The sequence below is a fragment of the Hemicordylus capensis genome, chromosome 5, assembly GCF_027244095.1.
Source record: "Hemicordylus capensis ecotype Gifberg chromosome 5, rHemCap1.1.pri, whole genome shotgun sequence".
NCBI lineage: Eukaryota > Metazoa > Chordata > Lepidosauria > Squamata > Cordylidae > Hemicordylus > Hemicordylus capensis.
In genome coordinates, this window is record NC_069661.1 from 173,409,572 (window position 1) to 173,481,660 (window position 72,089).

General features: G+C 42.8%; 1 long non-coding RNA gene across 2 annotated transcripts; it reads left to right on the top strand.

The window, feature by feature from the left end:
- Window positions 1–3,146: 3,146 nt before the first annotated feature.
- Window positions 3,147–36,365, top strand: LOC128328004 (uncharacterized). Of its 2 annotated transcripts, XR_008308941.1 has the most exons (5): window positions 3,147–3,273; window positions 14,919–14,996; window positions 15,124–15,246; window positions 20,869–21,022; window positions 35,462–36,365. It is a non-coding gene; the product is annotated as an uncharacterized LOC128328004 (long non-coding RNA). The 2 variants fall into 2 exon arrangements; XR_008308942.1 differs by lacking the exons at window positions 20,869–21,022; window positions 35,462–36,365 and adding an exon at window positions 20,520–20,679.
- Window positions 36,366–72,089: the final 35,724 nt, after the last annotated feature.

A 72,089-nucleotide genomic window follows, 5' to 3' on the forward strand; every position in this document is an offset into this window, starting at 1 on the left:
AGCGGTGGTCTGGCTTCTGGTGGTCAAGCAGACAGTTTACTCAGAGCAAGGCAGAGAGTGAAGGTCCCATGGCTGGGGAAGTCTAGACTTCTCACTGCGCAGTGGAAGTCACAGACAGCTCCTGTCCATGGACAGAGTTCCTGCTTGTTGCCCCGCGGCATAGCAGCAAACTCTGGGATTGCCTGTGAGCAGACCTTGCATGTAGGCACAAGATTGCTAGCTCTCTGTCCAGTAGCCTCATTCTTTATAGTTGTATCTTCCTTTGATCTCCCATCATCTTTTCTGGGTCCCCAAAGGTGACAACTTGCTGCTACCTTCTGGATAATGTCTTTTAATTATTCAGGATATTAGCCCAGTCCAGGGAGATCTTAATCCCATCTTCTGTTAGCTGATATCTTGAGGAGGGGACATTGCCCAAGGCAAATCTGCCTCTCTGAGCTGCAGTGGGCATCTTCTCTTGTCCCCAGATTTGGGCCTGGTCCCAGAAGGTGTTAGTAAAAGGACTAAATCTACAGGTGTTCTCCTAGAGTGGAATTTCTATAGACTGAGTAATCCCCTTTGGGCATAGCAGAGCAATCATTGACAAAGATTAACGTAGATTTCTTGCAACAGGAAGGGGGAGATCAGCCCCTGGCCTCTTCCACAGACATTATCTGATAGTGAGTTACTGTACATTTTAGCATATTGATTAGCTCAGGCCTAGCTTTTGTGCTTCCTTGAGTAGCCATTTCACAATACAATGCTGGATTGCCTCCTCCTTCACAGAGCAGTTGACCTGGGTGTCAGTTCAACTTGAGTCCAGGCCTTAATTGAACTCTTAATATAAAATGAAATCAGACACAGGCCTGAATTCCACATACTTCTGAGTTGGTACCTTTAAGTCTAAGGTTGGGGTGCTCATAACAGCCCCACAGACAGTCAAAAGGACAGCTCGCTTTGGTTCAGGGCTATGTTCTTTGTTTTAAGATAAAAGGAAAGACCCTCTGCATATGAATCCCAGGAAACAGGCTGACCAATATCAAACTCTTCAATTTGTCCAAGAGAAACCATTCTAGCACAAAATCTGCTCAGGTTTTCAATCTGGGGCCTTTTCAGACTGCTTACCAGGGTGCTTTCCAGATTAGACCCTGCAACATGGTCACGTCAGATCTCGGAGGTGTGCTTTCACATTTCCTGTGTTGTGACACTGCATTCCCTACGCAGACAGGAGGGTGCCGTTCACATTGCCAATGCCTTGTCTCAAATTTAATCGCTGTGATATAGAGCTACGGCGTTGTATATCTGGCATAAAGAAGTTGCTGTTTTGTCAGGTTGTTAGTTGCTGCGAGACTGCTCCTCCAGCTGTTTACGTTTTCAATGCGACTTGCCTGAACAGAGGCATTTTGCTGTTGTTAAGCAGCTAGTCTGGAAAGTGGCTAGCAGCACTTTCTGCAGCTCTCAGCAGATCCTATCCTTGTCACCAAAAAGTATTTCTGCCTCCACTCTGAGGAACATCTCCAAGACTAATAACAAACTAAACAGATTGTTTTGAAATGGGGAGGGGTGGATGGAGTGAAAGTATCTCTGTGTGTGCATTTAGTGCTCTAGTGCTCCAGAGCACACACAGAGATACTTTAATCATGAGCTGACTGGGTAATCAAACATCCAGCTCAAGGCTGGCTGAAGAAATGGACTTTTAAATGATGCAAACAGCAAAAGTGAGTTAGCTCTCTGTTCCAGCCTTTTATGTGACTAGAAACAACAGCTCTGAATTTTACTTTTTCTTTTTGGGAATGTTTTTGAAATGCCACAGAAAGCTAAAGAATTGCCTTTTGTATGCAAGCTAGAGTTAGCCAGCCTTTTGGGTCCAAAATATTGTTTCAAGTTTTTTTTCCCCCTTTTCAGATCAAGAAAAAGAAGGGTTTTTTCAAGTCTTGATTGTTGCTTGATTATTATTGATTGTTTGTTCGCAAAGCAGATCTGTTTGTTCGCAAAGCAGATATGCATTTGTTTTGATGCAAACTGTTTTTTTGTGGTGGCAAGTTATTTTTTTGATGCAAATCTTTTCCATGTAAACTTTTTCTTATTTTCCAAGAAGAACCTTTTATACAAAACCTCTGTATTATAATATTAATGGTAGATTTTGTTAGACAATGAAAGCTATATAGAAAATAGGAAAATAGCCCATGCCTATAACATGTTCACACTATCCTATGGCCATGTCCAGAGGGTATTTGCTTCAAATCAGGAGCTGGCATTGTTATCTGTGATGTACTATCTGTGATATGCTATTGTTATCTGTGATATGCTGTCTGGCTAGGATAACGTGTTTCTGGCAGGCAAAGCCCCCCTATACAAAATAGCCTATACAAGAAAGAGCTATTCAAGTAGCCCTGGAAAAACTGTATTTCCAAGACACTACTCATGGTCTGGAACACTGCTATGTAGGGGTCTGCAGAACTAGTTTGGTTTGAACCAGCCCGGTTCAACTGGTTCAAACTTGCTTAACCAGCTCCTAAAAAAGACAGCCGGTCCGAGTTTAAACCAGTCCCAGTCCAATACGGACCAGTTCAACCGGCTGAGCGAAATCTGGTGAGGATTCACCTTTATCCTTTACAAGTATTGCAAGGGCAGCCGGTGGGGTCAGGGTGGCAAGAGGACACCTTACTAGTGTCCACCAGAAGTGGTGGCTCCTCTAATCCCCACCGATGCTCCATCCCCAGCAGTGCGGGCTTGCAGCAGCCCAGTTCTGTCCCCTCTGCATGCCTGGTGACGCAAATTTGCATAGTACTGCAAATGGCCTCCATGCATACCTGGAGGCTACCACCGGCCTACAGTGCTGGGGGAGCGCTGGGGGAGGGGCTTAAAGAAGACACCACGGCCATGCTGCCGCCACCGCTGCAGAAGCTGGTAAAGTATCTTTTCACCACTGCTCCCCCCCACCGCCTTTACAACACTTTTAAAGCATTCTCCCACCCCATTGCTTGTAAAGGGGAATCCTCACCGGATTCCACTTTACAAGCATAGCTCTTGAACCAGGGCAAACTGGTTCAACCCAGTTTGACCAAATGGAATGGAGGTCCATTCAATTGAACTGGCTCACAGACTGGCAGTTTGGTTTGAATTCAGCTTGAATTTGAACTGAACTGCCTGAACCGGTTCCATACACACCCTTAATGCTATGCAATGCACCTCTCTCTTCCCTCTCCCTGTGGCCAGAGAAGAGTCCAAATTCCAGAAAAATATGGGTTGGAAATGGATTCAGGAGTTGTAATATTTATGAGGTAATAGCAGGTGAGTATTACAAGCCCATTCCCCTGAAATGTATTTTTAGTAACATGCCTCTGTATATCAAGCAGTTCTTGTAGTTGCTTATCACTGCCACTGAAGCCATGGCATGCTGCTAAAAAAATATTGTGGTATTCCCTTTTGTGTGTGCTCTCTCTGCCTTATACTTCCCACCACACACAGGGAAAATGAGCCCAAAATGCATGTACAAAGCCACCTTGAGGTGGTCCATTCTGTCTGAGGGTTGGAGTAATAACGACAGACTCTGCAATTCAGGCCTCCAAAACCAGACTGAAGGTCATTAAAGATGTAGGCCCTTAAGAATGTTTTCAGGTGCATAAGGAGTTATTTCCTAGAGGCGTCCTTTCTAAACAGGGAGCTTAGAGAGAGAGAGAGAGAAAGTGTCTGTCTTCTTATTTCTCTGTCATTTATCACCACAGTATTTAAGTATAGAACAAAAATATAAAAAAAGGTAGTACTAATGTACAAAGGGGTCAAAACTTTCCACTTCTCAGTCTGCCTGCTTTTTCTTCTTCTCCAATTTTCCCCCAAAGCTCCTTTTCATTATTTAGGCCTGAGAAATAAGCCTTTAATAAGGTAAGGCTTCAGAAAAAAAGGTCAGTCTTGCTGTTTGATCTCAACAGTTCTACAGCTGAAGTCCTGCCACCAACAACACTCTGCTATATGCCCCTATTATTTTAATTTTTTTTTTACCTTTTCTGTTCTCGGATAGCAGCGGCATCCATGTGGATAACAGATAGTTAAGCAATCTGGGCACACATTCCAATTTATAGAGAGTTTATAAAGGCCTTTAAAATGTTATAAACCATCCTAATAAGCAGTGCGTTGACCTGTTGGAGGCTACAAGACCCCACAACAATTTCGCACAATGCGGCCTTATTTCTCTGAATGACCTACAAACATCAAAAACATCCAGATAATCAAATGTGAATTCAACTTTTTACATAGAGCTGTAATGATCGAGGACTACGTGGAGAGGGGTGGGGGGCACAGAGAATTTGGGATAACGAAATCACATTTTAAGCAATTATTACCCTTTTGGAAATTACCTACATAGAATAAACAAAGAATCCAATGGCCCATCAATCTGCTGTACCATGAGCAACCTTCTGCTAAAGGGTTACATGCCAATTGCATATAAGGATTTTGGGGAAGGCAAAATTAAGGCTCTCAGGAGTAATCCAAAAGAGAAAGACAGATCAGTGGAATGCTGCCTTACTGATGAGCTCAGGAAGTTGGAACTGGGGCACACCTGTTTTCAGTTGAGGAGTCTATACTTTGGTACAGCCGGAAGCTATTAAACCATTATTGTGGTCCTGCTGGAGTCAGCGGCAGGTGGTGCGGGTGCTGCCAGTGGAGGTGGGCGGCAGCAGGAGATCCCTTTAACTGTAAATTACTAGGTGCTTAGCTCTCCTCCTACCGCACCTGGAAGCTGTTTTGAGCAGCAGCGCACCACCCAGCACCCACTGCAGTAGAGGATTGGCTTCACCACTCAGCTAGCCTATGCACATGCGTGGAGGCCATGTGCTGGCCATGCAAATAGCCTCTGCCAGACATGTGGCATAGCCAATCCTCCGCCGCAGCAGATGCTGGGTGGCATGCTGCTGCTCAAAACAGATTTCAGGTGTGGTGGGAGAACAGATAAGCTCGTAGTAATTTACAGTTAAAGGCGCCTCCCACCACCTATCCCCCCCACCCCGCCAGGGGCAACAGCACCCGCACCAGCCACTGCTGGCTGGAAGAAGGTCAAACGGTGGAGTCCAAGAATGCTGGCTATTTTGAATCTTGCCTCTTTTCTCTCCTATGCCTGCAGAGAGACTGAATTGTTTCTTCTCTGTCTAGGAGATGGGGTCAAACTAGATGTTATGGCCAGCCAGTCATGAGTGCTGACAAGCTTCACTTTCCTTTCACAAACAGCAGTTTCAGGGAGCTCAATCTGGATCAGGACTGAGGAGGGATTTTTAACTCTTTACCCCAGCTTCAGTCCCAATCCACAGCTGCTATCCAATAAGAAAAAAGTTGTTCTAGTAGGAACTAATCTGCCTACTTTCCTTTCACTATCTCTACAACTGGACTAAATCTGGTTGAAATCGAGGTCTACAAGTTAGATCACTTATGCCTCAACTGTTCACGCATCCACCATCTTGGATCAGGGTGGATGACATCACAGACTATACCATTGGGGCATCCCTATGTGTCCATACAGCTGTAGCAAATTTCATTCAAATCGGTTAGACTGTTCACAAGTTAGTGCACTTGCGCTTCAAAGGTTTATGGTTCTGCCATCTTGAACCAGGGTGGATGACATCATCACAAACTACACCACTGAGGTGTCCCTGTGTGTCACTCACTACAACTGTACCTAATTTGGTTCAAATCAGTTAGTCCACAAATTAGCCCACTTGTGCCTCAAATGTTCACGCATCCACCATCTTGGATTAGGGTAAATGACATAATCACAAACTACACCATTGAGGTGCCCCTATGTGTCCCTATAGCTACAGCAAATTTGGTTCAAATCGGATAGGCGGTCCACAAGTTAGTCCACTTGCGCCTCAAAGGTTTACACATCCATCATCTTGGACTGAGGTGGATGACATCATTACAAACTACGCTGTTGAGGTGTCCTTGTGTGTCCCTACAACTGTACCCGATTTGGTTCATATTGGTCCAGGTGTTGTGAAGTTGGCGGGGGGGGGGCACACAGACACACAGAATGCCGAGTGATCTCATAAGCCTACTGGAAAGTAGGCTAAAAAAGCAGCCACAAAGGAGACTTGATCCTGCTGTGGGCAAAGGGTTAAAGGCCCCATGCCCCACATTGTGTGCCTGGTCCGAATCAGGCTTTCCAAGCCGCAGCTGTTTTTGAAGAAAAAGTTAAACCCATTAGAGCTAATGACGAGCTTAGTTTGGTCCCCTTTGGGTCTCAGGTTTGGAAAGAGGGCAAGAAAAAGTAAGACAAATAAGGAGTCCATTCATTTTGACCTCCTCTCTCCAGCGGTGGTGACTCAACATGCACACCCTCCTCCTGCTTTTTGTCTTTTTAGAAGTGAGGGCAGGAGGCCTCACTGTTGCCCTCTGTTCAGGAGGCCTCACTGTTGTCCTCACTGTTGCCCTGTTGCCAATAATCTGATGCCTGGAATGAATGCCTCATCCAGCTGGCTAATGGAAGGGTCACCCCTGCTCTCCAGTGAAGGCCAGCTCCAATGTTATCCCTTCCCACCCCCATCTTAAAGATGTGTGTAGAGAAGCAGAGAGAAAATTGCCACAGATAAGTATCTTTATAGCATGTGAATAATTGGACTGAGATGGCAAACCTAGGCATACTTACTTAGAATTAAATTCTACTAAAATAATTGGAACCTAATTCTGAGTAAATATATTTGGAGCATAGGTTCTAGCAAATTCCTAAATAATAGGATCATTGACATTCCTGAATAATAGGATAGCAGGGGCTGGGAATGTCGGAATATCTTGTAGTCCATGTCCTAGTTCTGAAGCAAGATTTTCTCTCTTTCATTCCCTGACTCCCAGACGTGTGTGTGTGTGTGTGTGTGTGTGTACGCACGCGCACGCGCGCACACACACATACACACCAGATTCATCCATTTTATTCTGAAAGCAAACAAGAGTGAAGATGAAATATCACGGAGGCTGAAATAGATATAATTTTAATTAAATAAAATAGTTTATCCCAGTCTTACTTTTATATACAATTATAATACCAACTCTGATTTTGTTTAGGGCATATACAGTATCTTCTAAATGCTGAATTAACATCAAATACTTTTATTTGTGTCATAGACAATAATTGTATTCCATGTTGTCATTGTCCAAGAACTTTGCCTAAGAAAAACACAGAATATATCACATTTCCTCCCTGGTTTCAAAGAAAGAGTATATCCGTCAAAATGCACTCAGAATGAGAGGCAGGCAAAATGCCTGGATGGGGCCCGCAGTGTTCAGATTATGTGTATTTCTCTATTTAAAAAATGAACACCATATAATGATTTCCCATGCAGCTACCGGTACAGATTAAGTTCAGAAGCAAATTCAAGGCTGTCATTGTCAGCATGCTGATTGATGTAAAAGCTTTCAGCCTGTGGGGGAAAGAGTATAGCACTTCCTACTGCTTGCTCCATAAAGCAGCATTTACTACAGACCACCTTCCTGGTTGGGGCTACATAATACAGTACTGGATTACAGGTAATATGGAATTAAAAGGAAAAGAAAGGAATGGATGAAAAAGCCATGACCCTTTTTACACAGGTACAATGTCAGAGTCTCTACCTCAGGGCTTCAGAAGCAGAAACAAATTGTCATCTTAAAAGGTGGCAAGCACCTAAGTGCGAAGTGTTCCCCACTTCTGACTAGTAGCTTGATCTGAAAAGTAACTGTAGAAGTTACAATGTTTGCCTCCTCTGAGAGCTGTGTGAGACCAGAAAAAGGCATTTGTTATCACACCACAATGATATAAGACACAGAAGCATGACAAATCCATGATAAAAGAAAAAAAAACCTGAGAAAATAAGCCTCTCTCAGGAATCTAGCCATACTTGTCATGAAGATTAGTCAAAAAAGCGATGGTCTCTGGGGCCACTATGATCTGGACAAGCTGCAAAAATCTTCCTTGTTAAAAAATATGATGCTCCGAATCCACAGCACATTTGCCACTGCAGACAACGTTTCTGTACACAGATCCCATCATGTGGTGACTTCAAAAGTAACCTATCAATAGGAACATTGTGCTGTTGTCCAAACCAGCTTTCCTGGCATTCTGATATCTTCCCTTTACAATGTGCCATTCTTTGTTAAGCTTGACAGCTTTAACTCCTTGAAACATTACATACAATCTGGCTCACATATTCAGCCCAGGGTGTTATTTAACTATAGTAGCTGACTTAAGAACTCTGTCTGATCTATTAGATATTCATAAATAATTCTAGTTTTTCTTGTTGCTTTTATATGATTTTAAAGTTCAACAACGCCTGCCCTGAATCTGATGAGGTGCATCATGTCATTATAAGACCCTCCATTACAGGGATCTCATTTCATAGTTTTGTACATTCATTTTATACGTTGGATCATACAGGGCATCATATGTCCTTAACAATTTCATATCTGCAGGAGTAATTATGTTTGGAATCATGGTCCTGTTTGCTACAACACGTTAAAGGAGCTTTCATCTGACAGCAACCAATGGCCTCTGCAAACAAGGAATGATTTCCCAAGGACATCCTCTGACCGCACTGTTGTGTAAAAGTCTCTGCCTTCATGACTGCTCTCTGATGAGCCTGTGAACTCTGACCTCAAGGTCAAACATCACTTTCATACACCAGTGCCTCACAGAAGCCTCAATCTGTGCTGTTTTCTCTGCTGTGGTAGCCATATAGTCATAGTAATCTACTCCTTAGTGGAAATTTAGCTTATCTCCTACATTTGTTTTTCTCTTCTGCATCATTCTATGATTTGATGGTCAAAAAAACCTGTTGGTTCAAGACCAGAGTTAAGGCTATCTCATTTTGGCTCAAGCTCCACATAGCCAGTAAACTGGAATCTAAGCCTGATGCCTTAACAGATGTGCCACATGATTAGTAATGATGTGCAATGTCAGGACCAGAACAACATGGAACATCTTTGCTGGTGCCAGGCACTCCATCCTCCCCATCTTGATTTGGGCCTCAAAGACCAAGGAGAAGTGTGAGTGCATAGGGTGAAAGCTGTAAATGAACAAAATTTGTGCTATTGCATATCAGCCCTCAGCTGCTCAATATAAAATTACTTGGATGAGGGAATGGAGAGGATGCTTATCAGCAGATGACATGAATCGGGGGGGTGGGGGGGCAACTAACAGAAGACAGAATCAAGATTCAAACCCATCTGGCCAGGCTGAAACACTGGGTCAGAAATGAGAAGATTAAGCCCAACCAAGATAAATGTAAAGCCTTGCATTTGGGTAAGAAAAATCAAATACACAAGTAGAGGATGGCAGAGAACTGGCTTGCCAGCAGTACACATAAAAAGGATCTTGGTGTCTTAGTAGATCCTAAGTTCAACATGAGCCAGCAATGTGATGGAGCTGCTAAACAAGGTAATGAAATCTTGGGCTGCATTAAAGCAGGCAAAGTGTCCAGTTCCATTTTATTTTATACTGGTAAGACCTCACATAGGATAGTTCTGGACACTTATTGTGCAATGGCACAAATTGTGCTTGTTTACAGTTTCCCCCCCACTCCCCCCCCCCCCCACACTTCTTCTTGGTTTTCAAGGCCAAGCACCAGCAAAGCCTGGCACCAGCAAAGATGCTCCATGTCGTTCTGGTCCTGACATTGCACAACATCATTACTGATGTTGTGGCACGTTTGTTAAGGCATCAGGTTTAAATGTCTTATCTATCTATCTATCTATCTATCTATCTATCTATCTATCTATCTAATACACTAAGGTCATACGTGGCAAGCCCCACACCTGCTGCAGCTGCAGCCGCAACCAATGAAAATGTGAGGGCAGGGCTTTCACGTACAATCTGGTAGGCCCATGGAAGGAGCTTTCGCCACTATCTCTGCCACCAGCACCCCATCGTTGCCTGTCCATTCCACTGCCATGGGCTGGCTTAAGGCAGGGGGGAGGTGGGATGGGGGCCAAGTGGGGGAGAAGAAATGGCTGAGCAGTGAGTAGAGGGAGAGCAAAGGCCAAGTGGTGAGCAGGGGGGAGGAATCACAAAGTGGGGAGAGGGCAAGGAAATGCCAAGGGGGAGGAACGGCCAAGTGGCAAGTGGGGGGGGAGCAAAGGCCTAGTGGTGAGCGGGGGAGAGGAACGGCCAAACGGTGAGGCGTGTGTGAGGAAAGAATGAGCAGAGAGCAGGGGGAGGAAAGGGTGAGTGGTGAAGGAGGGAGGCCAAGCGAAGTCTCTGGGGTGCGGAAGGCTGAGTGAGGGGATGGGAAGGCCAAATGCACCTGCACCAGCGCACAGATGCTCTGTGCAGGTTCAGCTTGTTCTTATTTAAATAAGAACATTGATAAAAGAGGAGTAGGTCCCGGGAAGAGTAATAATCATAGTGAAGGTCCTGGAAACCAAGTCCTATGAGGAACAGTTGAAGGAGCTGTGTTTAATAAGTTAATAAGATAAGATAATATTTCCATATTGTCATGACCCTGGTCCCACCATGGCCATTCTCTCATTTTACTTCTCCCCCTCCCCTCTCCCAGGCAGGGCCTCAGAGTTTTTGAGGGCAAGGGGTTTGGTTCACCCAAGTCCTCCTCCTCCTGGCTCCTTGGGGTCACTGTGGCAGTCTCTCTCCGGAGGCCTCCACCACTCTGCCTCCAACTGCCCCTCATCACTGGCCAAGGCTGCCTTAAATCCCTCCTGACAACTGATGCATCTCACACACCCACTGATTGGACCTCTGCCCTGCCATATTAGGCTGCTCTCACCCTTATCCCCCTCAGCTGTCTCTCTGTCTACTACTGCCTCCTCCCTCACTCACCCCCACCCTTCCCCCGGCCCCTCTAGCCCACCTCCTTGGTCTTGCAGCGTCTTGGCTGGCCACTCGTCGGGCTGCTCTGCCTGGCCACCTGCCCCACCTGGCATATATCTGGCCTTGGCTGCCAAAAGAACAACAGAGCTGGTAAGGCCAGTAGGGGCACCCGCCAGACACATACATGTAATGCAATAAATTGGTCCTGCACACCACTCTGATATCAGCTCCCTAGTTTCTGTGGGCTAATGTGTTATGGAACTGCAAACATATTCAAATGACATGATAATTTAAGAATGACCTAAGATGTCCCAGATGTACCCTGAGATCTTAATGTTCACTGGCCCATAGATGCAGAGACTAAAGTGTAATGGAGGTGATTTGAAGTTTGAACATCATCTGCTGCGTACTGAGGAATTTATTTCCAATACTTGTATCCCACAAACTGCAGGCATTCCCATCCCCTCCTTCTGCTTGCACTAGGATCCCTTTGGGTCCAACCCACTATGTGTTCAAACTACTTTCAATCTATGGCTCTCTTTGCCCTGGTAGTCTGCCAGCGGGTGACTTCACATGATTACTGCCAAGTCCAGTTGCCAGGAACCTCCAGTTCCCAGTGAGCACACCCTCCCAGCCAGCCAATGCAGGATTTAGGCACAAACTATGTAAGCTACAGCCTAAGGCCTTATATTATGAGAGGCATCTGAAAATCAAAAAAATGACTAAATTTCAAGTTTTACATGAGTGGTTGCAAAATAAAGCAGAAAGGGGGGGAAGACTGTGTATTTAATTATAGTTCTAATTATAGACAAAAATATATTTATATGGCTACATCGTTATTTATTATCTTGAGTTTATAAATCTGTGCAGACATAACTGTAATTTTTATTGAAGTCCTTTTAGACCAGTGTTCAGTTTAGACCAATGTACCCCATCATGGTTACAGGCAGCATTCGCCTCTTCAGGGTGCTTTCCAGATTAGACCCTGCAACGGGGTCACATCAGATCTCAGAAGTGTGCTTCCACACTTCCTGTGTTGGGACACTGCAGCCCCTACGCTGTTCATATTGCCAATGCCTTGTCTGGAATTTAATCACTGCAATATAGTGCTAGGATCTCATATATCTGACATAAGGAAGTTGCTTGTTTTTCGGGTTGTTAGTTGCTGTGAAACTGCTCCCCCTGCTGTTTATGTTTCCAATGCGACTTGGCTGAACGGAGGCATTTTGCTGCTGTTCCAGTTGCTAGTCTGGAAAGCACCCAGATGAATGCTGATATAACTGTGAGTAATGGGGTGAGCAGGGCAGGGGGAGAGAGTGGCATGCTAGAGCAAGATTTCCAACCTGTTTTGTAATGTTGTGGGACCTTTTAAGCTTGACATCATTTAAGGCCTCAGCATGTCACAATCTGGCCCTGCTCCCAGTGAGCTTATTGTCTAAACCCACCAACCTCCGGTTTCCATGCTGGTTTACCAACTTCAGCCCAACATTCCCTGCTGAACTTCAATCTGGGTTACAGAAATTAGGCAGGAGTTGGTCAGTAAGCTGATGCAGGAACTGGCAACTTCACACAACACACTGAGCACACACTCGCTGGGAACTGGAGGTTCATGGCAGCTAGATTTCCCAGCGATTGTGTGACCCCACCCAGTGGAATAATTAGAGGGCATATTATCTGCACATTATAGCTGTATTCGTTAGAGAGCTTGGAGGGGAAATTTCTTTTTCTACCTCAGCTGCTGTGGAAGTTCACAGGTAAGGAGAGCACTGCTAATTAATATTGCCTGGAGACATGGAGTTCATGTTCTAAATAAAGTAGCTTGTTTAGGAAATCCATCAAGGAGATAGATAAAGCCTACACACCTTGCTGTTAGCTACATACAGGAAGTGGGGCGGGAGAAGGAAATCTCTCTCTTCAGGTGAGAGAATTAAACCTGAGACTGTCAGTCTTAATAAAAGGGAAGTAGAGTAGAGAAAGCATAGTCAGAGAGGGGATTCCTTTGTTCATGATGGCTGCATTCACATGCAATGTGGAACCACAGCTGAATGGGCCAGAGATTCCCAAAGTGTTACGTGTGAATGTGAGCAATTGCAGCGATGAATTTTAGGTTTCAGATTTTTAACTTCAATCTGAACTCTTGGGCTGTAGTGGGTTTTGTTGCCACAACACGAGGTTTGATACAACCAGCAGTATGTCCGAATTCAGAACCCTAGGCTGCGTCTCCTGGAACTGGAGTTGAGAGAGGAAGCTCCTGCCTCAACTCCAGCCTTGATTGGCTGTGCAAGAAGAAGGAAGAAGGAAACCCTCACTGCCAGTTCCACCTCTTCTCTGCAGTCTTGCTGCAGAGAGGGAGCTCTCTGATACTTCCAAATTTGGAAAGGAGTGCAGGGGGAGGGGGAAGCGTAACCATGGGTCCATTGGGCCTATGGTTCCTGTTACATGTGAATGCAGCCAATCTCTATGCCAGTGCCCCTATTGGTCAACAGAGTTGCTGGTGATAAGTCAATGCAAACAAGAGCTGCATCTCCAACAGTATTCAGGTGTTCTCCATGAAAAACCAATGCATGAAGAGGGCAAACCAAAGTGCACCAGCTAGGTGCCCTATGTTGACACTCTCCCTGGCCATGACACCAAACATCCTCACATTCATTGTTTCTCTGGGGCAGCCATGGTTCTGAACATAGCAACATCCTGGCCATTGGTGCAGAGGGTACGGCTACCCAGCATGAATCTATTTGCCCTTTCCATGTGCTGGTACTTCATAGAGGCCTATTGCCTGAATAGGGTTTATATGTCACATTTATATACTAAATGTTATATGCTAAAACTCTTATACCTGATATTAAAAGGCATGTGGTTATATATCTCAACAAAAATTAATTTTTGAAGCGAGACCTTTTGAAACATCTTTTCCTTACCTAGACCTTGAGATTTTTTTGATAGGATACCTTCTCACAGCCAAATCACTACTGTATAATCAAACATATACTCTAAAACAGGAAACAGCAGTAGACTTCAAAGCTTTAATTACTTGGTGTCTTTTGTAAAATGTGTGGTCTTTATTTCCCTTTGAAAGAATAAATAAAACTAACCCAATTTCCAGCTGTGGAAAGTCAGATAATTACTGCTGGCATACCCCCACGGGCTATTAACATACTCCAATGCATGACCCAGTCTTTTCAATGGATTTGCACTAGTGAAACCTCACTTTGTTCAGAAGAAGATGCTGAATTATCTGACTCAGCCCAGGGAGTTGAATCATAGGATTTGGTTAAAAAATGAGTAGCGACTGAACGCCCATGATGGGTTTTAAAAGAAGGTCTCTTCTTCAGTCTCCTTTTGTAAAGTCCTGAGGAAATTATGATCTATTTAAACTGCAATCAGGAAATGAATATGCCTTTATTATCTGAAAAATTGCAGCAGGTATTATGAATTCTTCTAAATATTTTGATACATACCTTCAAGTGTATGCCTGGCCCCATCCCTTCTCTAATTCCCGCACCTGTTGAATGTCCTCTGCCCTCTAAGCATATGCTACCTATTGCATTACAGTTGCATCTTCAAACCGTTCCACCAAGACCCATCTATTTAAGTAGGTTTGGCCTGATGAAACCTTTTGCACACTGGGTCATGTGTATTGAAACAAATAAAAATTGCACCATACATCCTTCATATGGTGGCATCCCAGACAATGAAGAAGGGATGTGTATGGCAACTCTGTGGCAGCACAGACAATAGATGCATTTATATTCATGTACTATGTAGCAGAACACAGCCTACATTAATATCCATTGGCTAAAGATGAATATGAAATATTGAGTTTCCATTGAGAGAAGAAAGATGATCATGACGGTGTCAAAAAGCATTAGATGCCACTTCTCAGCAAACAAGAATCTTTGGACTACAACAACTCTCCAAAGAAATACCATGTGATAAAAGCATGTGAGAACACATCAACCAATCTGAAGAAGTTTCAAGCATTATGCTTCCTGGTATAGTTATCAATAGGAAGCTGACAATAGCATTATTGCTATTTACATATTGGTTCCATGCTGTCATGAATTTGCATAATGTATTGTGGCTCTGTGCTCTAGGGATTTGCATTGTAACATATTGGTGCTTAATGAACTCTGAAAAAATTGATTTTCCACAGAGTAAATTAAGGAATGCATTATAGCTGTTAAAGCAATCTTAAGGGAAATCTGAGGCTTCCACTGCAGCACCATGCTTAGTAAGTAATAAATTACATGTTATACTTATTTGCCTTAATTCATGCTAATTTTGTCCAATTAATGTATCACAGTAATTCAGAAGCCTGTCACAGGAGAGCTAATTATTTATTGGATTTTTGTGTTCAGCTCCCTAGGAGTCTACTAGCAAACAAACTTACGAGCGTCTTTCCATTTGGTCCACGGTGACATTCTTATGTCTTATTATGGGTGTGTAAAGTAAGATTCATTTTTCTGGGCTAAATTCTAAAAGTAAGTAATTATCCTCCAAAGCTACAATCTTTTTACAATTCATTTGAGTTACAATGACATACAATACTGTCATACTGTTAGGATAGCATCCATGGTTTTCCTTCTTCAATGAATTATTTCCTCTGAATTGTCTGTGAATGACAAAAATCTTATTGCAAAATATGGTAGTCTGAAGTGGAGACTTAGCTTAGTTGGCTACTTGGAGCTCTTCAGAATTTGATGGGGTGAGTGTGTAGTAACCCAAAAGGTTCCTGTAAAGTATGCAGTCAATGCTTTTTCTTTTGTGTTTGTTTGTTTTAATCCACCCCTTTTCATTCTGTTTCTTTATATTTTATTAGCTTGAGGAAATTAAAAACAACACACCACAAACAATTGATATTGGCTATACAAAAGGAGATTCTTAACTGTGGCAGCATTTTAATTCAAAGCAAAAAAAAAAAAAAGAGGAAAAGGATGAATAATTTATGAGATTAATTTGTGCAATTCATACCTATAAATAAGATGGCAGCTGCTAAATAATTTGCACCGAGTGATAACATGCAGACATCAGAGCTAAAGCAATAAGAGATCCACCAGCTGTGAAGTACTCCACTATTTCTAGAAGTCTGTATTACACCAGCATTTACAGAAAGTTATTGGTTGAAGGAAGAAAAGTATTCCGTGCGAATACTCTGCTCCTTTTTCCTAGATAGCAGAATACTTGTCAGGTGATTAGCACCTTCATTTCATACTTGAAAAGAAGCAGTGTTTCTTTAAATCTATAATGCAAAGTGACGTTACCAGCAGGCTACAGAAAATCCTGTGATGCAACTTGACATAATAGGATGCACATGACCAACTGTGTCACAAATATAAAAAGACTGACTTAAGAATAAGGAATAGGCTTCTGGGAAAATATATCTATATACATCCTTACCGTTTTTCAGTCATTTGGCAGTGATCTGTGGTTGCCTTGAGCCAAATGAATACTTGAAAGTTCAGCAAATGTCTGTGAGCAATATAGTACTTTATATTTACAATACCTAGCACAGTCTCATTTAAAAGAAACTGTCAAATACTTCATCATTTTGGGTGCGTTTTAATATTTTCCATTTCTTGAAATGTTCCTAAAGCTTGGAAAGAGTTTTTCCCCCTTGCTTTTGGCAAATATTTGACTTTTATTTAAGTGACTTTTCTTCCATTGCCTCTTATGTCAATGTTTCGAAGGTGGTGGCGGTGGGGAGGAACTGCTTGGGAAATCACTTTAAAATATGTATAAGCACAAGTAAAGTCAATGGAAACTGAGCACATGCTTGCATGCTCTGTTGTCAGCTGGGATTGGATTTACGTTTGTTTTCAAACCAACATCCTAATCTAGAGCTCAGTGTGCATTGATAGGTGTATAGTGCTCACATGCATAAAGCCACTCTCCCATTCACTGCAATAGAGGGGGAAGAGACACATGCACAAGGACAGACAAATACAATCTGTTTCCCCCCTTTTGAACTCAATGGGTATGCCATTACAAGGATGTTGTTTTAGCCTGGTACTAGTCTTAGGAGTATCACTAGGCTGAACTCCGAAGTAGGGATGTGCATGGAGCATTTTGGTGCCTCTAATTTGAGGCACCGAAATGCTTCAAGCTTCCCCGAACAAATCATTTCAATGGGGGTAGAGCAAACGCTTTAAAGAGAGGAAGGCAGATCTTGCCTGCTCCTCCATCGCTCCTCTGCTGCCCCCCACCTCCCCACCATAGTGCTGTCAGTATTAAACGCCGTGCTGAGTTCCTGCAGTACTGCTCCTAACAGCCCGTGGGCATCGTCATCATGTAAATAGTGTCCGCACATGTGCAGATGCCATCTTGAGTGGTCAGCATGGTGTTGCTGACCACTCAAGATGATGCCCGCACATGTGCAGATGCTATTTACGTGATGATGTCCACATCATCACATAACAAAGACATGAAGAATATACCAGCAACAGCTGTTAAAACAGATAGCAGATGTAGAAAAGATATAGCTGCTGGAATGAATAGTGCTTTCCCAACCACTAACCATAAAAGAACCACCACTTGAAAGGTGACCAGTTAGCAGGAGTTAAAACGATACATATAAAACATATACAGTATTAAAACATGTATATATTAAGACCAAGACTCAGAGACTACATATGCAATAGAATAAAGTGAGAATTAAATGGTGGAATGGACTATACCACTTCATACTGTAGGTGTGAAAGATCACCTACATTTTGGAATGCTCCTCTGTTTAAAGGGGGGAGGAATCTTCCTGGATGTAGAAAACCAACATACCTGGGTTAGAACCTTTCTACCTGATGTGCTAGTTTCTTTGTGTTTTTCTACATGCGTGATTTTTTTTTAAAAGGGGGGGCGCACATTTTAAAGAGGGGGTTTTAAAAAGAGAAATCCACACTAACATATCAGGACCAGGCTCAGCCTTAAAATATCTAAGTTGCACAAATAAAAAATAAAAAGTCCCATACATACCTGTCAGGCTTTAGCCAGTTGATAGACCAAGCATAAACAGTTGTTGCATTACTAGGTGGCAGACCAGCAATGATATAAATAGCTATTGCATTAAAGGTGGTGAAAATTACACTTTACAGCCTACTTAACATCAGGGCCTAGTTTTATTTTCTCAGGATGCTCTCATAAACAGTTCCTCATTGCTGGGTTTACTCTAAGGCATGTCACTTTTATAGCAGGAATCTCTATGTTGCCTGAGATCCCACCCATATCCCTAGGCCACTCTCCAATCTCCCCTGGCTGGGCAAGGTAATTGAGAGGGTGGTGGCTAACCAGCTCCAGGCGGTTTTGGAGGAAACTGATTATCTAGACCCATTTCAAACTGGCTTTAGAACGGGCTATGGGGTTGAGACAGCCTTGGTCAGCCTGATGGATGACCTTTACTGGGGAATCGACAGAGGGAGTATGACTCTGTTGGTCCTCTTGGATCTCTCGGCGGCGTTTGATACCATCGACCATGGTATCTTCTGGGTCGCCTGGGGGAGTTGGGAATAGGGGGCACTGCTCTGCAGTGGTTCCGTTCCTATCTCTCGGGTAGATCTCAGATGGTGGAGCTTGATGACAGTCGCTCCTCAAAGCAGGAGCTGTTATATGGAGTCTGTTAGGGCTCCATTCTGTCACCAATGCTTTTCAATATCTACATGAAACCGCTGGGTGAGGTCATCAGGAGATTTGGTGCTGGGTGTTATCAGTATGATGATGACACCCAAATCTACTTCTCCCTCCCTTCTTCAGGAAATGGCACTCATTCTCTAAATGGCTGCCTACAGGCAGTAATGGACTGGATGAGGGATAACATATTGAAGCTGAATCCAAGCAAGATGGAGGTGCTCATTGTGGGGGTTCAGAATCTGAGGGATGAGTTAGATTTTCCTGTGCTGGATGGAGTTACACTCCCCCAGAATGAGCAGGTGTGCAGCTTGGGAGTACTCCTGGACCCAGGCCTCACCCTGGTATTTCAGGTCGAGGCCACGGCCAGGAGTGCTTTCTACCAGCTTCAGCTGATTCGACAGCTGCGCCTATCCCTTGAGGAGGATGACCTCAAAACAGTGGTGCACCAGCTGGTAACCTCCCGGCTTGACTATTGCAATGCGCTCTATGTGGGGCTGCCTTTGTATGTAGTTCGGAAACTTCGATTAGTTCAGAATGCGGCAGCCAGATTGGTCTCTGGGGTAACCTGGAGAGACCATATTATGCCTATTTTTAAACAATTGCACTGGCTGCCAATATGTTTCCGGGCAAAATACAAAGTGCTGGTTATTACCTTTAAAGCCCTGAACGGCTTAGGCCCGAGTTACCTTAGAGAGCGCCTTCTTCTGCGTGATCCCCACCGCACATTAAGGTCATCTGAGGAGGTTCATCTCCAGTTACCACCAGCTCGTCTGGTGGCGACTCAGAGGCAGGCCTTCTCTATAGCTGCTCCGGGACTGTGGAATGCGCTCCCTGCGGAAATCCACAATTTGAATTCTCTATTAGCCTTCAGGAGAGCCCTTAAAACATATTTGTTTGGCCTCGCTTTCCAGGGTTTAAAATCGGTTTTAATATTCTAACCCGATTTTGGGGGTTTTAATCACTGTAATTGTTTGGTTGTTGTTTTGAAATGTTTTTGGATTGTTGGTTGTTGTATTGTTTTTGATTTGTTTTGGCTCTTTGCTGTTTTGGTGGTTTGTTTTGGTTGTGGACCGCCCTGAGCCATTTTGGAAGGGCGGTGTATAAATCAAATGAATGAATAAATAAATATATAATGGTAGCTTTTTCTCAAGAATCCAGAAAGAGGCTTTTCACCCATGAAAAAGCAATTAGTAGGTTTATTCAGACTTAAAAAAAACCCAAAACACCACCATTTCGAACCATTTGTAATATTAAAAAGGTAACAGGTATGTAGACCATTATTTACATGTTTGGATTCAAGAACACACTTCTTACAGCCCAGTATGTCACAACAATTTAAAAGCCATCAGTGTTAAGAATGACAGCAATAGTTAACAATGAAGTATCTGGGTTAGAAACACAGAAAACTATGCCGCCTACATAGAATTCTAATTTATGAATTGGACCTCCAGGCTGAAAACCTGTGAAAACTGTATCTGTTGTTACTGGTTCTTAACAACATAGTTATGTCATTAACTGCTATAGGTAACTATTTTTCTGTGAAAAGAAGGAAAATATCAAATATTGTTATATTGTATTGATTTCAGTGTTGAAGAGTTTGGGTTATTTATGTTCATATGTTAAATAAAACTTTAAAAAACAACTTAAAAGCCAAAAGTACAAATATTCTAAAAATATAACCTCCCACACTCAAGTAACCTGATTTAAATGCCAGTGTAACACCATTCTGCCCACACAATATGGAAGAGCAGGTTCCTGCTGCCAATGGACAGCTAGTCTACAGTGATATTATGGTGATTCTGAGCGATGCTTCCATTCATTCTTTGGTATGAATTCAGATGGAAGGACTTCCATAATTGCAATGCAGTCATTAACACCACTCCTCTATTATATCCACCAGTCAGAAGAGTGCTCTCCAATCAGCAGAGGTGCAGCTATGTAATTTCAGACTCTAGACCTAATGGCCTTGCTGAGGGGCCCTCCCTCGTTATGCCCTATTTACATAGGAAAATAAAATAAAAATAATTGAGGAATCAATAGATAAACAATAGATATATAAGTTGAGAGTAAAGAGCTAAACTCAATGCCAGCTAAATTCACCCTGCCCTGAATGTGTGCCCTAACCTGTATCTTGCAGGTTGCAGCCACGTGTATAGAAAGTTCTGCTGCAACATTCCAGGAGTCCAGCCCTTCAAGGCACCAAAAGGGAGTCTGTTGTAGTTCAGATGAGCTGCAGGGTGAGAACCTGACACAGCCTCTGACCTGCAGCTCACCTGAGCGCTTTCCAGATTGCACGCTACCACAGTGTCACGGCGTATCCCTTAAGTGTCCTACCATACTGCCTGTGTCTTGACTTCACAGTCCCTGCGCTGTAAGCAAGGTACCGTTCACATTTTCGATGCCTTCTTTCATGTTTTATTGCGGCGTTACAGCCCTATAGTGCCGCATCTATGTTGCAAAAAACTAGCTGTATTTGCCCATTGTAGGAGGCAATGGATTTCAACAGAGGTTTTAAATCGGCACCACAAAACGTCGCAGTTTGCTCCACTTTTTGCGGTGTAAAGCTCGCTACCTGGAAACCACCCTGGTGAACCTATGGTTGCTGCCTTTCATCCTGAATAGATCCTCGGGCAAGAAGAGGTAGGAGGAAGAAAAAAGAAGCAAGCTCTGTGGCTCGGAGTGAGGACTTTTTAAAGTGCTCTCCCTGCTCTTCCAGAGACAAGCCAGGGCTTCCCCTCACACTAGGGATGGGGCAGCAGAGAACTATGGGGGCTCTGGACTTGTGTCCAGAAGTCCAGCCTTAATGACATTGTTGCCAGTCGACACTGATAGAGGGGAAAGGATGTTTACAAGACCAACATGGCTCAATCTGATTATGTCTAGCTAAGCTAAGTCTTTATTTTGGTCTTTGACCAGCATAAATTATGTCAAAACCAGCTCTTGGAACTATAGCATGGAAGCTGTAGAGAGCCAAGGTTTTATAGCCCATTGCTATGTTTACCCAGAGGTAAGACTCACTGAATTAAATGAGAGTTCAGTAAATGGGCACAGGATAACAACATTGGTCAAGGCTGGCTCTCAGTTTGAGGGAACCCTTAGTGAGGTGACCTCTGCTTGGCCCCTCTTCTCTAGGTGGGGCTCTTCCCCTCGCCATGGTGACAGTCAAAGATTTCTTTCTTTCATTCTTGGTGGGCTGTCAGTCACAACAGCATTCTAGCGGTAGCAGCTGTCACATGTCATGTCCCCTCCCTCTCTGCAATGCTTCACATTGTGTCACAATGCTACATGGGACATGATGTGGGTATGCAGCAGCCCTTGACTAGAACATGGGTAGGCAATCTTTGAGACTCCAGCTATTGTAGTTATTGAACTACAGTATATTGTGGCTGGGGATGATGGGAGTTGTAGTTCAACAACAGCTTGAGTTCCATAAGTTGCCTACCTCCTGGACTAGAACAATTTTGCTGCTGCTGCTGGCCTTCCAAAAATGAAAGGAACTCACCTCTGTTGCCCCAATATAGGGAGGGTTTGTTTTAGGGGCATTGACATTCAAAAGGTCCCAGGTTCAATCACTGCTGTCTTCAGGTAGGGCTGGGAAAGCTGACACTACTAAACTAGATGGACAAGCATCTAAGACAGCTTTGTATGTTCATCTTCATACGATTATATTTATGCAGTGAATGAGGCTGCACATGGCTTGCCCTTCCTTGTCTTAATCTGCCATCCAGAATCCCACTCTTGTTGAGAATCTCCTAGCTCCTTTGCAGGAGGAGCTTACCCTGCCCTTTGCTATTCTAACTCTGGAAAAAACTGATGTGTAATGTACTAAAGTAAAGTTGTGCCGTCGTGTCAGTTGACTCCTGGCGACCACAGAGCCATGTGGTTTGCTTTGGTAGAATACAGGAGAGGTTTACCATTCCCATCTCCCCATCTCCCATGCAGTATGAGATGATGCCTTTCAGCATCTTCCTATATTGCAGCTGCCCGATATAGGTGTTTCCCATAGTCTGGGAAACATAGTCCCATTCTCTGGGAAACATACCAGAGGGGATTCAAGCCGGCAACCTCTTGCTCCCTAGGCAAGTTACTTCCCCACTGTGCCTACAAATGTAAAATATAATCTCATCATGCACTCACACATGTGCAGACACACAATATAAGTAGTGGATATGGGAAGTGAGACCTGATAATGCATAAGCAGCAACAGAAAGTAAAATAAGTGTAGTTCAACAACGGATCCTGGGAAGAAATTTTCCAAACGGAAATATGCCACTAAGTATCAGGGAGAAAAAGTACAGTTAACCTCTATAGTTCTACAACTAGTCAGCAGCACAGAGTACACAAAAAGCTCTCAGTATCCTTTTCCTGTGCCGCAAATCCTTCACGAGCTGACACTCCAAGTCATCAAAGACACTAATCAAGCAGAATGAATTATAGAAGGCTTGCATTGTAAAGTCAACAGAGTACTGCTGTACAGAATAAGAAATAACCTTAAAAACTTAAAACAAGATTTAGAATCCCTAGTTGAATTCAGTATTTTAAAGTGTTCGTGTTTACTTCCTTGTTAAATTGATATGTTTTCTTCTGCTAGATGTAGCAGAAATCCTCAAGCTGACTTTTGTGTCACCTTGCCCAATATAGAAATACTGTCAATGTCTTGGTTGTAGACAGGTTGCTAAAATGATAACAGATTTTGGTCACAATTCAGACAGGCCTTTCAGTGTATGCAAGCACTTAGAAGCATACTAGAGTTTCCCAGCCACCCACCCGCTGTACAACCGCTTCTTATGCTGGGTCATAGTCTGCTATAGATGTTACCCCAAATTTCAGCAGCACCTTGTTGGGCAGTATGGGGAAACAGTTGCAGAAAGAAGGGATTCAGAAACTTCATTGCATTGGCAAAAACTCAGCATGTAGCCACCTTTACTGGGGCGATTTACAGAAACGTCTGATCTGGGATACTACTGGAGCTGCCCTCATGCTGGTGGCTGGGAAAAGGGTGACCCCAATTGCAAAAACTGCTGTCAGGTGTGTAAACCTGCTTCACAGAAATGGTTCCCTGTGTGATCACAGTGCCAGGACTGCATCTGAGTCTGGGTTCAGTTAGGCCACTTTTTCTTCTTGTCTGATGCAACCTCTCCTCCTGTCCAGCAAAAGATTCTGAGTTCCGTCCTTCTAAATGTGTATATTCCACCTAACTCCCTCTCTTCCCACCATTTTCAACTTCTTATATCCAAGCCCACCATTACCGGCTGGAATTGTGGGAGGTGGCCCATCATTAAAGTGCCATGCCATCATTCATGCAGCCACAAGAACTCTATTGGAAACTGCTATGCTCAGGTAAGTTCAGGGTGATGCACCAGTGATGATAGCTGTTGGCTTAAGGACAGAGACTAGCATCCTGACTACTGAAACCTCCAAGCTTCAAGCAGCTGCAGGGATGCAGAAAGCATCCGCTCACTACTCTGTTATGTCCTGAATTATGAACGCACTTGGCTAGGGTCAGAGCACTCAAACTATATCAGAGCACTCTCCTGTGCTCTGGATGCACTCTATAGAAATGGAAACATATCTCTGCCTTAAGGGACGTGTTTCCACTTCTATAGAGTGCTTCCGGAGCACAGGAAAGTGCTCCAAGATATTCACACTCTTGTGCTCATACTTCAGAATGCAATGGAGCAGTGGGCAGGCTCTCATTGTGTCCCCACAGCTGATTGAAGTGTGGACGTTTTGGTGGTCAATACATTAGCCAGAATAGCAATTGCCTCTTAAAACTTCCTAATTATAGTCACAATCTGATCCTTCTCTACTGACTCTGCATCAAGCAACATTTCCTCCTCTTGACCTGCTTCTCTTCTTACCTCTCTGTGAAATGGTTATGGGTTTCATACACAATTATAACCAAAAGCTAGGGCCACTATGCATGTACAAAACATTTATTTGTGGATCTACAATTCACAATCTTTATCTTCATTTAAAAAAAATTTCAATGCAAGTGATGAACATACAACACATGCGTAAGAGTAACAAAGTAATCTGGAACATTTTAAAAATACATTGATTGCACAGGGGAGAAGCCGGGAGTATAAGAAAAGGTAAGCATTAACTTTGGAATAATAACTGGAACATTTCTTAATAGGCTTGGAAAGAACAATGGAAAATATTCTGCACTCACTAGTTTGTTCTTGTTTTTCTCCCCATAACAAGAAATAATGTGGGCAGCGATAAATTCATAGAGCAAAAGAAAATTATATGAACTGTAAGCAACATTTTAATAGATACACCACCAACATGTCCTCATAAACTTCAGCGGGTCACTGGGGAGACAGATCAATATAATGTATGTTATAGCTAACATCAAAAAGAATAGATATATCACAGGAAAAACTCAATCTATTAAAAAATTTAAAGCACTATCCCTACCATTGTTATTCAAGGTCTTTCTGTAAAATTGTGTTCCCTTTTTGATGTGGAAACTTTGGACTTAATCCTGCAGCCCTTAAACAATAATAAAAACTACTCTTTCAAGCAAGCACTTCATGGTTCTCTAAATTAGTATTTCATAAAGCCACATGGACACAGATTTAGAGAAGTCTCTGACCTAAGACAGAGAAAACTTAAGACACCTTTGTTTTGAAATGGAGAAAGAAAAAGGGGAAAAAGCAGGGTCAGAGAGCTTACTGTCTAAGGCAGCTTCTGGCACATAACTGGCAAAATGCCTTAGCTCACTCGTCATCATCCTTTGCAAACATGGGCTTGTTAACTCTATCCCACAACATAGGACCCAACTGAAATGTTTTACCATATACTCTTTCTCTGTGTGTGTACACCCGCATATGAAACTTAATGAAGCTGAGAATTACTGTGATTTGAAACAACCAGTTTTTATTCCTTGTTAATTTAAACACTGGCTGCATTTGGACATAACTTGAAACTGCAGTTAAACGGGACAGTGAAAGTCCGTTAAGTCCGAACGCATGCAACTGTGGTTTCAAGACAAAAGCAACCCGCAGTTTGCCTTTCCAGACTCTAATTCAAACCTTTGGTTTGTAGTAAATTTTGCTGCCCCAAATTAAGGTTTGGCAGCAGCAGCGTTATGTCTGAATGAAGATTCCAGTGTAACTGCAGTTTCGTACTGATTATGGAGAGGGCGGACCAGACCTGCCCAGGGATGCGGTAGCTCTATGCATGCTGCGGCTCTTGATGGTCACCTCTCAGCTAAAGCACCACACCCCTGCCATCCTCCCTTCTGTTCCCCAATCTGCCTGGCAACAGTGACGTATTGGGAGTTACAGACAAACATTTGTCTGTAAGAAACAAACATGTCTCATAAGAGACAAACATTTCGGGTTTTGTCAGCTTTCTGCTGCTTTCAAGGGGAACTCGGTGCCCCCCTACAAATATAGGAGAGAAGGTCAGGGATGGTGAAAAATGTGGAGGCCGTCCCAACCACAACTGCACATGTCGCACCACTTAACCCATACTGACAGCTGGCTGTACAGAACCACTGGTGGACACAGCCCACCGCTGCACAGCACTGCACCCTGACAGGGCTCCCTCTTTGGGATCACCATGCTGTCAAGAAAATCCAGATGCAGGTGTGTCCCTAACATAACAATGCCCCTACCAACACAACCTGTGCAGCCATCCCACATAGCCCCAAAATAGGTGGGCAGGACACAAAGAATGGAAGACCACTCCCCACCCAGATCACCACCCCTTTGTTCCAGCAGCTGTGCAAGTTATGTGGGTGGGCACTCCCACCCACCAACAACCCCTTGGATGTCCCAAGCAGGTGGCATGCACAGTTAAAGCTCCCATGTGGGCATGCATTAGAACACAACCACCCTGACAGCAAGAGAGGAACCCAACCACCCTGCCATGGTAGGCACAGCACCCAGCATCACAGTCACAGTGTGATGAAGATGGTCCTGAGCACCACGGATGAGGAAGCAAGGCACAGAGCCCAGCAACTGCTTGTGAGGAGGCTACAAGGTTCTTTGATGTCTCCATGAGATTTGGTGGGCTGATTCAAGGCGTTCGAAACAGCCCAGAGACATGGGGCAGCCCTGTCTTCTGCTCCCCACATCCTGCAGGCAGACTGGACAGCAGAAAGGAGGTGGGTGCTGCCAAGGTATGGCAGTACCTCAAGCTCTATGGAACACAGAGACAAGTGGGACAACAAGCTTTCCAGGGCAGCTTCAGGATTTCTCAGAGGACGTTCTACTTTCTGACAAGTGAGATAGAGCCAATGCTCCACCGGCAGGACACTGTGTGGTGCACCATGCAGTGCTAGTGCACTAGCGGCTTGCCGTAACAATTTACAAGCTGGTCTCCAACGTCAACTACCTGGCACTGAGCAACCTGTTTGTGTTTGGGACCTCCACCATCTGTGAGATAGTCAAGGAAGTGGTGGACCTGCTGGTGGAAATGTTCCTGGAGGACCTGATCCACATGGGCGACCCACAAGAGGTGATGTTGGGGTTACAGCAAAAGGGGTTTCTGAGCACCATCAGGTTTATAAATACATGTGGAAATTCTAGTGCCCCTCCCCTATCCCACAAGGAGTATTATGGGCGGAAGCACTATTACACCATGACCTGCAAGGCGTGGTAGACTCAACGGGGCAGTTCATGGATGTCTGTGCCAGAATGACATGTTATACATGAAGACTAGGTATGTGCACAAAACCGGTTTGGCTGGTTCAGTTTGAGTCTGAACTGGATTCTAACAGGACTCGGCATGTTTTTATTTATTTATCGTTAAATTTATATAACGCCTTTCATTAAAAACAATCCCAAGGCGGTTTACAAAAGTTAAAAAAATAATAATAAAAATGACAGTTAAAAGTATAAAGCTAAAAATATGACAACAAATCTGATTTAAAATATATAAGATACAAACATAAAAACTGTACACTGATAAAAACACACAGAAGCAGCAATAAAACAATCATGTAAAGGCCTGGCTAAAAAGCCAAAATTTAACAAGCTTTCTAGAAATTGTGATGGTGTCCAAGGAGCAAATGACCACTGGGAGTGCATTCCAAAGTCTCGGGGCAGCAACAGAGAAGGCCCTGTCCCACGTGCACGATAACCGAACCTCCCTCATTGTCATCACCCGAAGCAGATCCCCCTCAGATGATCTCATCAAGTGGACAGCAACCCTTGGGAGCAGGTGGTCCCTCAGGTATCCCTGGCCCAAACCGTTAAGGTTTTTAAAGGTCAAAACCAGCACCTTGAATTGGACCCAGAAACACACTGGTAACCAGTGCAGCTCTTTCAAAATAGGTCTGATATGATCACACCGGGCAGCTCCAGATAGATCCCTAGCTGCCGCATTTTGTACAAGCTGTAGTTTTGTACAAGCTGTAGGATATTCTACAAGGGCACCCCTACGTAGAGTGTGTTACAGTAATCCAGCCGTGACATGACTAAGGCATGGGTAACTGTGGCCAGATCTGCCTTCTTGAGAAAGGGACACAGCTGGTGCACTAGCCAAAGCCGTGCAAAGGCACCCCTGGCCACCATCTCCACCTCAGATTCCAAAAGCAGAGCCAGTTCCAGTAATACCTGCAAGCTGTGTACTTGCTCCTTCAAGGGGAGTGCAATCCCATTTAGAACAGGTAGAATCACCTCATCCGAATTGGCTCTCCTACTGACCAACAGTACCACCGTCTTGTCAGGATTCACTCTCAGTTTATTAGCCCACATCCAATCCATCATGGCCTCCAATCCCCGATTCAGGACATCCACTAGGATCAGGTGACAAGGAGAGATAGAGCTGAGTGTCATCTGCATACTGCTAACAACTCAGTCCAAGTCTCCAGATGACCTCTCCCAGTGATTTCATGTAGATGTTAAACAGCATGGGGGGGCAAAATCAAACCCTGTGGGACCCCACAGGCCAATGGCCACGGGGTCGAGCAGTAGTCCCCCAGCACCACCTTCTTTCTCTCTCAATAAAATAAATGAAATATTCAGTGTTTATCAAATGCAAGACTTGCAGAAGCACAAATTAACATAGTGAGGTTATTCACACAAGCAGCCCTACCCAAGCATGGGCAGTCCTTCCTGCGCCCACGCCCACGCGCCCACACAGTCCACGCTGCTCTGAGCAGTGTGGATTGTGAGGGCACGCACCAATGTGCTGAAGAAGAGATTGTTGATCATCAGGGAGAAGTTAGGTTCATCCTTGCCTTCCTCCCTGCCCATCTTCCCCGCCCCTCTCATGGTCATGTGTATGACCTTAGTGAGCTATTACCACGGAGAAGGTAACTTAGGACATTACATCAAAAGCATGGAACCAAATGTATGAATCACTCACATCTCCACAAGTCTTGCTTTTTTGTAATGTTCTCTCTCATTAGCATGTCATAGAGCTCTGTGTGGGAAAACTTTCTGCATAGGCAAAATAGGGAAGTCTTGGGCCTTTTTAACTTAAGGCCCTTGCCTCTGTAATTCTTTATCCACCAGGGATTCAGAGAGCCTTCTTGCCTTCAGACCACTTTGAACTTTACATGTTTCTTTTACACAGCATAGCACTCTGTCAACATTGCAATGTTCTACAAGGAGGCACATGTTAGACACTCAGCTGCAAGGCACTAGGTTAACTTTTCACAGCTGAAGCAGCAGATTTCCTGCAAAGTCAGACAATATAGCACTTGTATTATTTTATGTATTCTGCAATTTTGTTACGCCTAGAACAATTTGTATATATACTAAAAAATTACATTTCCAAATTTGTTTTTAAAAAATGCATCTACAGCAAAGCCAGAAGATTCCTGAAATACAGTAATGATACAATGGCAGAGGGCAGGCATTATGCAAATCTGAGGATTGAACTGAATTATTTTGACTTGAACAGAAGGCAGACTTCATTGCCATATACCATTAGAGAATACAAAGTGTCTAATGATCATTAGCTAAAACAAATGAAATGCCATCCTATAGCATTTTGAAGTATGGCTCCTATAGAAGATATCTGCTATAATGAGAGATTTTTCCTACCCCACACAAATCGACATCACACATTTGAGCATCTATCAATCTTCATCCAACAAAATTCACTTTCTTTGCCATCTTTTTTTTAAAGTTTCAAATGTTTCTTTAGCACCTCTTAAGAAGGAAAATTTGTATGAAAAATTTAAAGACCTGCAGAGAACCCTCCCCCTCTTTTAACCAAAAGGCTTGTTTTACTTGATGTTTCTTAGCCAACAGCCTTTTATCATTGCGCATATTTGCTGTTGTAAAGAGAAGAGGTTAGTTACCCATCAGCACCTTATCTTCCACTGCAAAACCTCTCAGGCAGGATGTGTGCACATTTCATGTCCTTTCACAGTGCAGTTCACTTGGAGACAAAAGCAAGAAAATTTGTTTCAGCTGAACTGTTTCCTTTTAACAGACACTTTCCAGCTGACTAAAGTTATCTTTAAAACTATAGAAGTCAAAAGGGAATTAGGAATGAGGTGTTTTTTCTTCTTCAAATAACTGTGGAGGAAAACACTTGTATATATGCATTTTAGAATAATATTAATATTTTTAGGTAATTGCACCAACATGGCCTGTCACTTCATTTTCAATATGTTGGGCTTAAAATGCTTTGATGATAAAGAATATACATGTTGTCATACTTACTAAGTACTCCTCGCTGGTCACAGTGAGCAGAGGACTAATTGGATCCGATAATTACATCCATTATTATCAGTTGCGACTAAAAATAATCTTAAATCATATACAGTGCTGCTTATGATGTGTCAGGATTCTGCTGTGCGCACCAGGGCAGATTCATCCATCTCTAAACTGGCTGCAGCAGCAGCAGCAGAGGTCCCTTCCTCTCTGGCTGCTCCTGTGGGGCCTGGTGTGGTGTTGGCAGGGCCCGACAAGCCCCAAATCAGGAACATGGCACTCTGGACATGCCTTTTGAAACTGTTGGGACACTGGGCAGCTTGGGAGCAGGCCCAGACGTTGAACTCAGGACAGGGCAGGACCAATGAGGCCAGAAGTACCCATGAAGGTGGGACATCCAAGAGGGAGAGTGGTGCTCAGTTTGTTTGGGGCTCTTTAAGGGCCAGGTCAATGATGAGGAGAAAGTAAATATGGAGGAGGGCATTTGAGGTGTTCCGGAGAGAGACTCAGCTGGAGGAGGATCTGGGTGATGCATAACCCACTCCCCAGCATACTCCCTAACCACAGAGAAACCCTCATGAGCCCAAACCAAATAGAAATAAGTGTGTGTCGTCAAGTCAGTTTTGACTCCTGGCGCCCACAGAACCCTGTGGTTTTCTTTGGTATAATACAGGAGAGGTTTACCATTGCCTCCTCCCACGTAGTATAAGTTATCCTCCTATATTGCTGCTGCCCAATATAGTACCACTGGGGATTTGAACCGGCAACCTTCTGCTTGTTAGTCAAGCATTTCCCTGCTGTGCCACTTAAGGTGATGTGGACAAGAAATAACCACCAAATATTTGTATAGGTCCTTGAAGTGAACAAATCACAAGGTGCACTGCATACATAAAAAGAGGACTTCTAATGAGAAAATCTATTATCAAAACATTTTAGAAAACCTGACCATAAGTACAAGTTCATTCCAGATACCAGATTTATATACAACTATATAAACTGGCTACAGAGCCAGCATGGTTTAGAGCCAGTGTGCAGAGCCAGCGTGGTGTAGTGGTTAGTGCTGGACTAGGACCGGGGAGACACGAGTTCAAATCCCCATCCAGCCTTGAAACTAGCTGGGTGACTCTGGACCAGTCACTTCTCTCTCAGCCTAACCTACTTCACAGGGTTGTTGTGAAAGCGAAACTCAAGTATGTAGTACACCGCTCTGGGCTCCTTGGAGAAAGAGCGGGATATAAATGTAAAAAAATAATAACAACTAATAAATACAGGTGCAATAAAAGTCTGCATTTGCCTACCACCAGTACATTTCATTATTTTTTTTTAACTGTGGTTTTAGTTTTAGTTTAGTTTGAACACACTAGAAATGCAGACTAGAAATGATTAAGTACATTTATGATAGATCATTGACCAAAGCATTGATGGCCAATGGTATCCCATTTTTTATTTTATTACTATTATTATTTTAGGAATATTTCATAGAATAATATATTTTTAGAGCTGAAAGGGACCTTGGAGCCCTGCTCAGAGCCCAAACAAATACAGCACCTTTGTCAAACTGATAAGATATTAATAGTTTTATCTTATGACTATTAGTTTATGTAACATATGTTTTAAATACAGTGGTCCCTCGACTTACAAACTACTCGACATAAGTATTTTTCGAGTTACAAACGGCAGTTTTAGATCCGGTTTTAGATGCGGTTTTTTCGACTTACAAATTTTTAGATGGGGTTTCCTCGACTTACAAATTTTACATGCGGTTTCCTTGACTTGCCTGCCTGTTTACTGCCTGTTTATTCTTGAAAAGAAATGTTCCTGTGCAGTTTGCAAGCCTTACTGGGGGTCTGGGTCTTTTTTCTAGGCTCCAGAACGCATTAATCCGTTCCCAATGCATTCCTATGGGAAACCGCTTTTTGACTTACGAATTTTTCGACTTACAAATGTGCATTCGGAACGGATTAATTTCGTAAGTAGAGGGACCACTGTATAGCATTCCATATTAAGCTGGTACCTGACTGTAATAAAGTGATTTGAGTTAACTTGATCTGAGCATCTCTGTCAGATGACTGTCAGCCTGTACTTGAGTACCTCCAGTGAAGAAGAGTGTACCACTGCATGAAGCACACTGCTCTATGGTCGAATAGCACATAACAGTTTGGAAATTCCACCGAATGCCTGGGCTGAATTGGCTTCCTTTTAACTTAAAACTATTGGTTCTAGTCCTGCCCTCAGGAGAAACAGAGATAAGTCCACTCCTCCATTTGTGTGCTAGCCTTTCAGAAGTTTGAAGACAGCAATCATCTCTCCTCTTTGTCTTTTCTTCTTCAAGCTAAACATACAACAGCTCTTTAAGCAGCTCCTTGTAGAATTTGGTTTCCAGACCCTGCACCATCTTTGTTGCCCTCCTCTGAGCCTGTTCTAGTTTATCAGTGTCCTTCTTAAAATGTGGTGCTCAGAACTGGACACTTTATTCCAAGTGAGGTCTGTCCAGAACAAAATAGAGTGGCACAATTACTACTTGCAATCTAAACACTATGCTTCTATTAATACAGCCCAAGACTGCATTGGCTTTTTAAAATGGTGTATCACATTGCTTGCTCATGTTCATCTTTTGGTTCACTACGACACTTAATGCTCTTCACATATACTGCTGCCAAGCCAAGTCTCCACCATCCTATGCATGTGCATTTGATTTCTTTTCCTAAATTAACTTAAATACAGGACTTTACGTTTGTCTTTGGTGAACTTCATCTTATTGGTTTTCTCGCAATGTTTAAGCCTGTCCAGATAAAATCAGATCCAAACCTCTCTTCTAAGGTGCCATCCTCTCTACTCCTGCTTAAATGTCATATATGAAAAGTTGAACAGTCATAGCGTTGAACAAGCGACAGCTCAGTATAAACAGATGTGGTCATGTGAGTATACAACCAAATATTTAAGTACTGTGGTACTCAAATAAGAGTATTTGAAAAAACAACTTCAGAGGTTCTTAATACCTTATTGTCATGCAAAGCACACCTAAGGCAGAAAGTTTTCATTTGTTTTTAGTGTGTCCTTTGATATGGGGATTTTGGCTTGAGGTTCTGGACTATGTAAAAGAAATTACTAGATATGATGTTACAAAGATCCAAAAGTGCTTTCATTTTTGAAAGGATATTTGAAGGAAGAGATCATGACAGAATATCTGGAACTGCTATTCTGTTGATTATCAGCAGCTAGATTATGACTCACCTTCCATTAGAAACGTTCACATGGTCCATCATTATTAGACTAGTATAGCCACCTAATGGCACAGTGGGGTAGTAAGTTGCCTAGGGAGCAAGTGGTTGCTGGTTCGAATCCCCACTGGTATGTTTCCCAGACTATGGGAAGTACCTATATCGGGCAGCAGCGATATAGGAAGATGCTGAAAGGCATCATCTCATACTGCACGGAAGATGACAATGGTAAACCCCTCCTGTATTCTACCAAAGAAAACCACATGGCTCTGTGGTCGCCAGGAGCTAACACCGACTCAACAGCACAACTTTACTTTTATTGACATGTTTGGGATGTTACGTTGCTTACTAAATTGACTTATTTTAGAAGTGCAAAAGAAAATGATGATGTTAAGAGAGAACACATTTATTAAGAGATTGATCTGTTTCTTGCCCATTGGAATATGAAATTTGGTGATAATTTTTGTCCATATTCTTTGTTTTTACTTGTATAATTCTCTGTGTTTTTTGGTTTATATAATAAAAAGTATAATTTTTTTTAAAAAAATGTTGAGCAGCAAAGGGCCCAAGAAAGAGCTCTGTAAACACCCCACTCCTACCAGCTGGTCACAGAGCCGTAAATGAGCACCCATTGCATTCCCATGATCTACTAAACTAGTTACTCCCTAAAATGGGGGGATATAATTTGTTTGCCATGACTTGTTCTTAACAAACCCATGAGGCTCCCACTAATCACCCCCAAATTCTTTTCTAAATTCTCATAGACTGACTACTTAATCTGTTCTAGGATCTTGCCAGGTATCAACGTCTGTAGTTTCCCATCTCCTTCTCCCCCGCCCCACCACTCTTTTTCAAAATAAGAACATTTGTTCATCTCCAGTCTTCTGGTACCTCACCCATTCTCCAGGAGTTCTCAAATATAACAGACAGTTAATCTAATAACACTGTACTAAAACATCCTGGTATCTAGCAGAAACTTAAGGGTGTAGCTCACAATAGGTCCAGTGGTGTAACTAGGGGTGAAGTCCGATAGTTTTTGGTGGGGATGGAGCCTATCTGCCAGGATTGGTTGTGGAACCCAGCATTTTGTGTGTGTGTGTGTGTGTGGTGGTGGTGGTGGTATTCCAGGACATAATTCAGTTCAGACTTTCTTGATATACCTATGCTGACAGCTTTGAAACAAAAATGTCCAAAGAATGAAAAAAATGGTGTTGAGCCTTGCTTTTATGGCAACTGACGCAAAAGCAAAAATAAGTCCAGCTCATTTTATCCTGCTCTCACGACAAGCTTCCTTCCTGTAGCTTAAGTGATACAGTAATAAAAATTAGAGTTTGTGTAATTAAGGGTGAAGACAGATGTTACATTTATAGAGGATCAGAATTGGTAAAGATTGGAATTGCAGGCCCTTCTCCCAGTGCCTTTACCTTCTGAAATGAGATGGGTGGCCTTTTCAGTTGTCCCAGTGGTGGGGCACTCCCTTCAAGTAGACTCACCTTGGACCTTATGTCTTTTTGTGTGTGCCAGCTAAAGACCCTTTTTCTGGGCTTTTAAAAACATCACCAGAGTTTTCTTATTTTTCAGATTATGTTGGTTTTATTGTTCTTATTGCTTTTATTGTTGAACCAAGCCTACATCCAAATGTGGAACAGCAGGCTGCGTCCCCTGCATTTACATGTAACACAAATGCATGTCCCCTTTCCACCACTCTCCCATCCAAATTCAGACATAATGTACATTGTTATCTCTGCAATCAGTGAGACTGTAGAAAGGCGGGGGAACTGGCTATATGGGCTTCCTTCTTGATTGAAGGACAGCCTGCACAACCAATCACACCTGAGGAGCTTCCTCCCTCAACTCCAGTTTCAGGGGACACAGCTTGCTGTTCCACATTTGGATGTACTGAAAGCTTGGTCCAACCTTGGGTTGTAATTACAAACTTACTATAACCCAAGGGTTCAGATTGGAGTTCTGAACCCTCAGTTTCATTGCTGCGTCAATGAAACTGAGTTGCATTGCCCACATTCAGACGTAATGTCCACCCAACAACTGTGGTTCCATGTTAGGTGCAAGTGTGGCCAGGGTTTGAGATTGGTATGCTATCTGTTATATAAACTGCAGTTACAGATCATGCTGAGGGGTGAAGCATCTGCTGCAGTTTTGGTTATAATCAGGCCAAGTTTTAAGTTGCTGTCAACAAACTGTTCTCCATGAGTCTCCTCCTACTGTGACAGATCCCAAGAAAGTTGCTTCACCACCTGCACATGAAGGCTATGGGAGAAGAAGTGATCTCAGGGATCAGCAGTTGACCCTTCTGAGGGCCCTGGACTCTTAGCAGCTGCCCAACAATGCCATCCTCTAATGTTACATGCACCTTTGGCCTAAGGTTTAAAGTTTACAAAAAGAGATCCATATCACTCAGGAGGCGAAGTCTTCTAATGAAAAATGCATCGCAAAAACACCAAAAGAAAGAACATAGTGTAGAAGTTATTTATTCTGTTGAAGATCATCACAAAGAATCGTTTCTTCCCAGCTGTTTCCCTCTGAACAACACTATATTGTAGCACAAGTGTGGGAATACATGAACCTGTACCTAAATGAATATATGAAGCTGTACCTAAATCCATTGTTAGGTACAAAATCTGTAAAATAGAAAGGGATCAGAGAAAGCTGAAGAACAGTTCTTCCACTTTGCACTAGCTAGAAAAAGAAGGCGATGTACATCATGCAAAGTGAAGCATTGCCCTTATTTTCCTGAACTCTCTGAAGTGGCAGAAATGACTGTGGGCAATCTTCCTCAGCCTTTCCAGCTTTCTGTTGGATTCGTTTATATCCACACAACCCACATTAAGGTTCACTAGCTGTATACAGCAATCAAGGACATGGCTTGGTAACCACTCTGGGACCAAATATAAAAATATTATCTTAGTTATCTGTTGCTATATGAACATTGAGAACATCAAGAGCAGAACTAGAAAATTACTCAAAAGGCTAAAACTCCTTCCCACCCTGCTGTGCCTCTGTCATATTTTGGCAGAAAAGAATGGCATATTCAACCATCCTGCACATACTGAAGTCAGTGAACCTTTCTTTCAAAAAGGAACAACATGAAGAACTCTGTTTTGGGGATATATTAGTGTGGACATGTAGATTTTAAAAAACACTGCTACAGAAAGTTATTGCAACTTTCTGTAGGTGTGTGTGTGTGTGTGTGTGTGTGTTTTATTTGGAATCTCTTGAGTATTTCACCTAAATTAAAAGTATTTCACCTGAATTAAAATGGAGTGATTCCACTAATGATTTCATAGTATAAAACTATTGATGACTTCAGCATGAATAATATCCAGACACAGTGACAGAGACCAGCAGTACCAGACAAACTGAAAAAGAAGTAACTTTAGGTGGGCGAGGAGGGAGTGTTGTATAAACTTCTCTCTTGAAAGATTGCATACCCGAAATATTAAATGTAACTAGTGCAAACAAAAAACACTTACATTGCATCACACATACACACACACACACACCCCAATACAGAGGGAACTTCACACTAGAGATGTGCACAAATGGTCTGGGGCAGCCAGCAGCAGAGCAGGGAGCAGCTGTCTTATAAAGTAGGTAAGGAGCTCTTTACCTGCTCGTCCCTGCCCCACTGCGGTGCCCGCTCTCCAAACTGCCATGTGGGGGCTGCTGTGCTATCCCCTGCAGCCTCTGTGTTGTGTTGACATGCACATGGCCAGTGCGCATGTGCATCAGCCATGTGCATACCAGCACTACACAGATGCTGCAGGGAACAGCACCAGAGCCCACACTGCTGTTTGTAAAGTGGGTGCCGCTGGTGGAAGAGTGGCAGGGTGGGGATCAGCAGATAAGGAGCTCCTTACCTTCTTTTAAGGGAATCACTCCCCGCCCCACTGAGCCGGCTCAAACACCAGTGCCTGAGTCATTTTGGCACTCCCCAGAGGAGGTGCCAAACCAGCTTGTGAACATCTCTATTTCACATAGACATAGACATAGACATAGACATACAACAGGCCCCATCATGAACTGAAACCAGAAAACAACCTGCTCCTTGTCAGCCACCATGTTGTACTCTTCAGATTTTCTTTTGTAAAGAAGGCATCGTGTTGTCTCTTTGAATGTTCAGCCTACTCAAAAAGGTAGTCTTTCCTCACAGTGTAGCTTAATGTTCTTACACAAGCAGGGGCATATCTAGGGTGGAGCAGGCAGGGCACGTGCCCCGGGCGCCACTTGAAGGGGGCGCCATTCTTAAAAATTAAAAAAAAAAATTAAATGGCTGCTGAAAACAAAATGGCCACCGTACATGCTCAAATGGCCTTTGTGAGGCCCTAGGCCATGCCAGGCCTTGCAGAGGCCATTTGAGCATGCACGGTGGCCATTTTGCTTTCAGCGGCCATTTTTAAAAAAAAAAACAATTATTTTACAAAATGGCCACTGCACATGCTCAAATGGTCCCTGCGAGGCCCTAGAGGTCAGCGGGGAGAGGGAGAACCTTTGCAGTCCCCACACACATGGCCTTTAGGAAGTCCCCCCAAAGGGGCTACAGGTAGCGCTTATATATATATATGTAATATAAGTCACTGTACACATATTTAGTTTGGCACTAAGTACAGAGAATCAGGGCTTGTGAATACTGGCTGAAGCTTATGAGCTAGGATTGTATTCATTTGCTCTTACTTTGCTTCTTGTGATAAGTGAGTTAAATGTGATGTCTTAATCATATGGCTATTAATGGTGAGTTTGTCTTTGAATCAGTGTGAAATCCTTAGTATTAAGGCCCACTGGGAGTTTCTTGCTCCCTTTCTCTCATTTTAACTGTCTTTCTGAAAGACTAGAATATATTCCAAGTAGTGACACAGTTTACTCTGCATATTTTCAGAGTATCTGGGAAAAGGCAAATTCTCAATTTATTTTTAAGCTTATGTAATAGCTATGCTACAATGCATAGTAGAGAATTAGACAGGCACTTCTGTTTAGTTTTCCAAGTACACCTCCACATAGTATTTGAATATTTCATGAGCCCCAGCATACTGAAATTCATAGTTTTCCAGCATTTTTTGGTCTGGCTACATCCACTGCTAAATAGTTTTTGAAATATTAAAAGATTAACAAGCTTGACTTGTATTTTTCAGCTGATATTATGGTAAAGCTATCTGAAAGATGGGTGTCAGATGTTTGGACAGGGGGCACAATTTCAGTGCTTGCCCTAGGCGCTATTTTCCCTAGATATGGCTCTGTACACAAGGCAACTCTTAATGGGACTGCATGTAAATCCAAGGCTACCCTTACCAAAGTCCAATTACACTGAGCCTTCAGTCTGAATTGCTGCCCATTGGTGCCATGTTGGACAAGCACCACTGCAGGTTGTACAGCAACCATGGTGGCTTCTGAGGTCAGCGTGAGCTGTTCCAGGGGACAGTGTGCCTGAGTACTGCTGGACAGTTTCTACATGTGATTTAGTTCTAGGTTGCTGAACAGACCCAACTGTGGTAGAGTCATGCCATTAGAGAAGGAAGGATGGGACTTGAATGGCACTTGTGCTTATGAAAGCTCCTAGAACAATATCCTTGGAGATGGCTACCTAGGTAATATGAAGAACGTGTAAATTTGGAAGCAGCTCTTGAGGAGACAAGGATCAGACAAGAGGAGGTAGGAAACTTTTGTTTTATTTAATAAAGAAACAAGCAAGCAAGCAAGCAAATAAATAAAAACAAGAGGGAAAGGACAAGGTAAGTTTGTTAGGGCTGGTTTTCGCTAGAGTTTGATTTCTGGCTGGCTAGGGGTTTGTTTTTGATAGTGCAGTTTCAGTCGTGCCTAGAGAGACACTGGGTGGGGATTAGCTGCAGGTGAGTCACACAACTTGTAAGAGGGGGCACATCCCTGAGTTGGCTCAGTTTGGAAACAGCTCTTGAAGAGACAAGGCTTAGACCAAGGGAGGCAGCAAACCTTTGTCTAACAAGGACCCCCAGATGTTGTTGACTACAACTGCCAGCATCCCAGCTTCAATAGCCTTTGCTTGGGGATTATGGGAGTTGTAGTCAAGAAGGGTTGCAGAGCAGATCTGTCCAACTACAGGCCTATAAGCCTTTTAAACATAATTAGCAAGTTATATACTAGACATCTTTGCTACAAATTATGTGACTGGTTAGAACAGGAAGGTTACTTGGAAGATGAACAGGTGGGTTTTAGACATGATAGATCAACTTTGGCTCACTGCTTGATCTTGTATCACTTAATTGAGAAACATTTGTGTTCTGCAAAGGGCTTGCTTTTTGTAACCTTTGTAGACTTCAAAGCGGTCTTCGATACTATCTCCAGGGGGCAGCTTTGGCAAAACCTGCTACTACCACCATTGATAAATGCCTTCTGGCTCTGATTATGAAGCTTCATGAAAATACTAGTCTCCGAGTAAGATTCAGCCACAAGGGCCATCTGTCAAATGTAATCCCTACACAGAAAGGCGGGAGACAAGGCTGCCTATTGGCTCCCTTTTTATTCAGCATTTATGTTGATTCGTTTATAAAATGCCTACAGCTCATAGACTCCCATGCTCCTAGGTTAGCAGGGAAAATGCTACCGATCCTCATGTATGCCGATGATGCGGCAATTCTATCACAGACTAAGATCGGACTCAAACGAGCTTTAAAAACTTTGGCCCACCACTTTCACTAAGACCGCTTAATCATCAATTATGCCAAAACTAAAATAATGTGCTTTAATAATAGAATTAAAGGCTCAACTTGGCAGGTTGACAGTCATAAAATCGAACAAGTGACGTGTTTTAAGTATTTGGGGGTGGTTTTTCAATATAATGAGAAGTTGACTGCCCATATTCAATCATTAGCTGACTCTGCTCAAAGGAGTTCTGCTGCCATACGTAGATTTTTTAGAACTAATGGTGGTGGGTTTATCCCAGCGGCCATTAGGCTGTTTATAGCTAAATCCCTGTCACAGCTCACCTATGGAGCCCAATTGGGCCCTTATAACAATTTCACCCTATTAGAAATAATTCGATCTGGTTTTCTCAGACCGCTGTTTAATACCCCTAAATGCACCGCTAATGCAGTGCTCCGGCAAGAGGCAGGGCTTCTAAAAGTGGAAACTAGGGCTTGGAGGATTATCATTAACTACAGGCTGAAGATTCACTTGCAGCTGGTAGATTTATTATCTTTCTTCCTTTCCGTTTTCCCCTGGCCTACTTGGTCTGAGGGGATATTTAACAAATTGTTTTCGATAGGGTTAGACCCTGAACAACTCTTGGAGTTGGGATTATGGAGAGCAAAGGCTCTGGTATGCCAACATCTTTCTGACATCGAGCTACAGAATGAGACAGCTCTCCTTCCAATACTATATAGGCCTTTAAAATCATGGGCAGTCTTCTCTACTGCCCCATACTTGTCCACTATCACCTTCTCTAAGTTTCGTTGGGCCTTTTCTCGAGCTCATTTTAATGCCTTGCCATCTGCTTTACTGTATGGAAGATTTCACCAGTGGCCGATGGAGGCGCGACTATGTCCCTGTAATGCTAATGAGATTGAGATGGTTGACCATGTGTTACATTATGAATTTTATCAAGATGTCAGGAAGTGTTTAATTGCGCCCTTTCTGGCTCAGTATTCTGATGGCCCTGGGTGCTTTTGTATATCTAACGATCTATTAGTGAACTTCTTACTTGAAGATAAGGTCTCTAGTGTCTTTTATTCAGTGGTGAAATTCTGCTACATAGCTGGTAGAATTCGGACCACTCTGGTGCATGGAAGCAGTTTGGAAGCAGCTCTTGAGAAGACAAGGCTCAAACCAGGGAGCTTTGCAACCCGGAGCTTTGCAAACAGGGGTTTGCTAATGGATATCAAAGGAGCTTAATGTGGAGTTTAGCAGGGAAGTGTCCAGGGAGAGACACAAGTGGTCCCCCTTTATCACAAAGGAGACACCAAGCACAAGGAGAGGGTGAGTACAACACCACTTTTGTAAAATTATTGGCGGACAGAGCTTACAATCTTTAATTAGCTGACAACTGCAGTTAAGACCTAGCTTTCAAGAAAACAAGCTTTATATATATGAAATAGCCATCAAACCAGTTATGAAGCTAGAATGTCTGCAAGGGAGGGGGTGCTTCCCAATGTATTGCATGGTGTTACATGTATGACTATCTGCCTGAGGGACAGAAGTCGCGGGTATATACTCAGTGCATAGAGCTCCTGGCTCTCAGAGAACAAGTTCATTCCCTCAAAGCCAAGATGGCTGACCTGGAGAAGCTCAGGGAGGCAGTGAGGTATGTGGATGAGACCCTCAGGGATGTGATAGAGGCATCCCACTCTCAGGCTATCAATTCCTCTGCTGTCATGGAGAATGAAGGTCTCAGGGAAGGAGGACATCTGAGTTAAAAGGGACCCCTTCCTTTGGTGATGCGCCCACAGAGGAGCACCTAGGTAATTTGGGGGCCTGGACCTAAAGGCCTTTGGAGCGCATGTCCCCCACCTTGCAAGTTAAGCACAAACAGCAACTGAATGCACAAGAAAGAAATAATATAAAACAGGTATATTAATGCAAATATGCATTAGCAGAAACATTTCAACAAACAACTTAACATATTCCCATGTCACATATTTTCTCCCACTCCCCCATCTGTCAGTAAAGCACCCGGCACAAGTCATAATTACACTCAGCCTACCAGCACAGTGCAGGCCAGTAGTGACCACATCTCCCACAACAAGCTAAAGAGGATTTGGAGGTCCCCAAGGCTATGGAGGCCCTGGACTTTGGCCCAAAAGTCCAGGGGTAGGAGAATCACTGTGCATCCTAGTAGTGGGTGATTCAATTGTTAGGGGCATAGAGAGAGGGATTTGTGACCTGCATGTAGACTGCACAGTGACTTGCCCGCCTGGTATGAAGGTTGCAAACGTGACACAGCATCTGGAAAGACCGTTAGGCAGTGCTGTGGAGGAATCAGCTGTTATGGAGCACGTTGGCACCAACGATGTTGGGAAATGAAGTCAGGAGGTCCTGGAAGACATGATTAGCCTACTAGGTAGCATACTGAAGTCCAGAAACCCAAGGGGACCATTCTCTGAAGTGCTACCTGTTCCATTTGCAGGGCCAGAGAGACAGGCGGAGCTGAGGGGTCTCCATGCATGGATGACATGGTGGTACCGGGAGAAGGGGTTTAGATTTGTTAGGCACTGGATACATTTTGGGGCAAGCAAAGCCTGTTCAGAAGAGATGGGCTCTGATGGAACCAAGATGAAACCAGGCTGCTGATGCTTAAAATCAAAAGGTTTTCAGAGCAGCTTTTAAAATGACAGCTGGAGGATTGCCAACAAGAACTGGGTGGTATCTCGTTCGGCAAGCAAAATCCCCTAAGGTGCAAGGATGCAAATGGTTCAGATAAACCAGAAGGGGACAGAGTAGAACAACAACAACAAATATTTATATACTGCTTTTCAACAAAAGTTTCCAAAGTGGTTTCAGAGAAATAATAAATAAATAAGATGGATCCCTGTCCCCAAAGGGCTCAAAATCTAAAAAGAAACATAAGATAGACACAGCAACTGTCATTGGAGGTACTGTACTGGGGGTGGATAGGGCCAGTTTACTCTCCCCCTGCTAAATAAAGAGAATAATTATACCGAAAAGGTGCCTCGTTGCCAATCACTAAATCAAAAAGGTACCTCTCTGCCAAGTTAAGCACAAGCGAAAACACATGACAGCTGGTCAAAAAAGTCAATGACAGTAAGGGTGATAGCATACACCAATGCCAGGTAAGAGATTCTGTGTGTCGGTGTTTATATGGGTCAGAAGCCTCCAAGCCATGGTGGGCAAGCTGGAGTGCTTGGTTGCTAATGAATACATAGATATAGTGAGCATAATGGAAACCTGGTGGAACAGCTGTGAAAAAGACAAATTCCATGCTAGGCATCATTGATAAGGGGATTGAAAATAAAAATGCTAATATTATTATGCCCTTATACAAATCTATGGTGTGACCACATTTAGAGTGCAATCATCCCTCAGCAACAGTGGGTTTTCCAATCGCGGTTTTGAGTATCCACGACTGGGAAATTGTGACTGGCCTTGCCAACTGCAACCTGAGTATCCACGGTTTGGTGAGATTTTTTAGTGGAGGGGTTCTGCAGATTGGAGGGGGGGAGGTTCAGAGGTTCAAATCCACTCATTCCTCTTGCTGACCCTGCCAATTCCTCATGATATAAAGTGATTTTGAGTGGTTTTTTGGGAATCAAAAATGCCTTCGAGTGATTTTGGGGGGTTCAAAATTTTCCAGAGGTTCAATTTGCCTACCCTCTTGCTTATTCTTGATGATTTTAAGGGATTCAGGGTAATTTTTGGCATTATTTTAGTATTTATTCTTTGGTTTTTTTGGTCTTTTTGCAACTGCAGTTCCCCTAACCTCCTGATTGCCATTGATTTTAATTGCTCGCCAAGTGTGAATTTGCCAACGGCAAGGTTGGCCAAAACGGAACCCTCATGGTTGGTGAGGGATGACTGTAGTGCGTACAGTTTTGGTCACCTTATCTTAAGAAGGACATTGTAGAACTGGAAAAGGTGCAGAAGAGGGTAACCAAGATGATCAGGGGCCTGGAGCACCTTCCTTTTGAGGCAAGGCTAAAGCATCTGGGGATTTTTAGTTTTCAAAAGAGGTGACTACAGAGAGACATGATAGGGGTGTATAAAATTATGTATGGAGTAGAGAGAGTATACACAAAGAAAATTTTCTTCCTCTCTCACAACATTAGAACCAAGGATCATCCCATGAAACTGAAGGCTAGGAAATTTAGAACCAACTAACAGAAGTGCTTTTTCATACAGCATAGATAGATAGATAGATAGATAGATAGATAGATAGATAGATAGAAAATCTATGGAATTCTCTGCCACAGTATGTGGTGATGGACACTAGCTTGGATGGCTTAAAAAGGAGCTTAGACAAATTCATGGAGGACAGGTCTACCAATGGCTACTTGTCCAGTGGCTATAGGCCACCTCCAGTCTCAGAGGCAAGATGCCTCTAAATACCGGTTACAGATGAACAACAGCAAGGGAGAGGGCATGCCCTCACCTCTTGCTGTGGACTTCTTAGAGGCATCTGGTGGGCCACTGTGTGAAACAGAATGCTGGACTAGATGGGACTTGGGCCTGATCCAGCAGGGCTGTTCTTATGTTCTTATAAGTACTTCTGGGGATAGAAAATATGGCATCTTTTCACCTCAGGGACTTAAATTAAGCATAACTGGAGAGGGAGGCATTGTGTAGATTGCTTTGGTTTCTCCACTACCATCATCACTGAACAGAGAAAATTCATGGTAGATTCAGGTGGAGTAGCAGTGGGAAGGAAAATAATTCCCATCTAGCATATGGACAAAGCTTAGCAAAGCACCAGTAAGAACAAAATAAAACAACTTTATATTTATTATTATTATTATTATTATTATTATTAATCATTACCATTATGTAATATTATATAATATTATTATTATGTAATTATAATTATAATATAATAATAATATTTGCCAGTTTCATATCTTATCTGGAATTATTCCCTAATTGCTCATAATAATGACAATAAATTGATCTCAGATATGATGCCAAAGTATATGCTCACAAGAACACGATTACCCAAGAATTTGAATAATCTTTGGAGTGGAATAAAAGTTGGGTGGTTCCAGAACAACACATGGCCTAAAAAGATGAGGCAAGGGGATCCAAAAGAACTGGAGGATATTCATTGATATAGTGGTATTTCACTGGGGAAACTCCATCGCTTCGTATAAGTGTTCCACCAAGCAGAGCTATCTTATCTGTAGAACACAGTATTTACATGTTTTACAACTTTAGTTACCATAACAACAGGTCCTGTCTCTTGAATTGCTGCACTCATATTTGTTTGAGAAGATGCTTAAAAGACAATGTGTGAAATGTCATATAGAACAGCACTAAATGAAGTGCAACACAGAAAGCATAGAAATAAAGTCAGATTTTTAAATAGAAGATTTCCATTAAATACAACAAAACCCTTTTACCATTTCTATTTCATATGCAAATTAATTTGTCTGGAGAGTATTTTGTGTGCATGGAAAGAATATAAATTGGAACAGAAACAGTATAAGTACTTCACTACCTGACTGATGAAATCAAATAATAATCTCCACTAGATTTTTGCTTAATGAAGGTTTGGGGTATTTCCCCCCACAAACCCACACAAATACTAAATGCAGCAATCTTTTTTATATTCTCTCTCTAAATGCAAAACATTGCTGGTTTGGAAGCAGATTTACGCTACTATTGACCTTACTGGGAAAGAAGAGGTCATTCAAGGCACAGAGAAGATAATATCAAATCCAGAAAATGCTAATGTGGTCTCCTAAAGATACTCTTCTTGTTGCTCAAACTAGGTCAGAGAGATCCAGTATCTTCTGTGTTGTGGACAAATGTGAGATATGTGGCATAATCCTGGGCCAAATAAGCAAATACAAGTTTGGAAAATAAACCCTGCATGCAGCCTGAATTAAGCCACTCTCTGTTGATTGGCTTGAAATATGGTTCCTTGTCTGATCACAATGGCTTATGAATCAAAACTACTACATTCTGCAAGACCCAGTTATCTAGTCAGATTCCAGTACCACTCCCATATGAATTGCAAATTCCATACTATACAAGCTCTCAGCCAGGAGCTGTCATTTTCAGGTGATAACAATGCAACACCATTCCAGCTCTTCCATAAGCTACACTTCTCCAGGACTTTCTGCCATCCCCAGTGATTCTCCACATGCGTGGCATCATGAAGCTCAAGACATCATGAAGCTCAAGATCAAATTTATTCTCACTTTTTGAAAATGTCTAGGGATCAGCTGGAAATATCTCATAGGCCAAAGCTGACATATTGGCTAAAACCTGGTTTATACTGAACAAGAATGTATATAGTTTGTGACTCCTGAGGATGTGGACAACCTGCTTGGGGCAGTGAGGCCTACCACTTGTTCTCTTGACCCTTGTCCAACATGGCTTGTTCGATCTAGCAGGGAGGCTGTTGTAGACAGCCTGGTGGAAATCATAAATGCTTCTCTGAGGGAGGGCAGGATGCCTCCTTGTCTTAAGGCGTCAGTCATTAGACCTTTTCTAAAGAAGCCTACATTAGATCCCTCAGAGTTGAGCAATTATAGGCCTGTTTCCAACCTCCCATGGCTAGGCAAGGTAATTGAGAGGGTGGTGGCCTCTCAGCTACAGGCGGTCTTGGAGGAAACTGATTATCTAGACCCATTTCAAACTAGTTTTCGGGTGGGCTACGGGGTGGAGACTGCCTTGGTCAGCCTGATGGATGATCTCCAATTGGGAATTGACAGAGGAAGTGTGACTCTGTTGGTCCTTTTGGATCTCTTGGAGGCTTTCAATACTATTGACCATAGTATCCTTCTGGAACATCTGAGAGTGTTGGGGGTGGGATGTACTGTTTTACAGTGGTTCCGCTCCTACCTCTCAGACAGATTCCATATGGTGTCGATTGGAGACTGTTGCTCTTCGAGATCTGAGCTTAAGTATGGCGTCCCTCAAGTCTCCGTACTTTCTCCAATGCTTTTTAACATCTACATGAAACCGCTGGGAGAGATCATCAGGGGATTTGAAGCTGGGTATTACCAGTATGCTGATGACACCCAGATCTACTTCTCCATGTCAACTTCTTCAGGAGCTGGCATATCCTCTCTAAATGCCTGCCTGGAAGCAGTAATGGGCTGGATGAGGGAGAATAAACTGAAGCTGAATCCAGATAAGACGGAAGTACTTATTGTGTGGGGTCAGAACTCCAGAGACGATTTTGATCTACCTGTTCTAGATGGGGTCACACTTCCCCAAAAGGAACAGGTTCGCAGTCTGGGAGTACTCCTGGATTCACACCTCTCTCTGGTTTCTCAGGTTGAGGCGGTGGCCAAGGGTACTTTCTATCAGCTCCAGCTGATATGCCAGCTGCACCCGTTTCTCGAGATCAATGACCTCAAAATTGTGGTACATCTGTTGGTAACCTCCAGACTGGACTTTTGTAATGTGTTCTACGTGGGGCTGCCTTTGTATGTAGACCGGAAACTTCAGCTGGTTCAGAATACGGCAGCCAGGTTGGTCGCTGGGTCATCTCGGAGAGACCATGTTACTCCTTTACTGATGGAGTTACACTGGCTGCCAATAGGTTTCCGGACAAAATACAAAGTGCTAGTTATAACTTACAAAGCCCTAAACGGCTTAGGCCCTAGGTATCTAAGAGAGCATCTTCTTCATTACAAGCCCCACCACCCATTGAGGTCATCTGAGGAGATCCGTCTCCAGTTACCGCTGACTCGTTTGGTGACTACACAGAGATGGGCCTTCTCGGTCACTGTCCCGAGATTGTGGAATGCGCTCCCTGCTGAGAGACGATCCTCCCCATCTCTGGCAATTTTCAAAAAACACCTGAAAACCCATCTCTTCACCCAAGCTTACTCAGCATCCTAAATTTTGGGGGTTTTAAAATCTGTTTGTTTTAAAAAAAAATTAAAGCCTGATTTCTGGGGTTTTGATTACTGTAATGGTTTAATTGTTGTTTTAAAATGTTTTTAAATTGTTAGTTGTTATATTAATTTGTTTTAGCTCTTTACTGTTTTAGTGGTTTGTTTTAACTGTAAACCGCCCTGAGCCATTTTGGAAGGGCAGTATATAAATCAGATAGATAGATAGATAGATAGATAGATAGAATATAGTGAGAATATAGTATGGGTATTCTAACTTGGCAGCATTTGAATTGAAGTTTTAAAGTTGTTTTTTGCTCATGATTTGAAATATGGTTGGGATGTTCGTACACCAATTGCCCTTATCAATCAAGGACCACTCTTATTTTTTTTTGCTTGTGCCTGAGAAAACACTACTGCTATTGGGGCCTTTTAGGAAGGTGTTGAGGATGCAATTCAAAAATTGTGTCCATCTGCAAATATATGAACTAGAGTTCTTCTGGTTTTAGCCTCGTCCCAGGTCTCTAAAGACACAAGCATTGCTCTGCTGGATCAGATCAAAGGCCCATCTAGTCCAGCATCCTATTTCTCAGTTGGCCATCAAATACCTTGAGGAAACCCACAAGCAGAAGATGAAGGTAATACTTCCTCTCCTGTCATTGTTTTCTTTCAACTGGTATTCAGAGGCATACTGTAAATCTAGGGGTAGTATGTAGCCACCATGACCAGTAGACATTGATGGACCTGCTGCCCATGAACTTGTCTACTCTTCTTTTAAAGCCATTTAAGCTAGCAGCCGGCACCACATCTTGTGGCAATGAATTCCATAGATTAATAATGCATTGTGTGGAAAAGTACTTTCTTTTGCCTATCCTGAATCTACAGCCAGTTTGTTTTACCAGGTGGCCCTGACTTTGAGTATGAAGTAAAACCTTTTTTTAGTTAAATCTCTAGGTTGGGTGGATGAGGGCAGACACCTCTTGATGAAGAACACATGCATGGCTGTACTCCACCTTCAGAACTGCCTACCCCAATGCAGTTTATTACACTGTGACTGCAGGCAGGCAATTGCAATGGGGTGGGGTACCATTCAGGCAGTGATCTTTACAAGAACAGCAAATTATCCCTGTCTTCATCTGTAAATTTTTGGAGAGTATGTGAATGTCCAGATTGGGCTAAAAAGGCGAAAACAGTGAGCAGGATCTAGACTAAGTTACTAATGCTTAAACACCACTGAAATAAATTAGGCAAGTAAACAATGACTAACTTAGTCTGGATCTTGCCAGTGCCTTGTAAAAGCCTTGGGCAACTCGAATGCCTGTGGTTATGTTGCCCTCCGGCCCTCTCTCAGGTTTTTATTCCACTTTCCCGTCCTATCTTCTCCACTGCAGCCCCAACCCTTGCCAAAATACTGGGGATGGGAGAAATACAAACATTTCAAAAGGCAATTATTTAAATGAAAGGCAACATTTCTGCAGACTTTGGATCCATTGTGCAGAATTTCAAATGTTGGGGTAGGAGTGGGGAGAGCTCAGCCCACAAAGCTTTGCATCCAACAGGAAAGACTATGGACTATTAACTGCCTATTGACAGTGACTCAGTGTTATTCACAGCATGACTACTTTCTTAAAGAGACATTTCTAATATAAAGTGCAATGCGAATTCCTTCAACAATAGTTGACATTGCGAATATGGGCAACAATGGCTCTTTTTCCTTGCTACCCATATTAGCAACTTCAAGTACTGTCAGTAGAAGAAACACTGAGCCCTGTCTCATGATCAGTGAGAAATGGCTTAGGGGCACATGGGGAGGAACGCTTGAAAAGCTTACCTCCCCACAGATGAACATTGCTCGAGAGCAGGCTTCCCCAACCTGCGGCCCTCCAGATGTTGCTGAACTACAACTCCCAGCATCCCTAGCCACAACTTATTGTGGCTGGGTATGCTGGGAGTTGTAGTTCAGCAACATCTGGAGGACCGCAGGTTGAGGAAGCCTGCTCTAGAGATTGAGCACCCAAATATGCAACTGTCTCCTCTGGCAGTGCGGAGGGTCTGGGGCCAGGATGCATTGCCCCAGCCCCCAGAAATCCTATCATGCACCACACGAGTGCACAGTGCATTTTGGAGATTCCCCCAGTGACAGGCAGCCGCCCACTCATGTTGCAGCGCCAGCTAAGAGCAGTGGCACTGTACACAAGCAGGGAAATGCAGTTAAGAAAGCAAGTGTTCCGTTAACCACATTCAAGAGGGCAGCTGCATAGGTGGGTTTGCCGCTAGGATCGGGCGTGATCCCAGCGGTTCTTACAAGCAGCCAAGACTGGGCTTGGTGTCCTTAGCCCAGTTTTGGCTGATCGTAAGAACAGCCTCATTGTGTCGTATATTAGAAATATCAGGGAAGGAAGGAAGGAAGGAAGGAAGAAAGGAGAAAGAATGGAGGCTACTTTCCATTTTGCAGCTCTCCAAAGCGCTATTGCACAGCTGAATGTCACTGATTAAGAGAATACAGGAGGGCAGGGTTTTGCCTACCTTGTTGCAAATCATAGACTGTACAATCTTTTCCAGGGCCATAAAATGGCTCTGTGCACACACATTTACATGCCATGTTTCGCCTACCTACTTCCAGCTATCATCAACCTCCACTGAAGTAATTACAGTTTATCACCTTTAATAATACTAACATCTGGAAAGCTAGTGAACACGAAAAAAATTACCAAACTTCAAAAACATCCAGGAATTTCTTTATAATGAACAAACCAAAAAAATACATGCAAATTGAATATAACTATAAATCCATGAAGAGTCAACACTGGCTAGAGAGTAAGCACGAACAGCAAGGGACCTCAGTTACAGTACTTAATCCTAGATTCTGCTACTAGAACTGCAACGTACTTTCTCATAAAATATTGCCTCCAGTTTGGTCCAATACATACAAGGGGAACTTAGGCTGATCTATTTATTCCAGATAGACAGAAATTGCTACAGCCATTTTCTCATTGGCCAAAATCTGGACTAATCACATATGTGTGGAAGACCTTTTTGCATGTACGACAGGGTGTGTGTGAGTGTGAGTGTGTGTGAGGGAGGGAGGGGGAGGGATATTTCTGACAATCACTTCTTCCATCTGAAGCTACCTGGGGCTTCTGAAAATATGCCCCTGAGGATCCCACAACTCTCAGAGCCAACAGGTCCAGGGCATACAGTCAAACAATGGGGGCATGTACCCCATTGTTAGCCAGTGCTAACAATGCCAATGCATTAACATGGAATTCACTGTCACAAAATGTGGTGATAGCCAATGGCTTAGATAGCTTTAAAGGGGTCTCAGAAAATTCAAGCGGATACAACTATTAACAGTTATTGGCCATCAATGTCCAGGTGTGTAGGCAGAATATACCTCTGTTACAGGGGTGTATCTAGGGTGGGGCAGGCAGAGTATGTGCCCCGGGCACCACTTGAAGGGGGGGCGCCATTTTTAAAATTTTTTAAAAAGATTAAATGGCCACCAAAAACAAAATGGCCACTGTGCATGCTCAAATGGCCTCTGTGAGGCTCTAGGCCATGCCAGGCCTCGTAGAGGCCATTTGAGCATGTGCTGTGGCCATTTTGTTTTCAGCGGCTTTCTAAAAAAAATATTTTTAAAAATGGCCACTGCACATGCTCAAATGGTTCCTGTGAGGCCCTAGAGGCCACAGGGGGTAGGGGGAACATTTGCAGATCCCCTACTTGGCCTTTAGGAAGCCCCCCTGAAGGGACTGCAGGTTAAAAAAAATTAAATTTAATATAATATAAGTCACTGTACGCATATTCAGTTTGGCACTATGTACACAGAATCAGGGCTTGTGCATACTGAGCTGAAGCTTATGAGCTAGGATTGTATTCATTTGCTCTTACTTTGCTTCTTGTGATAAGTGAGTTAAATGTGATGTCTTAATAATATGACTATTAATGGTGAGTTTGTCTTTGAATCAGTGTGAAATCCTTAGTATTAAGGCCCACTGGGAGTTTCTTGCTCTCTTTCTCTCATTTTAACTGACTTTCTGATATACTAGAATATATTCCAAGCAGTGATACAGTTTACTCTGCATAGCCTTTAATTATCTTCAGAGTATCTGGGAAAAGTAAAATTCTCCATTTATTTTTAAAACTTATGTAATAGTGATGTTACAATGCATAGTAGGGAATTAGAAAGGGACTTCTGTTTAGTTTTCCAAGTATACCTCCACATAGTATTTGGGTATTTCATGAGCCCCAGCATACAGAAATGTGTAGTTTCCCAGCATTTTTTGGTCTGGCTATGTCTACTGCTAAATAGTTTTTGAAATATTAAAAGATTAACAAGCTTGACTTGTATTTTTCAGCTGATATTATGTTAAAGTTATCTGAAAGATAGGTGTCAGATGTTTGGACAGGGGGCACAATTTCAGTGCTTGCCCTAGGCGCTATTTTCCCTAGATACGCCTCTGCTCTGTTACCTGGGGGCAAGCCGTTGGGGTCGGCCTTTATCCTGCTGTTGAACTTCCTGGAGGCATCTGGTTGGCCACTGTGAGAAACAGGATGCTGGACTAGATGGAATTTTGGGTCCATCTAAAATGTAGGAGTCTTTTCTTTTTAAAAAAATGTTCTTATGTTGCCAAATGTGCATTTTTATATTTTTTAAAAGATTATTATTAAAAAATATTCTTATTTTTAATAAGAATATTTAAGAATCTTGTTCTTTAAAAAAATAAGAATATACGAAGTACCTTTATGGATCAGACCCAATGCCTATCTAGTCCAGCACCCTGTTTCCCACACTGTGGGAAACAGTGTGCTGAGTGAGCTTCTGGGAAACCCACAAGCCAGAGATGAAGGCATACTCCCATTCCTGCCATTGCTTCCCCACAACTGGTATTCGGAAGCATCAAGACTCTTAGCCATTGATACATTTTTCCTCCGTGGATTTTTCAAAGCCCTGCTTAAAGCTATCCAAGCTCGTCAGCATCACCACATCTGGTGGCAGAGAATTCCATAGATTAATTATGTAGTATGTGAAAAAGTACTTCCTCTTGTTGGTCCTAAATTTCCTGACAATCACTTTCATGGAATGACCCCTGGTTCTAGTGTTGTGAGAAAGGGAAAAGAACTTCTCTCTGTGCACTCTCTCCACACTATGCGTAATTTTATAAACTTCTATCACAGTGATCTTCACTGTTTTGCAAGCGGGGGCCACTTTGGCAAAAACCCTTCCGTATGAGAGCCATTTTCCACCACGTTGAACTCCACACAGTACTGCATTTTCCTCAGTGCTGGGAGGATCTGTTAAAAGAGACAGAGACCTTTCTGAAGATCTCTAGGAGGAAAGTGCTGGGAAGGGCTACACTTCCTAGCACTCTGTGCACAACTTCCAAAATGGTGCAGGGGACCAAGAGGGCTCCATTTCCCTCAAAGATGTCACCTGGCACTGGACAAAGAATTGCACTGCACAGTGAGAACAGTCGCCTTCTCATGGTGCCAGAGGGTCTGTGCAGAGTATTCCACTTTGGCTGAAGCAACACACTGGCCCAATAAACAATTAGTCATGGAGCCACACTTAGGATTGATGGAGGCCACCACTGGGCTCCAGGCCTTACAATGAAGAACACCCTCCTATCATGTTTCCCTTTAGTTAACATCAAAAAGTCTCCCTTTTTTCTAAACTAAAAAGCCCCAAATGTTGTGGCCTTACATCGTTCTGTGGTTGCTTTAAACTTTGTACTTGTGGTATTAGTGATTCCACTGGCTTTTAGTCAGGATGCTATTTTGTTGAAATGTTGGGGTCTTAGGGCCAAACTATGCTTGAGGGGCAACCATGTTTGTTTGTTTGTTTGTTTTACATTTTATATCCCACTCTTCCTCTAAGGAGCCCAAACATACTTCCGTTTCTCCTCACAACAACCCTGTGAAGTAGGTTAGGCTGAGAGAGAAGTGACTGGCCCAGAGTCACCCAGAAAGTATCATGGCTGAATGGGGATCTGAACTCAGGTCTCTCTGGTCCTAGTCCAGCACTCTAACCACTACACCACGCTGGCTCTTTATGTTTATGTTTGTCCCATTCACATATATAAAGTGGGGTGGAGATATACTCTTTACATATAAGAAGTATGTACAGGAGGGGAATGGACACACACACACACACACACATACACATACTCCTTCCTATGCTATGCTGTTTTGAAGTGGTTCCTCCTGGTCTGGTGCCAATACTGAATGTAAGCTAGGCAGGGAGACAAGTGCCTCAGAGTAGTGGAGCGTAGCAAGGTTAAACAGGGAGGCTGCTTTTGGCTTTGCTCTCCTCCCCCATATGCTGCTTTTGCACAAACAAAAGATTCCGCGTCTCCCCTTTATATGAATATGTGTACTTAATGTATTCTCAGTTGCCCCACACATCTAGTTTGAAAATAAGGTTAATTTTTTTAAATTTATTTTAGCAGGTTACATTTCCACTGTATTTACTTCAAAACTATTATATACTTGCCTCGGTTTAAGGCTCTAAGAAGTTTTTGTGCTTCCATGCTTCACTCATGAATATAATGTTTTGAAGAGTTTGAAGTCTCAAAGCCTAGAGTCCTCGGGCTCACTTCATACAGCTATCTTGATAAGCTAAGTAGGTCTATGTCTGGTCAATAGCTGGATGGGAAACTGCTTTGGCACCCTGCATATGCTACCTTGTGTTCTATGATGGGAGAAAGGTAACAAACAAATATGCATATTTTGGTCTAGGCCACGCTGAATTATGACCTTGGTATAAACACGTTCCTCCAGTTTACATGCTTTGTTCTCTATTGTTCCCGATATTGCAATCTTTAGTGCAATGACAAGAGATGTTTCAGGGTGTTTTTTGTTTTTTTTTAAGTGAAAATAAAGACTTGTACACTTCATGGATACAGCCCATTTTACTAAATCTGCCTGCAGTGTTCTAGAACACCGCTGTTTCACAGAACCACAAATTATGAATTACCTTTTTTGCAGGATTCAATGGCACTGATCGTCTTTAACAGTTGTTTCTCATGCGTAAATTTTGAAAATTAGAGGATCTTGGCTCACAAAGCCTTCACCCCACACCTTTTGACCCAGAAATTATATCCTCTAGCCACAGGTATACTGGGCTAGTTATGTTTCATGATAGAAAGACATTCATTACTTTTAGGCTTGAGCCCTTGAATTGAGACCTCGTTCGAAGTCTAAGTTCAGGTGAACCATGCATGGCTTAGTTAAAGCTCTCATTCTTTTCAAGGGTCTTATTCAAATGGAATAAGCTGTTATGCAGACAACCTTACAGAGTCCCCCCCCCAAAAAAAAAACACACACACAAAGGTTTCACAAATAAAGACAAGGCAAACACCATTTGTCCTGAGTTATCACTGAGTCATTTAATAGCACTTGCATGCTTTTAATTGGCTTTAATTGATTCCCCAATTTAAAACATGAGCCATAGGATCTCTCATGTTATTGCTTTTCCTCCCATTTTATTGTTTCTTTCAGTGGTTGTCTGTTGAGATCTCTTTATACAAGGTATTTTCTTCTTAGCCATATTTTATTGAAATGTCAACTAGCACTGGCATCCTTCTTTCCATGGATTTTTGAAACTTACAGATACCTTGGCTTTAACATGATACTTTAATAATGTTGCCAATCCTCTGATAAGTTGCTCACATCTGATATTTAGCCCCAGTACCTAATGCTTGAGAATCCACATTGATTCTCTTCACGTTCTGCCTCCGCATTCCAAGATCTATGAATATTAAGTTGTGCTTGCCCCAAAGCAAAAGTATACTCTCTAAGATATTTGCTGAGATCATGAGTCTCTGTGCCCCATTTTTAAAACAAAGGCATTAATAAGGAAGCAGTGGAAAAATGTACGGCATTCAAAAATAAGGAAAATGAAAATGCAGTATTTTTTTATTAAAGGAGGTGGGGGGAGTGTTGGTTCAAAGCACCCTATTCTGAGTTACCCTGAATAATGCAAAAAGAGCAACATACAGGAGGCTGGTACAGAATTATCTTTGCTTTGAGACACACTTGCACTGGAACAGGAAATCTAGCTTATGAAATGTTGTCTGCCTGTGACAAAGGTTTATCAATAATAATATTTGAAATGCTAATCGGCTATCTAATTAAATGCTAGTTAGAGGATATGAGATGCATCAGCTACCCATGGTGCGCACAGCCTTTGCACCACAGAGTCCTATTTATCGCTAAAGAAGCTGTGTAAAGTTTCAAGGTTTTGGACTAGAAAGGACACATTATTTGGGCCCTCCAGTTTTCCAGTTCATTTTTCCTGCCCTGCCCTTTGTTGACACTACACTGCTTAACTTGATGAATGTGTGCACTCATTGTGAAGGATTTCTGGATAAAAGGTCCCTGGAAGAAACAAAACTGCCTCTGGGTTCATGCAAAAACAAAGATGAGTCTTGTGCTAGCTGCTAACTGAGCTGCTTACCTGAGCAAAGGGGCACCTTCGGAAGTGGTGATTCTGTTCTATTAAGCAAGAGGAAAGCAACCATCCCTATTCAAACCCAGCATAGCATTCAGACAATGGTTATTGCTGGTGTGTGCCTTATGTTTCTTTGTAGACTATGAGCCCTTTGGGAACAGGGAACCAATTTATTTAGTATTTATTTTTCTTCGTAAGCCACTTTGAGAACTTGTGTTAAAAGTGGTATATAAATAGTCTTAATGGCAGTAGTACCTTAGAAACTAACAGATGCATTGTGGTATCAGCTACAATGGAAATTAGTGGGTTATGCCACAATCAATCAGCATATCTTTATGGCACCAAAAGGCTCTTTTTTGATCCACTATAACAGACTAGCCCAATTCACATATTACATTCAGCACACATAGAGTAACACCAGAGGCGTAACTAGGGAAAACGGCGCCCGGGGCAAGCACTGAAATTGCGCCCCCCCGTCGCGCTCCCCCCCCCCGGAAATATGGAAATGTGTCACAGCCATAGTCAAATGTGGGTTGTGGGCTGGATCCGTGCAAGTATACTGGGACAGGAAAAAGGAAACATGAGGCTACAAGGCTCTTTAGAAATATATATTATATTATAATAGACATATATTCTAGTCTATCATAGATATTCTATGTTTATTAATTCTATAATAATGTCTATTTGTAGCACACTTTACGTTGGTTGTATTCCTGGGAAACTCAATGGCCACATTCAGCCACCATTATTTGAGCCATGATCTCCTCCTCTTTCTGCTTCCCTCTCATACACAGTCTTAATAAATAACCTCCTGGTTTAATTAAATCACCGTTTGCCTATGCACCTGAACAGCAAAACTGAGGTTTGGGCCCTTCATATACCAGAATTGCAAACCACACTGTGTGATCCTAGTTTGGAGGGCTTACTCAGCAGTTTATTGGATGTAAGCTGTGAATGTGAATGCATCCAATTGGATTGAACGTAAGGGCAAGTTATGGTTTGATTACATAGGAAGCTGTCTACAGAGTCAGATATTGGTCCACCTAGCTCACTATTGCCCACACTGACTGGCAGCAGCTCTCCAAGGTTTCAGGCAGGAGTTTCTCCCAGCCCTACCTGGAGGTAGGGATTGAACCTGGGATCTTCTGCATGTTATTTGCAATTACATCTGACTTGCTTGAAATAAATACACATAAATAAATACCCCCCAACATACATCTGACTTGCTTGAAAGAAAAACACAGGCAAATCAAAAAGATCATGAATAAGTATTAGCAGAGCTGCAAAGATCTTGTGTACTAGTCTACTAGTTTCCTTTTGCAATTCCACCTCTGCAAAAGGAAACTCATGCATGCAAGCCAGGAGAGCGACTTGTGGCTCCACTTGCATTGCGTGAGTTTCCTTTTGAAGAGGTGGGATTGCAAAAGGAAACTCGTGCAATGCAAGTGGAGCCACAAGTCGCTCTCCTGGCTTGCATTGCGTGAGTTTCCTTTTGCAATCCCACCGGGACTCACACAATACAAGCCAGAAACTGCAAGCCAGAAACACAATGCAAGCCAGAAACACATTGCAAGCCAAAAACTCACACATTGCAAGCCAGGAGAGCGCCACTGGCTCCACTTGCAGGCAGCTACCCTCGGTTTAGGGTGGGAGCTCCCGCCCGCCGGAGATCTCCGTAATGACACAAAAAAAAATCACAAAAAAAATTTTTTTTGCCAAAGGCAGGGGATTGAGGGGGCACTTCTTGGCGCCCCCTGCCAAGTGGTGCCTGGGGTACGTGCCCCCCCGGCCCCCCTATCGTTATGCCCCTGAGTAACACACACAATCTTCACCCTACATTTTCAAGGAGCCCAGTCTCCACGTTGACTTTTAAAATGAATACATATACAGTCATTCACCTAAAAATGTGTACACGTGTATAGACACCTTACACACCTGTACGAAGTGACATGTGAATAGCCCTAGTAATACAGCAACTCCTCTAAAACCTGAGTTAGTTGTGGTGCCACAAACAGGGGCTTGTTATACCACAGTTTCATCAGTACATTTGCTTACTTTGAGCTGGTATTCCTTAAGACAGAGCCCAGTAATCTGTTTTCAGTTCCAGGAATCAGTTCGGAAACAGAGTAATAACAGTATCTCTGAGCATATGCAGAGTGCATGCATTTCCTTCATCACTCTTTTAATTAGCATGCCCTTCTATCTCCACCTCCCCTAGGGCAGGGGTTCCCAACTTTGGGTGCCCACATGTTGGACTACAACAGTCAACCATTGTGGCAAGGGATGATGGGAGTTGTAGTCCAACAACACCCGAGGATCCAATGTTGAGAGCCCCTGCACTAGGGGATGGACTGATGCAATGGCTGACACAGAACTGGGAATTTGCATGGATCCTGTGGAGGTTGGAAACTGATCCTTCTTATTCCTCTATGCTCATTTCTTTGTGTAAGGGTTCAGTATCATGCTAAGGTTCCTTTTGGTTCAGTGGCATTATGGTACTACGCTAGAGAAAAACACTAAAGCTCAGTCCTGGCCACTTCCTTGCCAGCACTATGGACCTTTAAGTATGTTCAGCTAAAGATACAGCTTTAAGAGTAAGATACAGGAAATGAAACAATATCAAAGTTTGTGCAAATTTTAGAGTTCACTATGAATTCCTGCTACTTACCCCTAGAGATGTTTCTTCCTGTCTGCCCTTCAACAGTAGATATCCCATTTGTGAGTAGTGTAGCCTATCCTGCTGGGTAAAAAGTGCACAAAACCTATGGTTTGATTTCTATTTACCAAATTGGTGAGGAAGAAAGTAGAGCGCCCATAATTTACGATTCAACCCACATATAATGTGCCACTACAACAGTGCTGACAGTGTGGTTATGTTGCAGACTGCACTTATTGTGAATCAATCATATGACAACTTCACCACAAGCAAAGCTCAACCCAGATGTTCTCTGTTCCCAGCCACAGTATAATCCTGCCAATTTAAGAGTGTGAACCAACCTTCTTTGTGTGGTTTTACCTCTTAGCCACAGAGCATAATAAGGCTTTACAATATCTGACAGACAATCATGGGGTTTATGTTGACATCACTGCTGATGTAACTGATGAAACAAAGTCTGAGTTTGTAGACCTCAGTTTATTCAGATACATCACTACCCTTGCCCTTCCACTCTTCTGATTGTTTTCCTCGCTGTCAAAATTTACACTGTTCAGGGGCGTAGCTATAACTGAGCAGAAAGGTTCGATGAACCTGGGGACCCCAGCTCCTGAGGGCCCCCCAGCTCCACCCCTCCCTATTTTCTTCATGATCTCACTCCGAGGGGCTGTCGGGGAGAGGGACAAACATGGGCCCTCTCTCTCCTAGTGATGCCCCTGACACTGTACATTTCTCCGGGCAGGGACCTTTCCTTTTTGCTCATGTTCTGTAACATGAGTGTTGGTGTAACATACACTAACTAAATAGTAAGTGCAACATGAGTAATGGCTCATGTTACTCTATTGGTCTTTTGCAGCAAACGGAAGAAAAATGACACCTTGAAGACTAACCCATTATTGTGGCATAAGCTTTTGTGGACCACAAAAATACTTCACCAGACACAAGATAAGAGTTCTACTTCACATGGCTAAATTAGCCACTTTCTATGATGGCTGATGATGATGATGATATTATTATTATTTCATTTTCTATCCTGCTCTTTCTCCAAGGAGCCCAGAGCGGTGTACTACATACTTGAGTTTCTCCTCACAACAACCCTGTGATGTAGGTTGGGCTGAGAGAGAAGTGACTGGCCCAGAGTCACCCAGCTTGTATCATGGCTGAATGGGGATTTGAACTTGGGTCTCCCCAGTCCTAGTCCAGCACTCTAACCACTACACCACGCTGGCAGACAGTGACAGATGATGTGGCCTCTAGTCCATGTAAACAACATATACCAAAATAAGTCAGGTGATTTTTTTTTTAAAGGACAGTCATGGTACCATTTAAAGCAATACATAAGCCCTATTTAGATGTGCAAATTAACTCACTGTGCACAGTTAGAGCACTGAAGGGGGCTGGAAATGACCCAGCATATCATGATGATGACCCAGCACTTCATCCACCCCCTCCACCTCGCCACTCATAGTTACAGTGGCATCTGTCTGCATAGGGAGATGACATAGCCATGATGGCAGGTGCTTTTGTGATCAGCAGCCTAGAGCAATCCAGGCTGCCAATCACAGAAGTGCCTACCATCAAGGTTACAGCATTTCCCTATGCAGACAAATGCCACTGTAATCACTAACGGTGAGATGAAGAGGGTGAGTGAAGTAACATGGTGGGACTTCTGAACTGCTTTGGTGCTGTAACTATGTACAGCGGGTTTTAACCTGCACATCCAAATAGAGCTGTAATCATAATGGAGAAAAGCAGGATTTATAAATACCACAGAAAAATGAAATAAAATAATGTGAGTAGCCCAACTTGTGGCGCTCATAGAAGGTCCTTTTGCGGACCACCACAAAGTTGGGGTTAGGTTGTGGGTTAGCCTGGGAGATAGAGATGGGCCCAAGATCACCCAGTGAACTTCATGGCCACATAGAGATTTGAACTTTGATCTCCATTCCTAGTCTGATTCTCTAACCACTATACAACACTATCCTCTCAATTTGTTTTCTGTTGCTCTACAATAAGCAGCTCAAAGGAAGGTTTTCATCTTTTTCATTGTGTTACATCACAATGAAGTAGGTAAATAAGTAGTAATGTGCAGAACATAATGCAAAGATCTGCAGAAACATCCAGTCTGAATTGCTTAATTTTAAGAGAGACCCATCTTGTTAAGATAATTTAGGAGCTGCAACAGCATGATATGATGCATAAGTTTTAACTCAAGTTTTTATATTAAACTACATAGAGAGTCTTGCTATGTTTGTTGTAGTAAATACCCCAGCAGAAGACTGCAGCATATAAAGAATTCCCAGCAGGTGGTCTCTGAGCCATTGCAGAAGTAACACATTATTTTCTGAACTTTGCTACTCTCAAAACATGTGCATTTTATTGCATTTTGTACTACAGCAACAACAGAGTCCTGCATCTATTTCTAAACTGTGCAATCTCAATACAGGATTTATTGCCAAAACACCAACACCACCCCTATACCATGGCTTTACTGGACCTAAAGGAGATGGGAAAGGAAGGAAATTATGTACTTAAAACAGGCTACGTAATTTCACACCAATGGCAATAAATACATGGGTGTTTTTTTTAAGTTAGGGAACCAATGTTTTATGTGGAAATGGTGTAGTTACTGATAATCATGCCTCCAAATGCTCAATTATACCAGCTAGGGGGAATTTGTCCTCTGCTTCTAGAAATCAGCTGAAGAAAGAAGCTATCACACGATTGGCCTGTTCACACAACCGTCAGAGTGCAATAGACGCAGACTTCTTGGCCTCACAATTACCAATATAAATATGTAGAACAGGGGTGTCAGATTGAAGCCCTCCAGCTCACAGAAGCAAGGAATGATGGAGCTGCAGGCCTCACAGGTGACGGGCAGCAGTTTGACATACCTGATAGAGAAGACTTGAAAAGTGGCATTTGTTACTGCTGAAATAAAAACCAACAGAAATAACAGCTGTTTTTCCTGATCTTTCTGCTTTTTCAATAATCTAGGAATAAAATGTGGATGTCTTAGGGTCACATCAGAAACATGCGGGGAGTGGGGGTTGAATGAAACAGAGATAAAAGAAATTCAGAAATAATAACATTTTTTATTTTGCACTATCAAAGAAAAGAAGATATAAAAGAGTGGAAGAAGTGCATTAATTATTGTCCCAGGAGTAGATATATTAATTATCAAGAACGACTCAGCTAAAAGGCAATGACAAAGCTGATAGGGTATGGCAGATAAAACATGTCAAGTGATTAAAAAAAAGAGGGAGAGAAAGAGAGACAGAAGAGATTAGGTTGGTGCAGGGTTTTTTTCCTACAGACATACAGTCTTCTAGAAAAGCAAGTGAACATGCTCCTAGACAAGCAAGTGAGCGTTATTACACAAGGACCTCAGCAAACTACAAAACGATCAAAGGCTGCTTCAATATCATAATGTAAAACTGTAATGGGAAAGTAGACAAGATGATAAAAAGCAGCAGATGGCTTTGAAATGCAAGGCAGGAAAGGCAGGAAAATGACAGGCTCATAGAATTTTTGAATAAGGACTTGAGATAATAGCGCCTTTTCACAAGAACAACTTAGAAAGCAAACATGAAATTGTGAGGCTTTTAAAACAACAAGATTCACATCCTTTTGGCAAACCACACTACTAGAAGACATTCGGAGGACCCAGACTGTTCTATAAAGGAAGGTACGACGGAATATAGACATGTCACATTAAACAGAACACAACTCAGGAGGAAGTGAAAGGAACTGAGCAAAGATGGAATTTACCTAGAAATGAGGAGAAAGCATATCTACCATTGATTCAAGCTGTGGAGTGGTAAATATTGTGACAAAAATACAGGCAGGCATTGCCGTCTCTGGAAGGTGATCGATCAGAAAGCAAAAATGTAGAGACTAAAACATGGTGAAAAAAGTAGGAAACAGCTTGACTGAATAAACAGCTTGAAGTAGGGGCTGCTCTTTCAATTTGCAAACAAATTTGCTCCTGAAGTACACCCAGTTTGAGAGAAAATACTTTACAAGAGAGGTTGAGTGGAATAAAAGCTACAACCTATTTATACTTAATAGGGGGTACGTAGGTCCCCCACTGAACTAATGGGACTTATAGAATGCTTAGGATTGCCTCGGAAGAAATGAAAAAGAAAGAACAGGGTCTCCATCAGTTTCATAGCAATTTAGATAAGTCATGCAGTATCTATCTATCTATCTATCTATCATATTTTTGTACCGCTTGATATGTATATCTCTAGGAGGTGTACAAAATTTAAAATATTTAAAAGTCACAAATTAAAATACATGACAATAAAAACAATAGAATAAAATTATTAAAACAAGTTTTAAAAATTATTAAAGTTCATTCTAATTAAAAGCCTGAGAGAACAGGAGGGTCTTGAGGTTCTTCCTGAAAACAAACAGAGAAGGCAAGCTCTTATTTCAGTAGGAAGCCTATTCTAAAGTCCCGGGACAGCCACAGAGAAAGCCCGTTCCTGGGTCACCACCAAAAGAGCCGGTGGCAACCGTAACCGGACCTCTCCAGAAGATCGTAACAGGTGGCAGGGATTATGACAAAGGAGGCGCTCTCTCAAATAGCCTGGACCCAAGCCATTAAGGGCTTTATAGGTAATAACCAGCACTTTGTATTTCACCCGGAAACATATTGGCAGCCAGTGCAGTTCTTTTAAAACCGGTGTTGTGTGGTCCCTTCTTCTTGTCCCAGAGACCAATCTGTCTGCCGCATTCTATACCTCAAGCAAGCCCAAAGAATGTTAACATGGTCTGCCTAGATGAGATATTCTACATAAGGCTTCAGGGTCCTGTCTCTTCCCATTTATTTCCTGTTACCCATGTCAATTATGTCTACAAATCTTCACAGCCACTTGAATGACTACAAGCAACTGCCTCTTATACATCCCACATGCCCACGAGGAAGGACATCAATATTTCTTATGACACACAATTCTCTTCTTGATTCCCTATGGTTATCTATCCCTTTCCCAAGTGCTTTTGATATTTACTCTCTCAATAATTTTACAGTGGTCCCCCACAATTCCTAGGCATCAGTATTTTCCCTATCCCAACACACAGAGGGCAGCTTCCATAGGAAAGTAAGTAGGAGGGAAGTGGTGGTTCCTAGTGAGCACGGTCTCCCAGGACTTGCCAATATTTCCACCCCTTTCTGTGTTGTGCAGATCTGGAAATATCAGGTGGACAATGTCAGTACCCCTCTGCTACCAACCATTCTCTGCCCAATTTCAAATGTTGGTTACAGGTGTCAGATGGCAAAAGGGAACTGACATTGCTCACCCAACATTTCTGGGTTTGCATGACACAGTAAGGCGCAGAAGTACCAGCAAGTGCTGGGAGCTTTTGCTTGCTGAAAATCACTGCTTCTCTCCTCCTTACTTTCTGGTGATCCTATAAAGCCACCCACACAAGGGTGTAACTATAATAGGGCAAGGGGAGACAGTTGACTTGTCAGTCACATGACTGACTCCCCCTGTCACGCACCCGCCTGGGCTTCCTTCAGTTGTATTCATTCTCTGAAATTGATGTGGGTGTTAAGACCTGGAGCTACCAGAACATCATGTCTTTCTCTAGTACCATTAAATGACTTGCATCATTCACAATTTACAAAACCTTTTAAAAAATAATTTTGGGTGATGTTCCATTGTGGCACACACACACACAAATTTTACTATGCTTTTTGTTACCACTATTCAGCCTCATTTAAGATTTCTTTACTTCATGAGCTGAGCTTCAGTGAGGGGGCAGCCCATTTTAAAGACTTGTCTCTGGGCCCATTCCAACCTTGCTACGCCCCTGCACCCACAGCTTTTCAAAGAATAGAATATAAATAAAAAGCCAGATTGAAGCAATGACCATATGAAAGCAATGAACATATGATGGCCTGTGACAGAAAAACCTCTATAGTTCAAGCAAATTTGGACAAGAAGCAGATTTATATTATTATTATTTCTTGTTTGCACAAACAGGTGTTATTGACTGGTTTGTTTTATCCAGACATCGAGTCCTTCCCAAGGACCTGGGATGCCAGAATTTTGTTATCAATATTGTTGTTATAGGTATCACTGCAAAATGTAGGCTGTTCCCAGTAAAGTTGGTGTTTGTAATTGGCTGATGGTGATTTCTGTGGCCCCTGTGGTGTTGAGGTGCTCTTCAAGGTCTTTTGGAACTGCACCTAGGGCGCCAATTACTACTGGGATTATTTGGTCTTCTTCTGCCACAGCCTTTCAATTTTAATTTGTAGACCTTTGTATTTTGTGATTTTTAAAATTTCTTTTTCTTTTATTCTGCTATCCCCTGGTATTGCTATGTCGATTATTTTAACTTTAACTTGTTTTTCTTTCTTCTCAACTACAGTTATATCTGGTGTATTGTGTGGCAGATGTTTGTCTGTTTGTAGTCGGAAGTCCCATAATATTTTTGCATCCTCATTTTTGACCACGTTTTCAATTTTATGGTCCCACCAATCTTTGGCTACAGGTAGCTTGCACTTTTTTTGCAGATGTTCCAGTGTATCATCCCTGCTACCTTGTCATGCCTTTGTTTGTAGTCAGTCTGTGCGATCTTTTTACAACAGCCGCTTAGGTGGTCCACTGTTTCATCTGCTTCTTTACAAAGGCAGCACTTGCTGTTTGTTGTTGATTTTTATGATTATGATTATTATTTTGCATGATTCCATAGCACAGAAGGGCAAAGCAGAACCAGCAATTAATCCACTAAGTCATGAATGTTCAGTTTTAAACACAGCCATACTCTCCAGGACAAGCTATCACTTTGTCCTACAAGAGACAGATTTTGTTTCATTTAGAAGTGTCTTGGTTTGGAGGGTGTGGGGAATCAAAGAAAATAAAAATCATAATTGCAGGGTTTTTAAATCCATTTTGCTACTGGTATGGTGTTTTGTTTTGTTTTGTTTTTGCACAGTTAGGCAAGATACCCATGCACTAAAAATAGAAGAAAAAGTTAAGAAAATATGAGAGCCTAGGGAAGACTGAACTGCTCTGAACATTAGGAAGATCAGACGTAGGCCCAGCAGCAGAACTAGAAAAACCTGTTCACAACATATACTACTGTGCAGAAATTTCCAGAAATCTTAAATACCAACCACTATTGTCATTTTCAAAACAAAAAGTCTGCAAACAGTGACAAAAGGAGCCTGAGAAAGCTCTTCACAGCTTTTGTGAAGCAGAAGTATAAAATGGCAGAAATATTTATCAAGCTGTGTTATCAGAAAACAAAAATAATAGATTTCAAGTTTAATCAAGAGAATAATTCTGTCCTTGAATCATGATTTTGTATAATAAAGCATCTCCATATATGATGAACAAAGTTGCTAAATATGCAGAGGCAATCTACCACTGAATATGGAGGTCACTGATTATAAGAAAGCTTTTGATTTAAATAAAAATGGATTTATTCCAATGACTCAAGGTGTATGTCATTGAACAGCCCCTAAAATAAACATGAAAATGAGATTCTCCCATGAACTACAAATAAAGAGAAAAATGATTAGGACACAAAATGCAAGAGAAGACTGTGTGTGTGTTCATTAATTTAATGTGTTTCAAAGTAAAATAAGAAATGCCACATCTGCCTTAAAAGGCCAGATCTACTTTTCTAAGACAGTGACTTGCAAAATATAGATGGTGAAAATGAAATGGATGGCTGTTAGATATAAGACAAGAGAAAAATGAACCTAGAAAAACATACCTGGAATTCAGTAGAATCTAGGAAAACCAAGAAAAAGGTTCAGATAGGGCCATTCTTAGGCAGCCTTTGGACATAACACCAAACTGGAGGTGAGTGACATTGAGATTCAATTTTGTGGTTGTCTAAATGCATGAAATGACCTGAGGTTTCACTCCCCCAAACTGTGAACTGAACCTTCGGTTTGTGGTGAGTTTTGCTGCTCATACAAAACGGTTTGGAGGAGCCACCGTATCCTCCGAATCCTGCTGCTGCTGCTACCTGGGTTTCATGCTGTGGCTGATGCAAAAACAATAGAGAGGGTGGCTCACACCAGCCCAGAATATGGCAGCTCTATGCCTGCCACCCTTCTCACTGGCTGCCTCTCCAAGCACTTGCTGTTCCCCCCCCCCGCTGTCTCTGCACTCCTCCAGCCATTGTCCAGCAACAGGGATGCCACATTGTCACATGCCTAAAGCTTCAAAGCAGGCAAAAGGGAAAAGCCGCATTGGGGGATGCCCATTTCTGACTGTGTCTCATGTCCCTCCCCACCCACCCACCCGCCTTTGGCAATCTGCAGAGCAAGGGTATGGATGACAAGACAGACACTCTGTGGAGAGGTGTCCAGAAGTTGTATGATGAATAAGTACTTGCACAAGCACATATCCTCCAGGTGGCACCATGAACCGGGCAACCGGTTGTTCCCTGACAAAGATAACACATGCCAGGGGAGTGATACGTGGGGTCTGGGTTGAAAGGCAGTCCCTGGAATTCCTGAGTGGCTCTGTTATATTTTTGTTCAAATTAGTAGGGGAGAGGGGCCCAGTCCCTTCCCCTTGGGTGCAAGCATGCACTTTATGGCATTAGTCATGAGACTAACAGTCTTGGGGTACACTGGGCTGGATTGCTAATAATGTGTGACAAAGTCCCTTCTCCTAAGAACCACTCTCTCATGGCTGGCCACAGAGACATGTGAGCTGGAGGACTTTCACCACACAGCCCTGTTACTAGATGCATGCAAGCCCCAGGGAAGGGAACCACACCAGCAGCTTTCCAGAATATGGCAAATGGTGGACAGTAGGATTGCAAGTGCTCACTCTGCCAGCCAGGTGGTCCCTTGGCCAACATGCACAAATGCATGTTGATCTTTGCCCACTATGGCCACCCAGCTTGCCAGGGATCTGCCCTTACCCATGATTCCTTGCACCAGCCGGTCTGCATATACCACAATGCAGGTCCCAGCCTTGGAATTTTGCATATGTATTAGGAGCCATCCTTGATCTTGTCAGACTGAGTCCACAGGGAAGTCAAAGGGAGCAGCACAGACTTCTTGGGAGTCTGCAGGGGTTGAGTGCAGAAGGGAGAGTGAGGAGTATGAGTACTATTTTAAAACAGATATACTGGGGGGCCCACATCAGGGTGGGTCTATAGTTGGTTGCCATAGCTCATGAGGGTGCAGTCCTATGGTGACACAAAGCTTATGAAGCCTTTTGTCCCTCCAGCAGTCTGGCAACATGAGCACTATGGAATGTGCTGCAATGCAGCCTTGGCAGACCAGGGGGAGGGAGAGCCTCATCTGCCCTGAAACCAGAGGTTGCCCAGTCTGGGTGGGAGGATAGTCTGTGGGACAATTTAAGACTTAACCTCAGGTTCATCAACCTGCAGTTTCGCTTTATACAGGTGAAACTCGAAAAATTAGAATATCGTGCAAAAGTTCATTAATTTCAGTAATGCAAATTAAAAGGTGGAACTGATATATGAGATAGACGCATTACATGCAAAGCGAGATAAGTCAAGCCTTAATTTGTTATAATTGTGATGATCATGGCGTACAGCTCATGAGAACCCCAAATCCACAATCCCAGAAAATTAGAATATTACATGAAACCAATAAAACAAGGATTGTAAATAGAACAATATCGGACCTCTGAAAAGTATAAGCATGCATATGTATTCAGTACTTGGTTTGGGCCCCTTTTGCAGCAATTACTGCCTCAGTGCGGCGTGGCATGGATGCTATCAGCCTGTGGCACTGCTGAGGTGTTATGGAAGACCAGGATGCTTCAATAGCGGCCTTCAGCTCTTCTGCATTGTTTGGTCTCATGTCTCTCATCCTTCTCTTGGCAATGCCCCATAGATTTTCTATGGGGTCAGGTCAGGCGAGTTTGCTGGCCAATCAAGCACAGTAATCCCATGGTCACTGAACCAGGTTTTGGTACTTTTGGCAGTGTGGGCAGGTGCCAAGTCCTGCTGGAAAATGAAGTCAGCATCCCCATACAGCTCGTCTGCGGAAGGAAGCATGAAGTGCTCCAAAATCTCCTGATAGACGGCTGTGTTGACCCTGGACTTAATGAAGCACAGTGGACCAACACCAGCAGATGACATGGCTCCCCAAATCAACACAGACTGTGGAAACTTCACACTGGACTTCAAGCATCTTCCATTGTGTGCCTCTCCATTCTTCCTCCAGACTCTGGGTCCTTGGTTTCCAAATGAGATGCAAAAGTTGCTCTCATCAGAAAAGAGGACTTTGGACCACTGAGCAACAGACCAGTTCTTTTTTTCTTGAGCCCAGGTAAGACGCTTCTGACGTTGTTTGTTGTTCAGGAGCGGCTTGACAAGAGGAATACGACATTTGAAGCCCATGTCCAGGATCCGTCTGTGTCTGGTGGCTCTTGATGCACTAACTCCAGCCTCAGTCCACTCCTTGTGAAAGTCCCCAACACTTTTGAATGGCCTTTTCCTGACAATCCTCTCCAGGCTGCGGTCATCCCTGCTGCTTGTGCACCTTTTTCTTCCACACTTTTCCCTTCCACATAACTTTCTATTGATGTGCTTTGATACAGCATTTTGGGAATATCCAACTTCTTTTGCAATTACCTTTTGAGGCTTTCCCTCCTTATGGAGGGTGTCAGTGATGGTTTTCTGCACAACTGTCAAGTCAGCAGTCTTTCCCATGATTGTGATTCCTAATGAACCAAACTGAGAGACCATTTAAAGGCTCAGGAACCCTTTGCAGGTGTTATGGATTGATTAGCTGATTGGAGTGGGACACCTTGAGCCTAGACTGTTGAACCTTTTCACAATATTCTAATTTTCTGGGATTGTGGATTTGGGGTTCTCATGAGCTGTACGCCATGATCATCACAATTATAACAAATTAAGGCTTGACTTATCTCACTTTGCATGTAATGCGTCTATCTCATATATCAGTTTCACCTTTTAATTTGCATTACTGAAATTAATGAACTTTTGCACGATATTCTAATTTTTCAAGTTTCACCTGTATGTGAAGGCAGCCATAGGTACAGCAGTGTCAAATTATCTAAGTATGATGGATACACTGGCAGCTGCCTTATACCAAGACAGCTTATGAGTATATCTAGCTCAGTATTGGCCACACTGTTTGGCAGTGGCTTTCTAGGGGTCTTTATCAGTCCTACTTGGAGATGTCATGGACTGAACCTAGGATCTTGAACATGTAATGAATGTGCTCTGCCAACAAACTACTGCCCTTCCCCTCCTCAGCCTTGTGCATGCTTGCAACTGCTTGAGGATCATCCCATGAGAACCAAACCAACACAGACTTGCAGCCAATCTCACTATATCAAACTGTGTAGAAAGAATGATCTAGGTCAGAGGTAGGCAACCTTGGTTCTCCAGCTGTTGTTGAACTACAACTTCCATCATCCCCAGCCACAATTGAAGCCCCAAGGTTGCCTACCCCTGGTCTAGATGAATTATTTGTTGGTTGAGTACATGATTCCTTTCCTATTTGCATGCTGACTGTTACCCAGCATTTTCAAAAGAGGTGGAAATTAAGTCTTGAGAGACCCAGGCTCAGCCCTTAGTTTCTTTGGATACATTAGCACTTCTTCCACCGACTTTCTACCGTTGAGTGAGAATCCCTAAGTGTTAAAAATCTACAGGGTCAACTCTGTTATTTATGTGTTAATTCAACTTGATGCCCTAGTTTTTCAGTGCTCTTGAACAGGATAAAATGCATCTGGAGTAGTTGATTTAACTTGTCAGACTGAATGGTATGTAACATGTGTATCAGTTCTAATTCAGTTGTTGCAAAGTAAGGTGACTTATTGCGACTTTGTCTATAGGGCTATTCAACGGAGCATTGCTGAATGAGACATGAATGTGAACTTTGAATACCCTACACACCTCCGTATTTATTTTGAGTATGAGTTTTTGATGCTTGTACCAGTAAAAGTAAACAGCACTCTTTTTGTACTGTCCCCAGAGATAGACTGATGCACTTCTGCAGACAAGGATTGCCATGTCCAGCTTATGAAAGAATACTTGACATCCTCATGGAGCAATACATATATCATATGTATGTCAGATGTATGGACAATGGCTGCACAGTTTGCGCATTACAGACAATAGCTGGAGATGTCTGACATGGCGGGGAAAGACCATTTAAACAGTTACCATCAGTGCCATTCCAAAGAGATGGATACAGGAAAAAGCAGGTAGATACAAGGCATAGTAAGAATGTGGAAGAATGAAGTTGGAATACATATAAAGCAGTACTATATAAACATTTGCCTCAGTATAGTTGTTGGTTCAATGCCATGAAATTATTCTCAAAACATCCTACTCCCTAATTATATGGTATTTCTTGCTAATGTTTCACCAACGCCTTTTGGGCTCGGGTAGGTACAGAAATGGCACACTTATGGAACTGCAAAAAAAGTGCTGTGCAATATCCTGCCATCTAAGCACACATGAGAAAAGTGGCACGAACACCCACACTTTCTCTAACTGTACTGGCTGTTACTTATTTCATTGTATACCACCCATCCACATTGGCTCAGGGCAGTTCACAATAAAAATAAAACCATTTAAAATATTAATGTATAAAATTCATTAAAACTATTAAAAACCATTTAAATACCAAGTTTAAAAAGTAGGTATCTATAGCTCTCTTCAACACATGAAGAGAATATGTTCTGGGAGAGATATGTATTCTATGGCCATGTGCATCATCTGTGGAAACCGTGGTCTCTAAGGCCACCATGGTGCCACCAATATGCAATTTACCCTTTCCCTCCTGATCTTTAGGAGGATTATTTGTATTTGTGTAAGTGGTGGGAACAGGCAAGTGAAGTGATCCATCCACGGGATTGTGAACATATCTCACAACAAATCTTTGCCTTTCCCTGCTCTTGAACAGAAATTCTTGCATTGTTTGTTCTCTGATGTGGCAAAAGCATCCAACGTGTGGGTTCCCCATCATTGTAAAATTTGTTGTATTGCCCCTTTGACAAGTTCCCAGTCGTGGCAGGTCACGGATGACCTGCTGAGTGCATCCACCCGAAGATTTGCTGCACCTTGTATGTGGACTGCTTGCAATGTGACCTGTGTCTGATACACCATTGCCAAAGTTCCATGGTCAAAGCCATGGTCAAGAGATCTGGATGCTGTCCCACCCTGCTTGGCCATTGTGTTGTCCATCTGGATTGTAACGGACAAGTTCCTTATGAGTGGAAGGAAGCCCTTCAGTTATTAATTCCATAAGCAGCTCC